Raw genomic sequence first — 72,089 nt, 5'->3', positions numbered from 1 at the left:
TTGCGCACCAAGCACAGGAACTACCTTCCTGTGCACCCCAGTGGTTTCTGATCCGGCTAGCACCATGTCACTGAGGTATAAGGACTCAGTGGGAGGGTGCAGTCTGTGTCAAGGGGACAAGGCCAGGTGGAAGGTGTCTTGGGTTGGTAAATGTGGGCTCCCAGAGTGAGCCTGCTGATGACATGAACACCCATGCTGCTATCACCCCAGAGTTGGGAGTCTACCAGGACTCCCAAACTTTGATGGGCCAGCTTTTGACTGAAATCCAGTAAATGAAGGAGCTGCAGCGGGACACATACCGGGAGGTTGCAGGCATCCACACTGAGGTGGCTGGCGTCCACACAGAGGTGACTGGCATCCACACAGAGGTGGCGGCCTCCGCACCGAGAAGGCCTTCCTGGTTGGGGTGCTGAGGGACATAATCACCACCCTCTGCAGGGCTTTTCCCCTGCATCCCTGCATCTACTCCTTCCTATGGCCCAAGTACATCTGTGCCATCAACTTCTGCCACATCCACAGGAAGGGAGGCTCTGATAGAGGATGATACTCTCAGCAGCTCCAGATCTCACCTCTGTCCAAACAACAGACAGGAGCTCAGGGTGGCACGACACCCACCACCACCAGTAAGAGACCTCGCCCCTAATGTCGTTCTGTGTGTGCTACACATTCACTAATCCTGCTTACTTTAACATATCTGATGGGAGGAGTATGTTGGACTTTGGACTCCAGAACAAAAAGACTCTACTTCAATGGTTTCATTCACCATGACTGAAGAATTTAAAAAAAAATTGTCACTATTTACATTTTTCTTTGATTTCTTGGCCTTGTTCACTCTAATAAAAACACACGTCACCAAAGCATGGTCTCCTGTTGTAATTACAAAAATAACATTGTGAATGCACTACTATGTGAACTTTGCAATGTCAAAATTAGGGACTTCTGGAAGCATGAATATGTTGTATATAAAAGATGTAATCTTACATCAGAGAGGGGAAACCCTATATATTGTGTGAATGTTTGTTCACACCCCAGCGGGTGGGCAGAACACACCCAGGTAAATTAGTGCCTGCACCACATTTGCTGGAGTCTGTGTCCTGTTTCTGATATATATATATTCCAATTGAAGTTGCTCACGCAATTGAAGACGCCACTTTGCTGGAGGTTAAGGAACCTTTGCATCCACTATGGAATGATTACGGACTACGGTAGCCATAATACCTAGCGTAGACACGCCCAGGAGGGCGGTACTAAGAACCCAAAACTCACCTGCACTTCATTGCTAAATTGCTCCTTTCCCCGAATGCCTAGCCTGTGACCAAGGGAAATTATCCCCGAAACGCGTAGGGCGATATGGCTGAAGATTTGCTAAGAACTCTGTTTCCAGTTTTACCGCTGCCAGCCGGAATACAAATGGTGTAAAGAAAACGTTGGGTGTGGCGTCTTCAATTGCGTGAGCAACTTCAATTGGAATATGTGGTGGCCTGCTCTGGCCACGAAGTCACCCCACCGCTTTAAAAGTGGGTCTGTGTGTCTTTGATCCTTTTGACACACAAGGAGCAACATGCCTTTCTGGTTTGACGCAAGCATAGCAGCGAACTGGTCCAGTTGGTATTAGCAACCCGATGGAAAATAGTATTTATTGCTGGAGGTTAAGGAACCTTTGCATCCACTATGGAATGATTACGGACTACGGTAACCATAATACCTAGCGTAGACACACCCAGGAGGGCGGTACTAAGAACTTAAAACTCACCTGCACTTCATTGATAAATTGCTCCTTTCCCCGAATGCCTAGCCTGTGACCAAGGAAAAATTATCCCCGAAACGCGTAGGGCGATATGGCTGAAGATTTGCTAAGAACTCTGTTTCCAGTTGTGCCGCTGCCAGCCGCAATAAAAATGGTGTAAAGAAAACGTTGGGTGTGGCGTCTTCAATTGCGTGAACAACTTCAATTGGAATATGTGGTGGCCTGCTCTGGCCACGAAGACACCCCACCGCTTGACAAGCGGGTCCGTGTGTCTTTGATCCATTTGACACACAAGGAACAACGTTCCTTTCTGGTTTGACGCAAGTATAGCAGCGAACTGGTCCAGTTGGTATTAGCAACCCGATGGAAAATAGTATTGCTGGAGGTTAAGGAACCTTTGCATCCACTATGGAATGATTACGGACTACGATAACCATAATACCTAGCGTAGACACGCCCAGGAGGGCGGTACTAAGAACTTAAAACTCACCTGCACTTCATTGCTAAATTGCTCCTTTCCCCGAATGCCTAGCCTGTGACCAAGGGAAATTATCCCAGAAACGCGTAGGGCGATACGGCTGAAGATTTGCTAAGAACTCTGTTTCCAGTTTTGCCGCTGCCAGCCGGAATAAAAATGGTGTAAAGAAAACGTTGGGTGTGGCGTCTTCAATTGCATGAGCAACTTCAATTGGAATATGTGGTGGCCTGCTCTGGCCACGAAGACACCCCACCGCTGGAAAAGCGGGTCCTTGTGTCTTTGATCCATTTGACACACAAGGAGCAACGTGCCTTTCTGGTTTGGCGCAAGCATAGCAGCGAACTGGTCCAGTTGGTATTAGCAACCCAATGGAAAATGGTATTGCTGGAGGTTAAGGAACCTTTGCATCCACTATGGAATGATTACGGACTAGGGTAACCATAATACCTAGCGTAGACACGCCCAGGAGGGCGGTACTAAGAACTTAAAACTCACCTGCACTTCATTGCTAAATTGCTCCTTTTCCCCGAATGCCTAGCCTGTGACCAAGGGAAATTATCCCCGAAACACATAGGGCGATATGGCTGAAGCTTTGCTAAGAACTCTGTTTCCAGTTTTGCCGCTGCCAGTTGGAATAAAAATGGTGTAAAGAAAACGTTGGGTGTGGCGTCTTCAATTGCGTGAGCAACTTCAATTGGTATATATATATATATATTCACTGAAAAAACCATAGGTTTCAGGGGTGTTATAGTTAGCTGGACTTTTCACTTGTACAAAACCATTGAAATTCCCCCGTTATAGTTAGTTCAGCTAACTATAACTCGTGCGCCCGCAATGCACTGCTGATGACGTCACATATTACATCACTCATGACATGGTGAGTGACATCACTCATGACATCACTGATGACATCTCAAATTACATCACTGATTACATCACTGATGACATCATCCAGTGAATGTGTGTTTTTCTGAAAATTAAATATGTTTTATATATGTATATCTCAAGGTCGATGGAAGAATAAATGGGTATATAAGTGTCTAAATGGATGATTTGTTTTTGAAAAATTGATTGTGTAACTGACTGATTAAGTGTATCATAGTGAATACATGGCTTAGTGAGTAATGTTTAAATATGTAAATATCTGTATCAGTCTCTCACTTTGTGTATAAGTGGCTGCATGGGTTGGTGAGTAGCTACATGAGTGTCTATATAGGTTATTAGTTGTTTTTTTGAGTATCAGTCTGAGTGTCTGCATAGTTCGGTGGGGGTATTACGTAGTGCATAGGTGCATGAATGAGTGACTCACTGTTTGTATGTGTTGAAGACAGCATGTGTGCAGGACTGTATGGGTGGATGAGTGTGTGTATGGGTGTGTTAGTGAGTGAATGACTGTCTCAATAGTGTCTTTATGAGTAACTACATATGTTTAAACTAGTATATGTGACTATTGGTGTATATAAGTGAGTATATGTGAGAGTGAGAGATTGAAAGAGTTCCTGTATGAATAAGTATATGTTTCTATAAGTGATTGTTTAAAAGACTAAGTATGTGTAAGTTTCCGTAGAAGTAAGTGTGGTGGTGTGTGTATAACTGTATATGCAAGTAAATGTATGTTTGATTCTTTATTAGCATGAGTGACTCTGTGTGTGAGTAACTCTATGGATGAGTGGCATTGTGTAACAAGATGTATAGGTGTATGAGTACATGTGATGAGTGAGTATATGTATGAGTGACTGTATAGGACTGTTGGTGAATGAGTGGATGTGTATGTGGATCTTAGAATTACTGAAGAGGTTGTTGTAACTGGTATTGGTATGTCCATTGTTTTGAAAATGTTAGTCTCTATTTTTGAATGTGTGTATCAAAGGTTATATTAGGGTGAGAGGAGGTCTGCCACTCTATCACAAGGATGATGTCATCAGTGATGTTATCAGTGATGTCATTTGAGATGTCATCAGTGATGTCATGAGTGATGTCACTGACCATATCATGAGTGATGTAATATGTGATGTCATCAGCAGTGCATTGCGGGCGCACGAGTTATAGTTAGCTGAACTAACTATAATGGGGGGAATTTCAATGGTTTTGTACAAGTGAAAAGTCCAGCTAACTATAACACCCCTGAAACCTATGGTTTTTTCTGTGAATTTCAAAGGTTTTTTAAATGCTAATTTCTAACTATGCCTACAGAGATAGGACATGTGAAGAAAGAAGAAAAAATACACAGAAAGAAAAAAAAGAAGTGCAGAAAGAAGCAACAGAAGTCCTCAAAGACGAAGAAAAGTGCAGGAAGAAGGATAACGTGCAGAAAGAACAAAAAGAAGAGCAGAAAGAAGCCTTATTGCAAAATCATCCTGTACCCTCAACTTTTTCAGACGGATACTGGTGGTAACTGAGTCTGACTAACCAGTACTAGAGCCAGTGCTAGGTTAAAAGACACTTAGAATACAGTGAAAACACCTACATACTCTAGGGAACATTATGCGTTGGGGTCCCCCTGTGATTAGCATGACCTGCTCTGTAAGCTCCTAGTATATAATAGGGCAGGGGGATTAAAACTACCTCTTAAAACAGGCCACAGGGCGTTTTTGCACACGTTAACTCAGGCCCCGTCCCCTCCCTTCACCACTGTGTAAACACGCCCTGTGTCCGTTTTTAGTTGGGAGATTAAGTTCATTTGAATCCTGAGGGTCCCTAGGGTCCAACTAGCCCACTAGGTACCTCCAGTAAGTGCCACAGAGCTGCGTTGCAGAGAGGTGTAAAAAGTGTCACGGCCTGGACCACCTCTCTGCAATGCAGCTCAGTGGCGCTTACTGGAAGCACTTGGTGGGCTAGTTAGCCCCCAGGGGCCCTCAGTATTGAAGGGAAATGATATCCCCAATTTAAAACGTGCCATAGTGCACGTTTGCACACGTCACCTCAGGCCCCGTCCCCTCCCTTCACCACTGTGTAAACGCGCCCTGTGGCTGTTCTAAGTTGAGAGATTAAGTCCCCTTGAATCCTAAGGGTGCCTAGGGTCAAACTAGACCACTAGGTACCTCCAGTAAGCGCCACAGAGCTGCGTTGCAGAGAGGTGTAAAACGGGGCTTGGCCTCAGAACACCTGTCTGCAGCGCAGCTCCCTGGCGCATACTGGAGATGCCTGTTGGGCTAGTTGGCCCTCAGGGACCCTCAGTATTGAAGAGGAATTAATTCCCCAATTTACAATTCACCAGGGGGCGCGTTTGCAGAGTGCTGCAAGGAGGGGGCATGGCCTCCGGCACGATGCCTGTCTTTTATTTATTTTAATTTTTTAAGAAGGGGGGCTGTGTGGTTCCCCTTCTTATTCTAATTTATTGGCCCTGATGACCCCATCCCCCAGGGCCTGTCTCCTAATTATATTTTTTTGACCCCAATCCCCAGGGCCGGCCACTGTTTTTTATTATTTTTAAAAAATATATATTTATAGACACACCTAGGACATGCTGGACAAACCGTACGTACCTATCACCATGACGATTTGCGTGATATTCATTAAAAGGTGACTATGCATACAATGAATCCACGTGGAATGTATTTACACCACCAGTGAAGCTCTGACATGTCTGATGCCCTACCGTGCCTAATCCCGGTAGACATCCTTGTCGTTTATTTATACAAACATGGGTAGCTATTGACGGGCACATTTAATACACATGCACACCAAGCCATGCAAAGGGGATTCGACAAAAATTAGACCAAAACTATGCAAGAAACCCCCCTCACGGTTAATAAAACACACATCACCTGCCGGATGTGTAATACTTTTTATTTTACTCTCTGGAAAGGGGACAAACATCACTTGAGAGTCACAGCGCGCTCCTGGCAGAGCCCAAGGCTGTATTACACCCACCATTGCCTGCTGAGTGCCACACACCTCTGTGTTGTATTCCACTAGCTAGTGCATATGCTATGACACTCTCTAGCCCATGTGCACTGTAACACCACCCCGTGAATATGTCATGCCACACTTGTCTTCGCACGGGTTATATTTCCCCATCTAACGTGCCTTCATCGATGCCTATGTTATAACGCACAGTGCTATGCCATACATATTACAATCTGGGATCCATATCTTTGTCACAGTGCATATGCAACGTTACACTCCCCAGCACATATTTTATATAACAACTTTAGAGACTAGTTAGGTTACACAACACTGCCCTGTGCATATAACACTCCAAGGCGCATATCGCATAGCACGCGCTAGTGCCTGTGCTATCTCGCGCTCTCCAATGAATCTGTAATTGCGCACAATGTATTGCATATTATATTTCACGCCCGGTTCATCTTATATCACACTTTTTGGTGCATCGTTTATACCATACACTATATCTAGTTTTCATTTTCAATCATGATCTCAGGACTATGTTCTATATAACACTGTGTTCACCTACCCTTTTCACGGGCATTACATTTTGCGATAGGGGGTGGAGGGTCAGGGGGTGTTTCTGCCAAGTGAGCCCGGAGTCACAGTCACAAACGTCCTCTTCTTCCTGAATAAAAGTGAGATTATGATGCATACTTGTTCATATTTTAAGTAGTTTGCACAGACACACGTTTTAAAAACAATAAAGTTCCTAATACCCGCCTTCTCTGAACAGTTAGCTTGCTGCCCCATCCCCCTCCTCCCTATCCTCTGTTGTGTGAATCCAACGACTAGCCTCCTCCCTCCTTCCATGCATGGTCTGATGTGCTGCCACTGCCCTCAATTTAGTATGATGTACCAGTCCACTCCTCCTGCCCTCCATTGCCCAATTCTATGCCCCATCATTGACCTCCTGCTTAAACTCTGTGCTTAGCTTGCTGCCCCTATTTTCCTTCCCCCTTCCCTCCGATGTCTTTGTGCATGCCCCTGCTCCATCCTTTTTGCCCACCATGTTCCATGGACCTGCCACTCCTATCTACTCTGATTGTTCTGTTGAGCTGCCACTCCCCTCCCACCTGCCTAGCATTGTCAGATGACTGTAACCTGTCCCTGCCACCTCCACCCTGCCTGTCCACATGCCATGCCCCTATCCTCTTCCTCCTGTCCTACATCGTCCATTGAACTGCCACACCCTTCTGCCCTCCCTGGTCTGTTGTGCTGCAACTGCTCCTCCTGCCTGCCCCGTGCGGTCTGTTGTGAGGCCCCTTCCCCTGAACTTTCTTGTCTGTGCACAGGTCCTGACCCTCCCTTCTATCCTCCATCGTCCTTTGTGCATGCCCCTGCACCCTCCTTCTTGCCCATCATAGCCATTGTGCTGCCACTAACCCTCCCACTTGCCATGCATGGTCTTCTGTGCTGCCATGGCCCCTCCCACCTTCCCTGTGTGGTCAGTTAGCTGCCCCTGACCCCCTCCCACCTTCCCTCCATGGTCTGTGTGTATGCCATCACAGTCTCAGTGTTGCTCTTCATGGTGTGTCTTGCTTCTAGTGCCCATCCTGTCTGACCTCCATGGCTATCTTGCTGCTCCTGCCCTGCCCCCTTGCCCCCAGCCCTCTGTTTACATGTGCAGACCCCTACTCCCTCCCTCCTGGCCTGTCTGTTCCATTGTAATGCCCCTGATCCGTCCCTCCTGCCCTTTATGGTCTGTTATGCTGCAGCTTTCTCTCCTGTCTGTCCATTATGGTCAGCTAGCTACCATTGCCTCTTGCCCCTCTGTTCTCTGTTGTCCATGTGCATGGTCCTGTCCCCTCCCTCTTGCTTTCTATGGATTGTTGTGCTGCACTCCCGTCCCGCATGCCCTGTGTGATGTATTGTGCTGCTGCAAACCCTGATGCCTGCCCTGCAGGGTCAGTTTGGTGCACCTCTCCATGTCCCTCCTGTCCTCTGTTATCCAAGTCCATGTCCCTACCCCATTTCCTTCCATGATCCAATGTACCATACTTGCGAACATTTTGAACTTGGTAAGAGGGTGATTTTGAAAAAAAACTGGGGTATTGATTTTCCCCTTTGAGTTACATTGAAAAAGAGGAGATTGTAGACAGGAGACAGATCAAATAAAGCCCATTTGAGCTTAAAAACATTGGACGTTTCCTGGCTGAATCGGGTCTGTTGGCATGTATGGTTGTACTACCATTGCCTCTTCCTTCTGCCCACAATGGTCTATTACATTGCCACAGCCTCTCTTGCAAGTCCTGTATTGTTGGTTTGTTGCCCCTGCCCCCCTTTCCACTGCCCTCCATAGTCTGTTGTGCTGCCACGGCCCTTCCTGCCTGCTCAGTGTGGTTAAATTGTTGCCTTTGCACCCTCCTACCTGCCTTCAATTTTCAGAGTCCGTGCCCCTGGCCTCTGCCTCTCAACAGTATCCTAATGAATAACTAGATTGCTAACATTCTATATTTATTACAAAAGTGTGGAACGCCTGACGTCATCTTGATGTAATCAAAACTGTAATACCTAGAGCATTTCCTTTAGAAATTACATATATGAGAGGGTCTTATTGGCATCAAAATTATGGTTAGTGCTCTAAAAGACTAAAATAAGGACATATTTTCTGAGTTTTCAAATAGCGACAAAGCACTTTTAAATTATTTGGTATCTTTATGTTTTTTTATCCAGTTGACCACTTGATTAAATGTTGCACTTGGGGGAGAGGATGTGGTGTTACTTCCAGAACTGCAGACTTTGCAACTGGGGAACCAGGTTGGAGTTTCTGCTTCAGCTCGACATTCTGTGATTCTGGTCAAATCACTTAGTCTCCCCATGTCTACAACCAAAATGAATTTGTTCTTGTGTGATGTAACCAATGCTCATGTAAAGCACTCCAATACCTGACAAGTCTGCACTATATAACACTGCAAAAACACAAAATAATAAGTGTTTTGCACAATTCTGTCATTGGGCTATATTTGGGCTACATCTGGGTGATTTTGGGCTACATTTGGGCTATTTTGTCTCCGGTGGCCATCTTGGGAGATTTATTTGTTATGAAGTTTCCTAATTTCCTCATGTACTGCAGTCTCCTCAGTAGGAAATGCTTTCAGCTTTTTACTTTGATTCCATCATGAAGGTATTCAGATATGTCACACATTTGCCATAAATTCTGAATGTTAGCACTCTAGTTGCTCATTAGATCACTGTAGTAAAACTACTGTTCACCATGGAAGTCTGCTCCTGGTATTAAAAGTGCATGTTTCAGTCTGCATGTCAGAATTTTTTAATGAAATAGAAGAGGATTTGAGAAGTCACTCAAAATGTGCCCTCATTTTCTTTCTTCAGCATTAATCATAATTTCTATGGCAAAATGAATCCCCTCATTGTGTTCCTTTTTAAATTAAATGTTTTAAGTGTTACCAGTTTATTCCAATCAAGATGGCTTCAGGTGTGCCATACTTTTGTCATAATGAAGACAGTAAGCGCTCTAGTTGTTTTTAAGAACACTCTGGGACATTCTGTCATTGGGCTATACTTGGGCTACATCTGGGTGATATTTGGGCTACATTTGGGCTCTTTTGTCTCTGGTGGCCATCTTGGGAGACTTATTTGTTATGAAGTTTCCTAATTTCCTCATTTACTGCAGTCTCCTCAGTAGGAAATACTTTCAGTTTTTTACTTTGATTCCATCAAGAAGGCATTCAGATGTGTCACACATTTGCCATAAATTCAGAATGTTAGCACTCTTTTTGCTCATTAGATCACTGTAGTAAAGCTACTGCTCACCAGGGAAAACTGCTGCTGGTATTGAAAGTGCATGTTTCAGTCTGCATGTCAGAATTTTTTTAATGAAATGGAAGAGGATTTGAGAAGTCACTCAAAATGTGCCCTAATTTTTCTTTCTGCAGCACTAATCAAATGAACCCCCTCATTTTGTTCCTTTTTAAATTAAATGTTTTAAGAGTTACCACTTTAATCCAAGCAAGATGGCTTCAGGTGTGCCATATGTTTATCATAAGTAGGACTGTTAGCGCTCTAGTTGGTCTTTGGAACACTCTGGGAAGCTGCAGTAGAACACAAAGGAATCAACTGACAGTCTCTGCCCTTTTTGGATGTACATGTTTTACTGAGAATGTCAGACTTCATTCTCACATGACTGAGAAAGATAATGTGAATTTACAGAAAAAGTAATTCTGTTCAGCCGTTCGGGCTGTACCTTGGACTAAAGGTCCCTATGGAAAATTGCATGGGGAAAATGCGTTTTGGGACCCCCCTTTTTTCTCAGCCCCCGCTTGACGAATCCCCCCGAGACTTTCAGGGTAGGAGCGGGGCGAAGCGCCCCACCTATTTTGAAAATTTCACGAGGATTCGTCAACCAGCGCCAAAGTTATTCCAAATAGAATGTTGCGGATTTCCTGTGGAAACACGGTCCTAACTATAACTATCTACTGGCGACCGCCAGTAGAGAATATATATATATATATATATATATATATATATATAGATATATATATGCGCCACGGAACGCTCTGAAATTCACAAAGAACGGGAGGGACACAGCGGGGAATAGGGAAAGGATTTATTTTCACTAAAAAAGCTTAAGGCATGACGCATTTCGGAGCAATTTCCTTTTTCAAATGCCAGCTTCAACAAAGGCACTCCCACCAGATCTTTGAAATAGCCCTAGTCGTTACGCCATTGGTGGCCATCCAGGTGGGCTGGGTCAAAGTTCCAAATGGACCTGCAGTCGTGTTGACCGACTACAAGTCCCAACATGCAATTCTCACCGCATGCCAGGTAAGTTCCTTTGCTCAGCCTCTTGTGTCCCATCTGGGATACTGGATGAAATGTAGAACGCTGCTGTGATCTGAGGCAGCACGTTTTCGGTGAAAGCAATTTTCTCTCCCGAGTCCCCAACGCCTTCAACCGCATAGATTCCTGTTGCTTCTGGCCTTAAAAACAAGGATACATATTATATATAGTAGGGTCCTCACCCACTGGTACCACCTGTGGCTTGCTTCAAAATCTGACGCTCACTCATGCACTTAAAGTTAATGAGTGGGCTCAGCGCGTTTGTAAGCGGAGTTCTTATAAATATGAGTGCAGGGAGTGAAAGTGAGTTAAAATTACCTCTCGATCCTCTAATGATGGGTTTTATTCTATAGGGTCTAGGGTAAGATTAAAAACAATCAGATGTCATTTGAATATAGCGTTCCAGGACATCTATAAGGCTAACATGTTTCAGCCGTGTGTCTGCCCGTGTAGGAACAATTAGCTTTCTTCAGGACCTGCTGTAACCCTGCATTTATTGGTTACACAATCAATGTTTAGTGCAAAGTAAATATTTAAGCATGCACGCAAAATACTGACCATACACATAGGACTTTTTCCTGGTATGGTCTTTTTTATTTATGGTTTGTTCATTCAGAAAACCCCATAAGGTGCTGCAGGGGAGGACTCATCCTGTATATAATGCAATATAACAAGGGTACCCCTAATGTAGTTTCCTATATCAGGGTTTAAAGCAGCTATTAGCGGATCAATATATAGGAAACTTGTTCAAACAAAGTAGACTAATGTAAGAAAGAATAAAGAAAAATATATATAAAGGTGCACTATATTGTCATGGCGACCAAATATGACCCCAAAAAACTCCATATTTTCTGTGTTTTTATTTGTTGCATATCAATCTATACACTTATTTATATACATTCATACAATGTATCAAATTAACTTTCTCAATACTCTATGTACAATCAAATCTAAATATATTCGTATCTTTTGTGTTTAATGATTTCCTAGTTTTATGTACAATTGCTCTTTAAATCAATCACTCCATTTGTGCATTGATTTACACATTGGAGATTCTGTCAATATCCTGTATAGGTATATTTATAACCAACGTAGGGGAGAAAGACACAAAGAACAAGAAAAATTACAGTAAACACATGTTATGGGTACTGTATCTTTGCATATTGGTCGACAAATTACATTCCAATTCATATCGTAATTTAAACATGGCTATTAAATCACACATGTGTGATTTAATAGCCATGTTTAAATTACGATATTAATTGGAATGTAGTCTACTTTGTTTGAACAAGTTTCCTATATATTGATCCGCTAAGAGGACTCTTCCTGTAGTCACACATTTTTCAAGGGAGCGAGTCCTCTTGCACCCGTTGTGCTTCCCTACATCCCTGAAGGTATGTAAAAGATGTACAGATCAGGATCACTACCATGTCACAACAACACATGTTATGTCTGTTGCATATGTATAAACAAATTATGAAGTAAAAATATTGTTTTTTTCTACGAAAAAGTATATTTTGAATAAAATGATGAAATGCTATTCTGTAGTATGTTCTGATCTATTTAGGAAGAGTTGCCCAAAAGAGCTGTGTCAAGTCGCAGTCTAAATATTGCAGGTTGTGTGGGAGATTTCTTTTGTATATATTTGTTGTTTTTTTCCCCCTCCTCCCAGACCGTAAAAGTATGCATAGGGGGTACCTTTCTCGAGTAGAACAACAACACATACATGCAAGTGTCTGGGCTCGCAACCTCTTAATTCCATAGTTCAAATCATAGGCTGACATGATGTCAGACATATAGCAAATAAGCCATGTTTCAATTATACAGGGGCAGTGATCACATAATCACTTGCAGACTCTCAAAACATGGAAGGAAGGGATTCATCTGACAATATCCCACACAAGAGGCAACAACAAATTAGGTCTACATCATCAGATAGTGCCATTTTGACCACCTAACAAAAGGAATCAGACATCAATTAAACAAATAAGCAGATACATGTCAGTAAAACAGTTTCTGACCACAGGGTTTTTTCAATCCAGTGTTGCTTGCATCTGGTGGAATCTCACAAACAAATATCAGTGATGTGCAACAAACACTTTGCACTACAATGAGGAGACACAGCAAAAGCTACATCCAGTTCATAGACCATGAGGAATTAGCCACTGTGAAGGCAGGATAGCATGAATTGGGCACAACACAACATTGTGTTGAATAACATAATGACTCACATAATGCATTAGGACCAACGCACCACAAGGAGCAAGTCCAATGGATGCCAGGTAACTTCCATACTATCACTGTGCAAGCTGTCTCGATACCAGCTTTGTACACCCAAACTCTGTGACACATAGTCCCAGGACCAATCCGTATCTACTTTGTACATCTGAACAGCATCATATACCTGCTAATGTTACAACTCTGAAATGTCCAAATGAAGAAGACATGGTGAAGGTACCCAAAACAAACCAACACTGAGAGATTAGGTAAAAAACATACACATGACACACATGACATTGTCAACTTCTAGAGAACACTGTCCAAAACAACATTTATAGCTGAACAAAATTACACTTACAATACTAACATCTTTCCTCAGATCTTTCCATAGCCATATATTCCTAGGATGTGGCGTTGTCATCATCCTCACAACACCACTACAAGAGTTGCAAGTCACATCTCACACCATACTTACACTCAGGAGAAGACGATCTGGATGAGATCCTGACGCAAGTCAGCTCTTTACTCTTCCCCACTATCATAATTTGGCATTCCAGGGTCCCCACCCAGTGGTTGTTCATGGCCTGCATCCTCTGTGATGTAAGGGATGTTCTGAGGCAGGGCAATGTTGTGGAGTATGCAGCAGGCCACAGTGATCTTACACACCTTCCCAAGTGAGTAGAGGAGGGCTCCCCCAGTCTGGTCCAGACATCTGAATTTGGTTTTCAGGACCCCAAAAGCCCGCTCCACTTGTCGCCATGTTCTTCCATGGGCCTCATTGAAGTGGACTTCTCTTGGCGTTGTAGGATCCATCAGTGGTGCCAACAACCATGGCTGGTTGGGATACGCTGAGTCTCCTAGATGGAAGACAAACAGAAGGGCAACATTAGTTACACACTTTCAGATCATACTACCTGACATTTCCCACACAAAGTTAGGACAGATTACACTTACCTATAAGCCAGGCCCTCTTCGGTAGTACTTGTGACATCAGCTGGGGGATGGTGCTGTTCAGCAGTATGTATGCATCATGGGCAGATCCTGGGAACCAAATACAGACGTTTGAAATGTACAAATCCACGAAGCAGACAACTTGCACGTTAATAGAATGGTAGTGCTTCCTGTTCTGGTAGACTTGCTCCCTGTCGTGTGGTGGTACTAAGACAATATGGGTGCCATTGATAGATCAAATCACATGTGGGATGTGTCCAAATCCATAGCAATCCATCCACCTTCACAGTTTCTAAATCCTCATGTCTGGAGAACTGGATGTAGCTGCCCACATGTCTCAACATTGCTGTTTTCACCTCTGTGAGGACCTCATCAGTTGTGACATTACACTAGAAATAGCAACAGAGAATTGAAATTAGCCTGTGGCCAAAAAATGCAAAACAGACATGAGTTTCACTAGGGGTGGTATTGCTGTAGGATTATTTAGGTGAGGTAAGAGGTCAGGCTCCAACTAATGACATAGAGCCACGAATGTTATCTATTTAAACAGACATGTGTGATGATTTATCGTTCTTTCATGGTTTGTAGGTCTGGAAATGGGCAGTACACAGGTGGCTGGCAGTCTCTTCCCTCTCCCAGGGTACCTATGTAAAGAGTAACACAAAAATGTATTTTTGTCACAGTGTGAAGAGTAAGACAAAAGTCATGTGTCTGAATATCAATGCTTCATGAAGCAGTACACATTTTACATTATCCTTGGCAGATCTTGAACATCCACCTGTCCTCCCCAAGCTGGCCTTCATAGGCCTGTAACAAAACTGTGCACATCATCAAATCAAAGATTTCAAATTGGCAAATTTTACCTGTGAGCACCGTAAAGCACTACACAGATGAAGTTCCATACTGGACATGACATGGGAATGGAGCATTACAAATGTAAACATGTTTGCACCTCATTTGTGGTGGTGGTGATGCACTTAACTGCCACAAATATAGCCTTAGCAAAGGCTAACATATTGTCAATAATAACGTCTATACAAGCGCTAAAATGGCAGAAGCCGGACCTTGCCTATGGGACACATGCACTGTTCCAAATGCAACGTTCGGCCGCCGCCGGTTGTCAACCATGCTTTGGGCGGTTCACTCCATGGTGGACACAGCCATTGGCTAATGGGGAGGGAATGTGACCGCCGCGGTCCAATGGCTGTGTGTGTCTACGCTCATGACTGCATACGCAGCATACATGTATGCATCGATTTGAAACAAAACTCACTTCCCTACTGACACTGCTGGAATCAACACCTCCTCAACGTCAGCTGCTGTATGCCAACTCTGGGAGAAACCATGGCAGGTCAAGCAGGTGAGAGAGCCACTGTCTTCATACTAGATGAGCTGGAGATACTGGTTGGAGAGGTCCTTCCTCTGGATGGACAGCTCTATGACTCTCCAGAGGAGCAGATAACTTACAACATGATGTTTGAAAAAATATGAAAGCTTATCCTTACCATGTCCATATGCTACTATGTGCCTCTGAGTCGCAGAGTGAAATCACAGACACATTTCTTAGGATATGTTTTCCCTACTTAGGTCAGTCATGTGATGGATCATGGTGCTCTGTACCTTGTTGACAAAAAAACTCCATAGTGATGTGGGAGTATCCCTATATCCTACCTCTGTGCCGTACACATATATCTGCATGTTAAAGTGTAAAGCTGCCTATTGTGGGTTTCACATGCAGATCTTGTTCAATCTGCAAATGAAAGAATATATGTGACTGCATGACTTGTTTAAGTATGTATAATGTAAGGTGTTGTAGTAGTTGTTCTCTGATGTGTGTTTAGTACCTCAATTCTCCAAGGACACATCAGTCCTCCCCAACCTCTTGGCTGGTAGTGAAGCAAACATCACACACCCATTCAGAGAGCAACAAAATGGGCATGTCCTACATTGGATGGCCAACAGATGTACACTTACCTATATAAAACTTGTGAATGTGATGGTAATTTAGGAGCAACATGGTAAGTCTGCAGAGAGCAAATCCCAGAATGGATTTCTACCCGTTCTGGCCCAAGTTGTAGAAGAGGTATATGTGACATAGTACTGCAGCACAGTGTCCTCTCCCTGTAGATCTGCTAATCCCTAGATAGTGCTCAAATTAGTAAATTAATATTTTCGAAAAATTGGGTTGGCCTACTACATCTTACTTATGCTACCTATAGTATTGTACCTGACAAGATCCACAGACCTGAGTCTATTTGTCATTTACATACATTGTCAATGTGTGTTAGGACAGGCCCCTCACTACCACATGTCTGTTGTAACAGTCCCATGAGTAGCTCTCTATTTGTGTTGGCATATTGCACTATTGACACATGTACTGTACAGATAGTTGGTGAGTACAGCAGTAAAGTCCATCACTGCATCACCAGCTGTATCACATGAAGCAATCAGACAGTATTTACAATGGTATGTTGATGTAATCCCTGTGACAGTGCCACAAATGGCCAAATGGGTATCCTTTGCTGGCAGGACATCGCCTAAACAATCAATCAGACATAGTACTATTTTACATTGAGTTGTCCACATGACCAGTAATTTCCAGATGGTAGGTTCAGAGTGTGACATATGGCAGGCTTTCTATGATTGACTAATGTTTTGGGATGTATCACATTTAGTGGTAACAGTTATGTTTTCAACAGCATCAATAGAGTCACATGTCTGGGGTGTGAAAGTGTCTGTACTGTCATGTACTTCAGCTGTCATGTGCTCCCAATGGTGTGTTGTGGTACATCTAAATTACATTCACAGTACATGTGTTATGGCCCTGGGCTGTGTGATGTAAGTAGGCTGCCATAGTCAGTAGGGGACCTGTCCTGAGTTGTGTGTAGTCATCAGAGGATTTGTGTATTGTGGTATCATGTCATTGTGTATGTTCATTATGGGAGTCTACTCATTTGGGGTGTAGACAATGTCTTCATGGTAATGCTAGGTGTCTACAACTGCTTGATAAGCCAGACAGAGGACCCTAGTATTGCATGTCCAATCTTTCTCTTCATCTATTGCATCCATACAGATCAACGCCTATCAAAAGCAGGAAGTGTGGCAAGCCATGCCTGGAAAGTGTGGTTCCTGGGGATCACTTACCTGCACAGCATCCACTGCTGGAAGAGGCCGGAGGACCTGAGATGCTGGACCCGGAAGATCGTGGGGGGCCAGCGAGGGAAGTCCTCCCCACGTGGTAGGGGTGTGCGACTGACACTGACTCCCCTAATGGCTCGTATCCTGGCTTTGACTTGAAACCAAGTCCTGTGCACACGTATCGGGATAATGGTTCAAGTGTACCATGTAAATTCTAAACAAATCTCAAGCATTCTTTGTCTTCGAAATTATGGAGGTCGACATCAAGTATATCATAAACATGGATTTTTATGTCAATCCAGATCAGTACAGAGAGAAAACAGACCAGCCGACACGTGTTTCGTCACAACGTGGTACAATTGTGATTCTTCAGGTCTGTATGTTTGTCACAAAGGTCCTATAATCGCTTAGCCGGTGATAATTCCAACCCGGTAGCGACACGGGTATAAGTCAAAAGTAAAGGCGGAAGGGTGAGAAGGAATCATTCCATGTGTCCCCCGGTAAGCGGGACACCAGTAGAATGACGGGTATGTCTTAAGTTTGGAGGCAGTTCGCACTCCAGAATCTGGTGTCAGAGATTAGCAGTGTCCTCTCCAGAGTATTGGAGCTACCTAGAGCTTGTTGGACAGTTGAGGGCCCAACAGCAGCTAGAATGAGGTGACTATTGGGTTGAGTCAGACATTATGCATTAACATTTTTCTCCTGTTAAAAGCAGCAGTTTCCCGATCAACATAGTAAGTTACTCATGTCTAAGGATTAGCAGTGTTGTTGCATGTTTAGGTCTTGTCATAGGTGTATGATGCTTCGCAAATAATTTTGTCTTTTGGACCAGATCCAAAGCTGAGTCAAGTCACATGTATGTCTTCAGAGTTGTGCTGACACATGGCTGAGTAACGTGACAGTTTACCTACATATGTTTCAGGTTGTGTGTGTCTGCTGTCCCACAAGAGCACATGTCTTCTTTGTGTCAGGAGTGATGCTCCCCCAGTACTGTTTATCTTGTTCCGGGGAACTCTTACATGTGACATGGCATACAGTGCACATAAGATGCTGATAATGAGCCGTATTTGGCCTTGGTAAGTGGGGTACATACAGCATTTTGAGATGGCAAACAGGACTAGTTCCATTAACATTTATGGCTACATGATGGCATATGTAGCTTTGATTTGTTGTGGAGTCATCTGCACAAGGGTATGATACATTATGTAAGGGTCTACATAGGTTAAGGTGAGAGTCCTACACACTTGTATTTGTTGGCCAGTGTGTAAGGGACATTGTTCATTCATACTGGGGCTGCCAGTGATGTGTACACACAGACAGGAGTGTGTAGATATGGGTCTGTTTGTTGGACATAAGAAGATACATTGATCTCTCTTATTAGTCATGCTCAATTGTTGAGGTTATGTCTTTCATGGTAGGTACACTTACAGTTGTGTCTCATAAACTGGTCATCCATGCCATTGATGTGGGAGTGTAGAGTTATGTGCACTACACATGTAGAGTTTTGAAGGTGCATTCACTGACTGACGACATGTAGCAGGGAGTGACATGCAGATTTGTTGTGGTCATATGCAGGTGCTTAAACACTGATACATTGGTATTTGTGTGTGCAAAATATTTTGGGTACTGTGATGTGCCTTCCCTTTTGGAAACAAGTGACACCTCATATTCATGGACTGGAGATTACCTAAACCTCTCAAGACTTTCACTGATCTATTGAGTTGAAGATATGCAATCTGAAGATGATGTTCTGACATGGACCAATGTGGACTGGGGATGTTCCTAGCTGTAGGTAGGGTCTGGTACTATAGTTTTATGTGCAACTTCTGACTGAAAATTTAGGCTACTTTGTCCCCATGCAAGTTTTAGTAAACGTTGTCGGTGGAGTGATTTTTGCACCTTTTAATTATGTTATTGTTAAGAGCTGTTCATACATTGAGTTTATGCAGTTATCTTACACCTATTTCAACTGTCTTTTCAGCATCAACCAAGGTAAACAGAGGAGACTGTGCAGATGAATTTAGGAATGCAGCTGGCCACAGTGCCTCCAGTCGGGAGACTGACACAGATGGAGGCAGTGCCCCAGAGGGTGAGGGGTATACCCTGAAGGTCCGTGATTTAACGTCGCCTTCATATGAGTCGAACTCCAGTGACAACCCCCTGGTGGTGGTGGTGGACCACACAGGACCTGTGTCCAAAACATCCTTGTACACCACTCCCGTTCCATCTCTACCCTTCCTGCTGCTCCCCGCCAAGTTGTCCAGCTCCGCTACCGTAAGGAGTGCGGTGTCTCCTTTGCTCCAGGCACCTCAGATCCTGTGCCCCTAAGCTGCCCTTAGTGAGTAGGGTATTGACCTCCTGAGACAGATCTCTGTTGGGCAGACTTCACTGGTAAATCCCATCCATGGGCAGGTCCGCCGATATGACGCAGGACTACCTGGAATGCATTTACAGTCGTATGTCTGGCCTACAGAGGTCATTTCAGGCGCTGGCCTCCTTACTGACACCAGCCTTACACCCACCCATGCCTTGTCAACCCAACCCCTACCAATACAGACCCCAGCCCTCCCAAATAACATTATTGAGGTGCCTGGACTATGCAGTAGTAGCCCCTTTGTGAGACGGTTCCCTGGCAATGTTAGATAGGTCAAGTGTTTTGGCACAGCATTGTGCTGTGGCACATTTTGGATATTATGGACTGGCCATTGGCCTATGTTTCATTTGATGAATAATTTCATCCATCATTAAAAACTTCCTAAGTTTTGTAGACAGTGGTCCTGCCATGACTTTTTTGACTATTTGATGTTGTTGTGTAGTTAGTGATGAATAAGTACAGTTGTGTTTGTTTCATCCCTGAATGCTGATCCAGTTGAAGTGGTTAGTATGATGTGCCCTTGGAGCTATTGCTGGAGTTAGACAGGACAAGGGTAAATGTTGGAAGGATGTCTATACAGGTTGACATCCAGATGAGGCAGACATTGCATTGAGTGACATGGTATGTAGTAAGTATTTCAGCTGGCCTGGCCACTCAACGTCATTTAGCTTGCCCTTCTTCCTATGATGTAGGTTGGGTATGTGTTAGCTGTGTTCAAGTTAGATATTTTTGTATCTACACATGGAGGGTGTAAACTTGCCATACCTTTGAGGAGTTCTGCATGGACATGTGCCCATTTTACACTGTGTACCGTATAGCTACTTCATCTAGATGTGTGCCACATGATGTAAGTGCAGCGTTTGCTTACATAAGTTGCAATATCGACTTCCTATCTCTATAAAGGTAGGTACCAAAATATAGATACCAAACTATCGTTGTTAAAAATATAGTTGTATAAAATATCGATTTTTTTAATGTCTTAAAAATAATATAAAATGTATTACATTTTAAATATAATTAAATAAAACAGTTAGAATTATTTAAAAAATGGTAAAATGAATAAATAATCAATGTAGTGTAAAAGATATTAAACACGCATAATTATATATATATATATATTAACTTAATAATATTAATAAATAATTATTAAATTTAATTATAAAATATTAAAAACGTAATTATAATTACATATATATCTAAATAAACCTGTGATATAAATATAACAATTAATTGTATATATAATGAATTAAATAATTTAAATTATTAATATTTTTTTAAATAATATTTCACACTACATTAATTATAACGGTAGGGAAAACATTGCATAGTGTAGGGGATCAAATTACTATTCCTACTCCAACAAGTGTAATAGTAGGGAAAGTGTTGCATAGCAGGAGGGTAAAAATTACTATTCCTACTCCAGCAAGTGCAACAGTAGGGAAAGTGTTGGATAGTGTGTGGGAATAATTTACTATTCCCACTCCACCAAGTGTAACAGTAGGGAAAGTGTTGGATAGCATAGGGGATTAATTTAGTATTCTCACTCCTGCAATATAATTAACATTAATTAACAAGTAATTAATTAAAAAAAATAATGTACCTCCCACCATATTCCCCTATAAATGTCACCACCAAAATTGTAAAATATTAATACATTAACCTAATTATCAATTAATTAATTAACTAATAACAATTAACAATCACATTTATAACTATCAAATATAAATGAATTCACACATTATATATAAAAAATATTTAACATTTTAATAGAAATGTAATTACTTCCCACCCTACTCCCCTATCAACCCTCAACCCACTCCTAAACAAAAGTACACAATTACAATATTAACAAATGTATTATTAATATTTAATATCAAATTAATAACTAATTAATAACTTTTTAGACACGATTAACATAATTACCAATACATTATTAATTATTAATAATCAATTCATAATTAATTCATAATTAATTAATTAACACAATTAACAATATAAATTATTGAATATAAAAATATTAATTAAATAATTAATTTATATTAAATTACTTCCCACCCTATTCCCCTATAAACCCACAACCAGCCATGGAATAAAATTATGCAAAAATGTATTAACATATAATTAATTAATTCAAAAATATTCTTAATTAATATATTAAAATTAAATTACTTCCCACACTATTCCCCTATAAACCCACAACCCGCTACGGAACCAAAAATACGCAAAAATAATTTAACATAACATTCATTACTTTAAAAAAATTCAAACATACAATACAAAAATAATATATACTTTTAAGACATATACTATCATTTAAAACACTAAAATACTTCGATATTTTTAACAACGATATTATGACTAACAATATTATTAACTTCGATATTATAAAAAACTATATTTCTTACCTGCATATCGATATTCTGCACCACTGTATTTTTAAAAGTCGATTTCTGTCCTCTAGTTATTTAAAACTCGATATTTTGTCATCTCGATATTTTAACTTCGATATTTTGACTGTTTACCGCACTTACCCATTGCCTACACATGCTTGGAACTTGGTTATGCAATTGGTTGTCCCTGTTATACTTCAGTTCCCAGGTCTAGTACCCATGCAGTCCCCCTGATAGTGGCATAGCTATCCTGCAGAGAGTATTTCCATTGTGGCCTTAGAATGTTTCTCACACTGATTCTATGTAATCTCATTGGCTGACATTGCCTTTTCATGTTGGTGATGTGTGAGAGTCCCCTACAGAGTTGTAGCAGAGAAGGTGTGTTTCTCTTTAGTGACACATCCATACTGATGTTTCTTTGACCTCGCAACAGGACCTGGGTTGTGTGCAATTAGAGTGTGTCACATCTACTCTAGCATCTTGGTGAGAGTTCCAAACATAAGGCCTTGTGTTAATTGTAGTCAGGTCAATGTCACTTTAGCAACACTTGAGAATTGGTAAGCTGCATGACTAGAGTAGATCAGTGGTAACATGTGAGAAGGGGAAATAGGAGTGTAGCATCTTGGTAAGAGTTGGAATGACCAGTACTCATGGTAGTTGTAGTCACTTCAGTCTTGCTTTAGCAACACTTGAGTAATGGTAACATGCATGAGCAGTTAACATAAGTTGTAACATGGGAGACAAGTGAGAAGGGGCAAAAGGAGTGTAGCATCTTGGTTAGTGTTGGAGTGACAATGCCTCATTGTAGTTGTAGTCAGTTCAATGTCACTTCAGCAACAATTGAGAAATGGAAAGCTGCATGATTAGTGTAGATCAGTGGTGACATGGCAGAGTAGTGAGAAAGGGCAAACGGAGTGTAGCATCATGGTCAGAGTTTACCAATCACAAGGCCTCAAGGTCGTTGCAGTCAGTTCAATGTCACTTTAGCAACACATGAGAAATGGTAAATTATATGAGTAGTGTAGATCAGTGGTGACATGGCATACAAGTGAGAGAGGGCAAAAGTAATGTTTACCTGGGATTAATAGGTGTGATATCGATGAGTCGGTGGTGTTGTTAAACACCAGTTTAATGCACACATCGCTATCACTTTACATAATTTGCAAACACATGTCCATTTGTGTACAGTGTGCCTGTCCGTTCCAGTGTTTTGGCCTAGGAGGGCATCCTACGGATGTATTTTTCATTATTTTTATGAAACAATTCCAGACAGGGTCCCTCTATACGTGCAAATTGCTTAGGGACCCCAATTCCCTTGCCTTGTCCATGGCAGGGCATCGTTTTGCAGAGGAGCCTATGGAAACTGGTAGTTGTATCACTTACCGCAGATTTCGTCCACCTCAGAGCAGGTTATCAGCGTGGTCGAGCAGGTACAGCAGCGGCAGGACGTGTCCGATGGGCTCCATGACGGTAGAAGATGAGTAGAGGTGAGTATAGGTGACTTTTGGTTTTATATAACTCCCTTTCCGCCATCTCAGATGTGGTGGTTGGACCCCCATGGTCACACCACTGTAAAGCAACTCGTAATTGGGCGGACGGTTTCACTGGCAGTCCGAGCCTCTCACAGCCTCATAGGCCCACTCCACAACTGCCGCACACGGATTGGACAGCAGTGTCAGTGGTTCAGCAGCTGTCTTAGCAAAGCCAATAAGCACAACGCGTACAACTTACTGCGCTCGGTCCGCCACCACCGATATGACAGTCCACGGGACCACCAAATTCGTAATAAGGCTCTTAGTCTTACTTATTGACCATATTATATATTTGTGTTCCTATAGGTCTTTTAAGTTATGTGGATGTAACTAATTTCCCTCTGTTTGTGGTGTTATACTACCAAGGGGTCGATGTCGATCCTGTATTTTTTTTTTTCCGTACGACTCGCATCCGTAATTTTTCCCGTACGAATCGTACAAGTCCCGTCCCACCCGTGAAGTACGATTCGTACGGGAAAAATACATATGGATCGGCCTGATCCATACGAATTTGATCTGGAAAAGTTGTACGAGACGGAACCGGACACTTTTCCGTACGAAGCCTAAAAATACAGTCCGACCGTACAAGTACGATCCGGACCGGCTTTCCGATTTAGGATTCGTATGGAAAACGTCCCATACACGGGGAATGACTTTACCCTCTACAAAGCAAACTTTGTATGACTCGTATCCCAGGAAAAGTAGTTCCCGGGGTGCGAGTAGTACAGGCCCCCCATGCATATGTACGTACCTCACAACAACATCGCGTATGTACACACCTTACAACAACATCATCGCGTATGTACAGTGCGTACCCCAACATCACAACATCATCGCGTATGTACGATGCGTAACCCAACATCGCATATGTATGCACCCCACAACAACATCATCGCGTATGTACGGTGCGTACCCCAACATCGCGTATGTACGCACCTCACAACAACATCATCGCGTATGTACGGTGCGTACCCCAACATCGCGTATGTACGCATCCCACAACAACATCATCGCGTATGTACTGTGCGTACCCCAACATCGCGTATGTACGCACCCCACAACAACATCATCGCGTATGTACGGTGCGTACCCCATCACGCATGTATGCACCCCATAACAACATCATCGCATATGTACGGTGCGTACCCCAACATCGCGTATGTATGCACCCCACAACAACATCATCACGTATGGACGCACCTCACAACAACATCATAGCATATGTACGGTGTGTACCCCAACATCGCGTATGTACGCACCCCACAACAACATCATCACGTATGTACGCACCTCACAACAACATCATCGCATATGTACGGTGCGTACCCCAACATCGCGTACGCACGCACCCCACAACAACATCATCACGTATGTACGCACCTCACAACAACATCATCGCGTATGTACCGTGCGTACCCCAACATCGCGAATGTACGCACCCCACAACAACATCATCACGTATGTACGCACCTCACAACAACATCATCGCGTATGTAGGGTGCGTACCCCAATATCGCGTATGTACGCACCCCACAACAACATCATCACGTATGTACGTAGCTTACAACAACATCATCGCGTATGTACGGTGCGTACCCTAACATCGCGTATGTTCGCACCTCATAACAACATCGCGTATGTACGCACCGTACATAGGCAATGTAAAACAGCACAAGGAGGGTCTATTCGACTTGCACAACACCACAAAACTCGTCTACAGTGCACAAAACATGGGAATGACTGACCTGGCCACATCCAAACAGGCAAACAGAGGGGCAAACTCACAACCACCCCTTATAACACACCCACCAAAAATTCGAACTGAGGCCCACCCACAAATGGACCAATAAAAAGGGCCCACACACACAAACCATGAGCCTTTGCAACAGAATCACTGCAGCCAGAGAGCACACATCAACTGCTGCACCCATCCACCTTAACATGTACACCTTCACACAACCTCCTTCACACATACCCCCTCTTCACATTCAGACCCACAACTTCACATTCACACCCACACACCCACAACCATCCACACCCTCACCCCACACCATGCCCACAGACAAGAATCCAAAGTTCACAAGGGAGGAGCTGGAGATCCTTGTCAATGAAGTCATCAGAGTCGAGCCACAGCTGTTTGGAACATTGGTCAGACAGACCAGCATAGCTGAAAAATCACGCCTGTGGCAGAGGATCATCGATAGGGTGAATGCTGTTGCACCCATCAGAAGGACCAGGACTGAATGCCAAGCCAGGTGGTACGATCTGCGGAGGGCGGTCAAGCGAAAAATTAATGATGACTACGCCCAGAGCAACATCACTGGAGGGGGTGGGCCCCGCAGGCCAGTACATTTCCATCCCTGGGAGGAGAAGGTGATGGCCCTGCTTCCGCCAGTGGGAGTACATGGACTTCAAGGACTTCCAGAGCCTGGTGAGTACACAAACAACTTACGTAACATGGGGGTAATGGCATCCACACCCCAACTACACAAAATGCACGCAACTACCCCCAAGCCCTCACCGGCCAGAACCACAGTCAAAAACAACTCTAATGCCAATAACATGTGTATGCCCCATTGAGAAAGCAAGGCCATGCTATGTCCCATGCTACACGAAGCACCAACCCAAGAATGGATGTCCCGTATGCTGGGAGGGTGGGTGTCACTAAACGCATTGTTGAACTCCAAATCAGACACTATTGCCCTCATCCCATATGGCCCAGGTACATACCCATGCACCATACGCAATGCACAGGGATTGGGAAAGTACTGACAGGATAGTTGACACTTGGCCCGGGTGTAGGCAGCTCAAGGCCCTCCTGTGACCAGTGCAAACACAAACACCAAGACAACAAGGTCAGATATCTAGGACAGGAACTCACACTCACTGTCATGGCAGCATGCCCCATGGGGGGACAGCTACATCACCTGGGAGCACCAGTGCCAAATCACACTACACCCACCAGCAGGCCCTGTCACACACACCCCTTACACAAGCAGACACCCCCGGGACAGGCAATGGATTTACCCACTGTCACAATGGACATGTAACACAACAACACCAATACATAGCCGAAGAAGCATCCAAGCCAAAAATCTACATGTCAAAGACTCAGGAGAACATATCAATCTGTCCCCCGCAACATACCCATCCACAAGCGAACATTGAGGAGAATGCTAGGCACAAACAACTACCTGGAGGAACATTGCCAACTTAAATATGTATGAAACATGGATGTTGCATGAAACAGCATTAACATTTTCTGTCTCTCACACACAGGGCAACGTGATGATTCTCCCCCCAACAATGGGGGTGAACAATCACAGTCCCAGGCTCGGGAGGAACCTGATCGCAGCGACGCCTCTCAACACTCCGCGGATGACCCCGACCGACCTGGACCCTTTGGTGTCCAAGCCCCTGCAGCACCTGGTTCAGGAACATCTGTGCCAACCACCACCCCCATTCCTGCCACATCCCAGGAGACACCGAGGAGCCCTGCCCGCAGTGAACACCTGAGCCAGTCTGACCAGGAGGGACAAGGTGCGCCGGGCACCCAGGAGGAGGCAGACAACACTGCCACTGCCATCCCTCAGGGGTCCCGTAGACCCGATGTGCCCAGAACGGCAGCCCAGGCTCATGTGGGCAGGGGGGGTGGGAGTGGAGGCAGACGGAGATGAGAACCTGACCAGCCAGCTGAAGGGACCGGTATGTCACACATAGCCAACATCATGGACGCATACCGGCGTGACACCAGGGAGTTCAGCCAGGTAGTGGAGACCCTCACAGAGATGAAGAACCAGCAGGCCGAGCAACACGCCAGTCAACAAGAACACCAAGGATGGATGGAGGCAAGACTGGCTGAGCTCCTGGCGGTGCAAAGGGACATAAGCCATTCACTCCGTCGGATCGCCGACAACAAGGGCAACCCTCCCCGTGCCACCAGGCGAAGACCACCACCAGCCACAGGGAGGGAGGAGGAGGAGGATTCGTCCGACGGAGCGTCCCAAGCATCGTCAAGGCCTGCATCTGAGGGTCCCCGGAGGAAGGTGGGTCATCCACGGAAAAGACCGTGAGAGGCAGCGGACCATCCACATCTCCCAGGTCACCTGGCGTGGCACCTGGCCTCCATGTGCGACAGCATCACCTCATTGACTGACATCATCTGCCACATGGACTAGCTGGTCACAGTCTGACCAATGATGCCAAACACTGTGGCCTGGACTCTGATGACTTCAAATGCCAAGGATCCCATCTACCCCTGTGAACTTTGGATTCTATGGTCCCTGTATTGCACCTTTTTCTGTGCACAAATCACGCCCCAGACCTATAATAAAAAATGTTATAATTGTAATTTTATGGTGCAGTCATTTAGCATGAGTCCACAACATACGTGTGGGGATATGTCAAAGTATGCCTGAGTGTAGAACTAACTCCAGCCATCCATACACTTGGATCTGAGTCGGGTAGAGGACACACATGGGTCACAATGTATCACCATATACAGACATGGAGCCCAATCCTCACCCGTGATGGCCTCAAGCTGCTGAGAGGGGGCTTGCAATACCGCTCAGACAGACCAATTTGCCAGAGTATCATGAAGGTGTAGAGGTCATGTGTCATGTTGAGGTGCCCGGGGAGGGAGTCCCAGGTCTGTTTTGCGAGGTGGGAGAACTATCTCCTGCATGCAGTTGTTCTATGGATGTGATGAATGGTGGCCAGGGCAAGGTGGGCTGCACGGAGTTAGGCCAACGGGGTGTTGGATGACAGACGTCCAAGGTCGGTTTTAGGTCTGGGGTTGTGGACTGCCTCCTGAGTGCGGTTCAGGAGTCTGAAGGTGATCCTGAAGCAGACAGTGAGCCATTCTAGCTATCTCAGGTGGACGGTGATGTGGCTGGGGCAGGGGATGTTGAAGATGAGGTGTGCGGATGAACCCTGGATGTGGACAACTTCTCCTGAAGTTTTGCTGTTGTTCCTCCGTAGAGGGCGGTGCTGTAGTTGACCCGGCTGGTGTCGTGGACCTGGGGGATGGTCTGTCTTGCCTTGGAGTGGATGTATCTGTGGATCATTTGCAGCATGCGGAGGGTGTTGCAGCATGAGGTACAGATGGTGTTGAGTTGCATGGTAATTGTGAGCGATGAGTCCATAATGAACACCAGCTTGCATGCGTGGCCACTGGGTGCTGGTGCGGTGCCCAGGCCGGTGGGACACAAGGAGTTGACCCAGCCGTAAGGGGACAATCATCAGATGATGACCTCAGTCCTGTCCAGGTCCAGCCTCAGGTGGCTGATGGTCAGCCATTCGTCAACGGATCTCATGCCTTCTTGAAGGTTGGATCTGGCAATGGCTGGGTCTTTGGTGAGGTTGAGGAGCAGCTGGGTGTCAATGTCATACAAGATGATGATGAGGTCGTGTGCGCATGTGATGGTGGAGAGGGGGGTCATGGAGACATTGAAGATCGTCACGCTGAGAGATTAGCCCTGGGGCATGGGCCACATGACCCCAGTGTACTACATGCTGCAGGGTGGAGGCCGACTCCCTGGGCCTTGCTGGTGAGCTACTTGGTGATTTAATCCTGGGCCCTCCTCTGGATACCATTGTTGGAGATGTGTGAGCTGACAGTGTGGTAGCACATGGTGTAGAATGTCGTTGAGAGGTCAAGGGGGGTGGTCTCACCATTGTTGAGTAGGGTTAAGTTGTCGTTGGTGGTGGCAATGATGACGGTTGCAGTAGTGTGATTACTGTGGAAGATGTTCTGGTGCCAGTTGCCTGGAGCTGTTTGCGCGGAGGAAGTTTGTCAGTCGCTCGTTGAGTGTCTTCCTGATGACATTTGCTGGGTAGGTAAGCAGAGTGATGTTCCAGGAGATCCTGCGGTACTGCCATCCGTTGTTGAAGAAGGGCCTGGGTCTCTGCATGCCTCCAGCTCCTATGGAATGTGGCAAACTCAAATGAGACATTCAGGACGCCCTGGACGTGGGCTTCAAGGATGGTGAATGATGTGGTTGAGATGTTGTGTGGGAAGGGGCCTGATGGAGAGCCAGAATGGATGGTGCACATGAGCCAGGTGGTGTATTTGTTGCTGACGGGAGTCCAGAACCTGAGGGGGGTTTGTCACACGGATAATAGTGCTGTCTGCCTCTGTGTGCCAAGGCTGTCGTGTATGGCCATGAGCTTGCAGTGGTAGAAAGATGCAAGGGATGTGATCTGCCTTGCAAGGGTGGGGTGTCTTTTGGATGGAGATCTGCTGTCAGTTCACTCACAATGCTGATGAGCTCCTTGATGTCGTGTGTTTTGGTGCCTCTGCCCTATCTGAAGGATCTCCACTTGTCCTTGCTGATGATATGGTGATGGCTGTGTGTGGCGTTTTCCAGGGCTGTAAGGTAAATGAAGGTACTTTGTGTTGCAAGGTTTGCACAAGAGTCCGGCTCGATCTGTATGAGTCCAGTAGATCTGCCTTGTCCCAGGTGGCTTAACTGTTGTTGTGCTTCACAGGAAAGTCTGTCAATGTGGCAAGATTATTGGATCAGTAGCTGATCCAGTGTGTGAGGTTGCAGGGTGTGGCGGTGGTGTTGGTTCGAGTGTCCCACACAGCTTGTCTGTGGTGACTTACATCAAGCATCTTTGGGGGATCGGTAGCGGGGTGTGGGGCAGTGTGTTACTTGTCGGAGACGTGGATGCAAATGTTGATGGACCAATGTTGGATGGTGGTGTGGTTCTCTTCCAGCAAGAAGTTACTGGCCCCCAGCCACATGTAGCCTATGGAGGTGAGGGCGTGCGTGCAGATGTACGTGTTGATGGCTTTGCAGAATTGTGGATGTAGGCCTGGAGATCTGTAGATTAGTGTTACTCTGAGGGTTGCCAGGTGGTTGGAGCAAAACCGGATTTGTGACTGTGAGGGTGTACTTGGGAATAAATTGCAATTCATCCTCCGGGATTGCTGTTGCCGTCCCTGCGGGTGATCTTGTATCCGTCTGAGATGGCAATCAGGAAGTTGTGTGCTGAGGGTGCTTTTGACCAGGTTACTGTCATGAAGGTGATGTGTGGGGCCGTTGTGTTGAGGAGGTAACAGAGTCCAATGGTGTGCTTGTGGACGGACGGGTGTGGAGTAGGAGGCACATGACCTGGTTGTTCTGACAGGGTCTGGTAGGCGGGGCAGCGCTGTGTAGGCAGTTGGAGTTGCACACTCAGCATGCAAAGGTGTCGTGTGTGTGCTTAGGGATTGCCTGATAGCAGGCGGTTGGTTGTCTGGAGGACATTGCTTGGAGGGTGGCTGCTGCATGAGCCTGTTGTGTGACGTGGGTCATGCAAGGACCAGAGGGTCGTGCACTGTGCACGTTACAGGCGCAGACGGTCCTGCCTTTGGCACGGCATTGGTGCAACAGGGGCACAGACAAGCTGCTGGCTGCATTTAGAATGGGTGGAGGGGGAAGGGAGGAGTATTTTGTAGGCGTGTGGGTTGCCGAATCAGGGCACTCGGTGGGGCGGTGACGCAGGTGAGGCAGCAGCAGGCGGAAGGGGTGAGAAACTAGACAAAAAGTAGCACACAAAGACAAGGAGGTCAGAAAGGCACAGTACAACAGGTGTATGTAAAGGAAGGAGTGCCAGGTTACTCATGGGTGACTACGAGAAAATGTATGAAGAATCAACAAAAATGACGACCACAGGATCAGGCAACAAAATGCGGAGCTGCGCACAGGAGACACACTGTCAGCAGGCGCTGACGTCCCGTTGTGGGGAGCAACCAACACAAATACATACACAACCAGGTACTTCATGCACAATAGAGATTATTAGCCATGATGAAATGCATGCATGTTGCCGAAGTACACATACACTCATATGCTCAATCTTTGACAATTATGCCATAGATGACGCATGCAAACTGGCAAGAGATCTGCAGTGACAGAGATGAGGCACTTTGGATTGTGCAGAACACCTTTATTGCACAAACTCACACAAAGGGAAATGCATCCATACGAACAGACTCACAGGTCAGTTGACAGAACATGTGGGACATACGCTGGACCCCCCCTTCACAACACGGATGTTGTAAATCCCAATGAACTGGCACACAAGTCAAGGAGATGAGCCAAACACGGAGATGCTGCAAATCACCATAGAGCCAGTTGTTGTGATGTCCCACACTATGTCCACCCATAGCATCAGCAATGTTTCAGAGGCAAGGTTTACGCACATTGATGCCTTCATCAGACTCCACACTCCACTACAGATGACTGTCAAGAAGGGTGACTATCATGTCATGGGAGTGATGCTACATGTTATATGCTCCATGGTGAGAAGAAATGTATGCATGGTACCACAACATGCACAAAAGCAGTCCCCACACATTCCCAACCCGTACCACCACCAAAAAGCCTTGCTGCAATCCTTACCCAAACTGACATTTCCACATTTCCGTGCATGGAACGCTGATTCAGCACACGTTGCAATCCTCATGAGGAATAGCAGGAAGACAACGATGACACGAGCAGACAACAGGCGCAAAAACCTGGGAATGACAGACACACAAGAAGTCACCTAAAACAAATCTCGCCGCACACATGGTCAGTTACGAAACATGAACAATGTTGGACACATGCAAATTTCAAAGAAAGTCTCTCCTCAAAACTGTGTGGCATGACATCATCACTCGAGTGACACATCAGTACACACATCAAAGTCACTTTGCATTCAGTCAGCTGGACACACACATTGCAACACATGCCACTCAATGCTACAAGCTTACACACTCATACCCAGTGACTCACCATTATGAGAAAAAGTTGCGTATGAGCTGACTCCGGATATCATCCTCCTCCTCCTCATCACTTGCCTCATGACCAAGCCCTGGATCCTCCACGGGTGGGTGTTGCTCCTCATCAGCATCAAGGATGAGTGGCACTGCCTTCTCAACGGCCATGTTGTGCAGCATGCAGCACACAATGAAGATTTTGCACACCTTCCCCGGTGCATATGGGAGGGACCCGCCTGTCTTGTCAAGGCACCGGAATCGGCTCTTCAGGAGGCCAAACATCCTCTCAATCACTCGCCTGGTCTGCCCGTGTGCATTGTTGTACCTGTGATCTGCAGCTGCTCTTGGGTTGCGGATAGGTGTCATTAGCCATGGCATGTTGGGATATCCAGAGTCCCCTACATGGAAAAATCATGTAAATAAGTGGGTCAGGAGATGCCGTAAGAGCCAAAGATACCGCAACACAGAGGACCAACAGAGTATACCCACCAACAAGACATGCTCGTTCGTTGTGCAGCCGCAGCATCATTTGTGGCACCCTGCTACGCCTCATGATGTAGGCATCGTGTTTTCGTGTGCTGATCCTGGAAAACGTGCACAGACATGGGAAATCAGCATGTTAGCAAGACACACCACAAGGGCATTTATTGAGTGGTAATGTTTACGGTTGCGATAGGCTTGCTCCTGTGCCTGTGGTGGTACCAAAGCCACATGTGTCACATCAATGGACCCAATGACATGGGGCATCCCTCCCAGGGCATAGAAATCACCCTTGACATCTGTCAACTCCTCAGGAGTAGGACATTTGATGAATTCATCAAGGTGCTCCAACATGGCTGCCAAAACATCACGCAACACATGGCTGAACATTGTCTGTGACATCCCACCAACATCAGCTATGGTCAATTGAAACGTACCTGTGGCAAAAAAATGTAGGGCTGCCATCACCTTCATCTTTGGGGTAAGCGCAGTAGGATACCTGTGTTGCGGTTGGAGGTGTGGTGCCAGCCTGTCGGTCAAGTCCTCAATCAACTGTTGAGTGAATCTGTAACGTCGGATGCAGACACGTTCCCTCATGGCAGCCAAGTCTGGCATTGTTCTTGGGACAGGCGGTGCCCTGCAAGACATTGTTAGGAATCATGAAGATTGAGAGTCTGCCAACATCATTGTCAATGAATATAGCACATGCTAAAATGCTACTACACATCAGGTAACTATGGAGTCTGGTGTGTGCAATACATCCAGGACACATATGCCACCTTGCTGGCACTCCTACGAAAAGCCAGATACACCTGTTGATTGTCAAGTCTACATGACAGGCCCTGAAATGAGCTGGGGGCAAGTCTGAGTGAACAGCTGGAGATATCACCGGAGTGACACACATCCACATAGCTGAATTGGAAGGATGTCATCTCATCCAGACAGTTGACTGCAAGGCACACGCACAGGTCACATGGAATGTCAAATGAACATATGACACACATTGCGATGAAGGGGTACTCGTGACAACAATTAAACACAGCCATTGAGACGATGCAGACATGTATGCCCGGGAAAATATGATGTCCGATGCACACAGACCCTACAACCGTGGGAATCCACATGTGGCATTGTGTGCGTAGATGTGTGCCATGCCCATCTCCACACAGACCCATGATGGATGCACCAACAGCAGATGCAGTTGACGGAACACTAACAGCAAGCTCATGGGAACACATGACACACACCTGAAATAGTCACATAGGGGCACGCTGATCGTGACATGTCAGTTGAGAGAGTGTCCCTGTCCCTGGCATCAGGAGACAGGTGCGGGTGGTGATGACTGTGCCATCCCACTGCTGCTGTGCATGACACAGTTGGACTACAGACACACATGTGGCAAGTGTCAAGGTGATGTGTGCCACATAGTGCCCCATCACACATGACATGTGTACACAGGTCATCACACATCAATTGTGCAACTAGATGAGATGACATGTGAAATATCACTGGCTGACACACCTAGGGCCTGCACATGAAAGTATGCAATGACAAATACTTGATGGACATCCTTGTGCGACTCGTAGCCCTCCATTCCTGGCATGTGTATGCCTGTATTACCATTGTAAGCGTGTGAAACGCACCGTACACCCGCAATCATCGCGTGTGTAAGCTTCGTTTTACCATTGTACTTGTGCCGTAGGGGTATGTGTGAAACGCACCATATACCCGCAATCATCGCGTGTGTACGCTTCGTTTCACTATTGTACTTGTGCCGTAGAGGTATGTGTGAAACGCACAGTACACCCGCAATCATCGCGTGTGTACGCTTCGTTTCACCATTGTACTTGTGCCGTAGGGGTACGTGTGAAACGCACCATACACCCGCAATCATCGCGTGTGTACACTTCGTTTCACTATTGTACTTGTGCCATAGGGGTACGTGTGAAACGCACCGTACACCCGCAATCATTGGGTGTGTATGCTTCGTTTCACCATTGTACTTGTGCCATAGGGGTACGTGTGAAACGCACCGTACACCCGCAATCATCGCGTGTGTACGCTTTGTTTCACTATTGTACTTGTGCCGTAGGGGTTTCTTGTGAAACGCACCTTACACCCGCAATCATCACGTGTGTACGCTTCATTTCACCACTGTACTTGTGCCGTAGGGGTACGTGTGAAACGCACCATACAACCTCAATCATCGCGTGGGTACGCTTTGTTTCACTATTGTACTTGTGCCGTAGGGGTACATGTGAAACGCACCATACACCCACAATCATCGCGTGTGTACGCTTCCTTTTACCATTGTACTTGTGCCGTAGGGGTACGTATGAAACGCACCGTACACCCGCAATCATCGCGTGTGTACCCTTCGTTTCACTATTGTACTTGTGCCGTAGGGGTATGTGTGAAACGCACCATACACCCGCAATCATCGCGTGTGTACGCCTCGTTTCACTATTGTACTTGTGCCGTAGGGGTACATGTGAAACGCACCGTACACCCTCAATCATCGCGTGTGTACGCTTCATTTCACCATTGTACCTGTACCGTAGGGGTACAAGAGAAACGCACCGTACCTGTGTGTGGATTTCCAAATTACATAGGGGACACATAAGGGACAAGTATTAGGCCCTAAATGCATGCTGGTTGTCATGGATACTGAGTTTTCAGTTGAAATGTGTCCATCAGGTGTCCTGGAACAGTCAGTTGGCCACAAAATAAAATGTTGCAAAGTAGTTGTTGACTTGACATGATGCTCAAAATTTGAACGATGCGAATGCATGTCATAGGTGTATGTTTAAAGGGATTGGAGTAAACGTACGATGCAAATGTGTCTGACCAATCACTATGTACTCCTCAAAATGAATGCCCCTGAGCAAGACAGATATAAGGCAACCAGAACCCATGAGAGGGCACTTGCCTGCACAACTTCCCAGTCGACCACACTGCTGCTGTCTCTGCTTCCTCTGGACTATGTCACGTACTTTGGAGAGGGCCCAGCCATTCACCCTGTAGGAGAATGAGGCATTGCTGGACGTCCTCCTCCCACAGTACCCCGAGCTGTATGGGAGACCAGGGGACCAGGTGAGTGCTGACTCCACTACCTTTCCCTATGCACCTGTTGTGTGACTGTCACTTCTGGCATTGTGTCCAGGTGTGACAGACATGCAATGTTGTTTAGAGTGGGTCCCGGGGGGGGACATGCTTATGTCTCTCATGCAGAGCATGAGGTAGTTCCTGTGTGCACTCCTCACTTGCATTGTGCTTACTGTGACATTCACTGCATAGTGCATGACACATTCAGCCTGGCAAATCCTTGGTGGCTTTTTTTCCTATTGTCCTGAGGGGATTCAGTGGTACCCCCGGTGTGACAGGTGACTGTACCCACAGATGTGTATGAGTTGAGTGGACCTGTGGTGAGAGAGTGTCCAAATGATGTGTACGACCTCATGGACATTGATGTGTGTGAATGTTCCTTGTCATGTGGGTGAGTATCTATGTGAAGTGTTGCACCACAGCTGCATGGAGGAGGCAACAGATCTACCCATCTGATGTAACAAGTAAGCCGTGCTGTGTGTCTGACTTGCAGAGCTCGCACGACACCTGTGACACCCCACTGGCAAGTGGCACATGTGTAGAGTGAGGGTTGTATCCGCTGTTGTGACTGACAGGCGAGTGGTCTGTGCCTGGGTGTGTCTGTCTAGTCTGCTGAGGGTGTGTCAGTGGAGTGGGACATGTGACTGCTTGACACGTGCTGTTTCATGTGCTGCACAAGGAGTGTGTCACACCCCTCATGCCACCTGTTGACTTTCAATGCCATGTAGTGCATTTGGGCTTGCACACAGGCCAATTTCTTATTGTGAATGATGCAATTCCTGTCAGCATCCTATGCCCTGTTCAACATTTTAAAGATGTTCAAATGTGTGTCTCTGGGACATGGAGCAGGTGTATTGATGTTTTGTCACTTTGTCATCCTGACAGGTAACTGCCTACGAGAAGGGGGAGATCTGGAGGGACATCGTCAGGGCCGTGAGATCTGCGGGGGAGCGTAGTCGGAGCCTGCCCCAGGTCCGCAAAAGTTGGAGGACATCCGGTGCTGGACCCTGCGGATCGCCCGGGTCCAGCTGGGGATCGACCCTCCTCTCCCCCACGGCAGGCGCCGACGCCTGACCCCCCACATGAGCCGTGTCCTGTCGGTGGTAATCCCTGACCTCGATAGGCAGTTACAGGAGAGACTGGAGCAATGAGTCGGTACGTACATGGCTGTTTGTTGTGTTATGTGTCACCAGCTTTTGGAAGTGCTCTGTAGCCTGGATACACTCCCAGAATTTATATGTGCAGTGCATTTTCTGTTCCCCAATGTTACCTGGTGCTCTTTTTCATCATATCCCCTCCTTGACATGTGTCCCCTGGTCTGTGTGTAATCACATTTGCACATGGTCATCTAAGGTTCCAGTAAATCTAAGTGCACATTGCTTTCTGCATCATGTGGGAGGGTGGTCTGTGACTTGTGTTGGTACCTTGCCTGTGCCATGACCTGTTCATTATGTTGGGGGTCCATAGTTGTTGGCACTGATGATGATTATCAACATAGGAGTGTGAGGTTTCAAATGAACACCCTTGCAGCATGACCAATGTTGTGGCCTCAGACATGATGTGCATGAGTGTGAGATATGCATAGTGCCATGACGGTTGCTCATGGTACAGTCAGCTCATTCCAGGAACACGGAGCAGTGTGACCACTACACTCCCCTGAGACACCCTGGCCTCCTAATCATGTGTGTCATCCAGCACTGTGCACATTCTCTGTGGGTTCAGCATAGGTCTGCCTCTGTGGCATTGTTCCCTGGCCTAGTTTGTATTTTTCTAATGTGTGCTACATGTGTCCACTGGACAGGGATACACCATTTTGCTTGTGCATACTCACACTGAGCAGTGCCTGTGTGGCTATTCACAAAAATCTGTTGCTGGTTGTCACAAATATGTGTTGCCAGCCCCAGGAGGTGATGTTGTGTAAATCTAGCAATTTTTGCTGCAGTTTTTGTTACCCTAAATAAGAGGTGTCACTTCTTGATCTGTATCAATCACATTGACTAAGGTATGGGTGGTTGTGCGGGAGAGGCCCACATCGGCACCCCTGATTTTTCCTTGCCAGGTCTGACCTGTGTGTGAGAATTGTCTGTACACAGAATCACCGTGCAGTGCCCCTGTGATGCTGGCCAGTGCTTAATGTTCGTGCTTTGCAGCCTGTGTCATTTTTTCAAAAACATGATGGACTTTGTGTGCTGACATCTGTGTGGACATTCTGGCTTGCCATTAGGGTGTCTCCACAGTACAGCTATGCTTTTTAACAACCCAATTGCAGGCACAGTAGCTTATGCATTGTCCTGGGTGTGGACATTGGTGCCACTCCAGATGACAGGCAGTAGGTCATATGTGTAGCCAACTGTGTAATCAGGTTGCCGGATTGCCATGTGACAACTGACATAATTCAAGTTGTTACTCTAAAAAAATTGTACCTTGGCACTCACAGCACTTGTCAATAGTTCTTCATGTTTTAAATGTGGTATTTTGATGATTTGTGTTGGGAACACTGATCAGGGCCGGCTTTAGTGCTGGTGGCGCCCTCTGCGACAATGTTTGTTGGCGCCCCCCCAATGACCACCTCCACCACGGATTCTCTCACTAGCACCCTTTAACAGTGACCAAGTCACCATAACCACGCTCTCTCAGATGCATTGAATTAGTTATATAGCGCCACTCATACCAGTGTAGGGTGTCCGAGCACTTTGCATCACACACACATTGCACAGAGACAATCAATCATACTTGTGTAAATCAGTGTATAGGAAATATTACATAAGCCAAAGGACCAAGTGGCATATTATCAAGACAGGTGATAAAATTATCGCCGCTTTAGCGGCAGAAAACCGCCGCTAAAACGGCGATAATGGGCTTGATAATATGCTCTATGGAATTCCAATTGAAGCCCATGTTAGATGTGGAGGACATCTAACATGAGCTTCAATTGGAATTCCATAGAGCATATTATCAAGCCCATTATCGCTGTTTTAGCGGCAGTTTTCTGCCGCTAAAACGGTGATAATTTTATTGCGTTTCTTGATAATATGCCCCTAAAAGTGTAGGAGTCACATGTCATCCATACTGATAGGCAGTACAGTTTAAGAGTGCTTGGTGTGGAGAAGCACAAACTCAGAGTCGAAAAAGAAACAGCATAGTTGGGAGTTCTCTTTAATAATAAGAATCGATTTCTAGCCAAATTAATCCTTTTTGCAACATTAATCAATGTTCTAATAATGTATACTTTGCAGTGTGTATGCAGTTCTAGGATGAAAGTTACTAGCTCACTATTCTATATTAGGACTTTAAGTTACAAATTGCAAGCAACAAAAGAATGTCTTTTTTGAAAGCAGTAACCTGCTGATCTGTTTACATCATGCATAATCTACTTAGTACACGTTCTTTGCAGCAGGCATATTAACCCTCTGCACTAACTTCACGTAAGTCAAAACCTCAACTATGCAAAATGCTGATCTCTCTCCAGGACGATAATTAATCACAGGAGTTATTGTGACATTTATGTGAGGCCTGGTAATTGCCAGGGGAAAGAAATGCTTCAGCAGGTGCTTCAAAAGCATAATACATTTTTAAGCACGGCGCCCCCAGGAAGCCAGCACCCGGTGCGGTGGCACCAGTCGCCCCGCCCTAAAGCTGGCCCTGACACTGACGTGCCTGCATGAAAGATGTCTCCCAAGGAAGTGCACACTAAACGACATTAACACTGTCATGGAACACGCTGGCACCTTTGCAAAGGAGCCACTGTTAGAATTAAATGGTGTTGCAGATTCCACATATACATGTTCCCACAGTGGTCTTGATTTTGTGAGACTCCTTTGTTGTTGGTGATACAAACTAACAAGTCTCAAGACATCCAGACCTCCGTGGGCCCATGTATATGTACTTTCTCCAACACCATTCATTTCTAACAGTGGCTTCTTAGAAAAGGTGCGAGCTTCTTCAATGACAGTGTAAATGTAGTTTTGTGTGCACTGCCTTGTGAGACATATTTCATGCAGGCACATGAGTGTTCTTTTCACGAAATGGCGAATTGGCACATTCCAAGCATGTCAATTGTGTAAAGTATTGTGAGTCCCAAGGTACCAACATTTTCTAGTTTTGTGTTCCAAAGTACTTACAGGTCTCTGAGTGTGGTGACACCTTGAGTATTGAGGTGTGTCAGTTTACGTTGGGTGCACCACTACTGTTTCTTTCAGGGTAAACAAGAGGTGGCATGACTTAATTGTATTGCTGTACTCACCGGTTCACAGACACTAGCTTCTCAGTGTGTTTCTCATTCAAGTAGTGGCCTGGTGTGTTCTTTTTTTCCTTCTGTCCAAGTGGCATAGTGAGTCTACCAACTGGGCAGTACAGGGCTTACATATGTGGGGAGTAATCTAGCTGTTACTCATGATGCATTGCCTGATATGCACTGTGACCAATTGTTTTTGTGCTCATGTGTCAGATGTATACAGGTGACTGATGCATTTCGGTTTCTTCTCCTTGCCCACAGCATCATCATCCGCAACGGAGGGAGACACCTGCACGGACCAGGAGGAGAGACCCAGCGACAGTGCCACCAGTGCTGTAGAGTCAGGAGGAGCCAGTGGCACGGAGGGTGAGGGGAGTCAGTCAGAGGACCTGTCTGGACACAATACCAGCTACGATGCCGACGGGTCTGACGCTGACCTTCTGGGGGAGGCGGAGGCTGCAACACCACCTGGCAGCATCCCCACATCTGTCCCCGCCTCCTCCGTTACCATCTCCATCCTCCCAGTTGCTCCTGTCCCTTCTGTCCGTGCAGAGGCCCACCATGTCTCCTTCGGCCCAGGCACCGCACCCCCTGCCCCTGTCACCCCTGCTGCCCTCAGTGAAGAGTCTGTGGACATACTGCGGCCGTTGCAGGTTGGGCAGGCATTGGTGCTGAATGTCCTTCATGGGCACACTAAACTGCTCACAATGATGGTGTCGTTCATGGAGGGCATGTCAGCAACGATGTCTGACCAACGCGGTCCATGGACTCATCCCTGACGGCAGCAGTTAGTCTCCTGCAGCGCTCCGTCCCCTCCAACCCCAGACCCATCCACACTTCCCTCTCCCATGCCTGTCCAATGCACACACAGGGCCTGATTCACAGAATTAACTTAAGACTAAATCCTAAACTTACTACTTTGTGGTATTCACAGAATGCACTTACTACTTTTGGTATTCACAGACTGCACTTACTACTTTTGGTATTCACAGAATAGATTTACGACTACTAACTTTACGTCCGCACTCGGGCCGGAAATTCCGGCCCGGAGGCGGAGCTTCCGGCCCGGAGGCGGAGCTTCCGGCCCGGAGGTGGAGATTTCGGCCATGGCTAAATCTCCGCCACCGGCCGGAATCCCCACCTCCGGCCCAGAAGCTCCGCCTCCAGCCCGGAAACCCCGCCTCCGGGCCGGAAATTTAGTAGTCGTAAATCCATTCTGTGAATACCAAAAGTAGTAAGTGCAGTCTGTGAATACCAAAAGTAGTAAGTGCATTCTGTGAATACCACAAAGTAGTAAGTTTAGGATTTAGTCTTAAGTTAATTCTGTGAATCGGGCCCACTGACAGTCACGGGCACGCACCCCACCAGACACAGCCAGCACACCCCCAAGTAAGGCAAAGCTCACACCTCCTGGCACGCACACTCAGGGGGATGTAGGCACACCCACAGGGTCTGGGGACAGACGACATACACGCAGCCACAGTCGCAGTCCGCAGTCCTCACAACCCTGTTCCTCCAAAACCAAGTACCATTTGTGTGGTAGGCCGTGGTTACACACATGCATAGTGCTGAAAAGGGGGAATTCAATGCGTGTGTACCGTCCGTATGACTGTTCTACTGGTGCCGTAGGGGTACGTGTGGAACGCACCGTACCCACGCATTCATTGCGTGTGTACGGTCTGTATGACTGTTCTACTGGTGCCGTAGGGGTACGTGTGGAACGCACCGTACTCACGCATTCATTGCGTGTGTACGATCCGTATGACTGTTCTACTGGTGCTGTAGGGGTACGTGTGGAACGCACCGTACCCACGCATTCATTGCGTGTGTACGGTCCGTATGACTGTTCTACTGGTGCCGTAGGGGTACGTGTGAAACGCACCGTACCCACGTATTCATTGCGTGTGTACGGTCCGTATGACTGTTCTACTGGTGCCATAGGGGTACGTGTGGAACGCACCGTACATGTCCACTTCCGTTGTTGCGGTACGCAGGGGTTGCTGGCCACGCCCCCCCTAAATGACCAGACCCTGGTGGTAATGTATGGGCTCCATATTATAGGTTTTGCTTTGGGTATGGGGTATGTTTCCTGCCCCTCACCGCCCCCCTGACCCGTGGGTGTTGTTCTCACCTTCTGCGGCGTGTGCGTCGGGTTCGGTGCACCAGGTCGTAGGCTAGGAGGACCGGGATGACACGTACAATGGGATTCATGGCGTGTACGTCGCGTACCGGGGCTCCGTTGCGTAGCGGTTTGCATCGGACTCTGCTTTTCCGGCTGTGTTTGGCTCCCGTAAAAAAAGAGCCGTACGGAGTGACGTAGGGATGAATCGTACTTGCTGGGCCGGAAACCGCTGCTTGAATGCGTCCGGACGTCGCGTACAAGCTGTTCCGGATCAGAATCGTTGTTTTTTTTCCCTCCAAAACCTCTCCCCATGGCTCCCCTGCCAAACTCTCACCAAAGAATATCTTTATGGGTGAGCTGGACCTCGCCCCCACTGAGCGGCCACCCCACAAGTGGGTGAGTAAGTCCCCGGGCACGGGAGTTGAGTCCCCCACCAGGTCGACCCCCTCCCCCAAGAGCGCTGCACCCCATCCCTCACCCACCACACCCTCTGTTGACCCTGGGGAATCCTCAGATGCAGGGGTTCGGATGGAGGCACTGGCAGCGGTGGGCAGCGCCGAGCTCACCTCCACCTTCGGTGCTGCCCCACCCCCTGTGGTGGAGACATCCCCCCCTGCACCCGCAACACCTACCCTTCCCCCTCCTGTCCCTGCGGTGCCTGGTACTGCCACAGATGATGCCCGCTCCCCGGTCGACAAACCTTGAGGTTTCTTTGTGCAGGCAAGCTAGGGGTAGATGCGGTCCCCTACGTCCCCCCTTGGACTTGAAATATGGACTGGCCATTGGCCTCTGTACATAGTCTATTTTTCGTTGGTTTTTTTTAGTGCTGAATAAAGCCTTTATTTTTACTTTCAACACTATTGCATTTCAGGTACTTGATGTTGGTGCTGAGGCTCCTGGAGTTGGTGTTCTGGTAATGTGTTAGGGTTCAGAGAAATGTTTTTGTATGATGGTCATGAGGTGGACCATGGTATCTGTGTGCCATCACAATGTCTGCAAAGAATCATTGGTAGTGTTTGTTAATTTTGTTTAGAGACATTGTCCCAAGGAGTGTTCCTTCCTCTGTGGCACCTGACATCTTCCCTGCAAACAGTTGCACAATTGTTGTGCTGACCTGTGTCAACATTTCCTTTGTTGGTGATGGATCCCTTCAACAATGGCCATGCCTGCTCACCGATGTCTCCTGCTGAATCGTCTGTGCCATCCTTGCTAGTCACTGTACTTGTGTTTTGAGTATGTCAAAATGCCTTCATGGACAAATTCCCCCATTTCAGCACTATGGATGTGTGTGATCACAGCCTACCACACAAATGGTACTTGTTATGCAGGGTATTTGGGCACCTGACTGACAATTGTGGGCATTGTATCTAGGGGAATTCCACCCTATTCCTTCCATGAGAGACAACATCTTGGTGGCTGGACCAGCACCTGGACATTCCTATCAGTCCTGGGATGTGCGTGGCAGTGTGTGTTCCCTTTGGCTATCTTAGTTTTGTAGGCAGTTACATGACTATACAGTCTTGTGGCATGATATCAGGGTGTGTATTGTGCTGCATCCGCCATGGGTGGGTATGCATGTATTATATGTCCTCACACCCACATGTGGTGTGTCATGCAGTGTGTGAAATGCATCCATCCTCCTGGGAGTGCTGTCAGTGATGTGTTGTTATAGCACTTCATCTAAGTCCAAAGTTAGGGATGCGTCCATACCACCATGTAGGTGTGGTCATCTGATAATGATGTACACCCCCCATATCTCTGTCCACTGCTGGGAGTCGTCTGCACCCACCCCCATGTCTCTGTCCAATGCTGGGAGTCCTGTGCACCCACGCCCATATGTCTGGACACTGCTAGTATTCATCTGCAACCACCCCCATGTCTCTGTCCACTGCTGGGAGTCCTCTGCACCTACCCCCATATGGCTGGACACTGCTGGTATTCATCTGCACACACCGCTCATATTGCAGGCCACTACTGGGAGTCCTGTGCACCCACCCCCATATGTCTGGACACTGCTGGTATTCATCTGCATACACACCTCATACTGCAGTCCACTGCTGGGAGTCCTCTGCACCCACCCCCATGTCTCTGTCCACTGCTGGGAGTCCTCTGCACCCACCCCCATGTCTCTGTCCACTGCTGGGAGTCGTCTGCACCCACCCCCATGTCTCTGTCCACTGCTGGTAGTCCTGTGCACCCACCCCCATATGTCTGGACACTGCTGGTATTCATCTGCACACACCCCTCATATTGCAGGCCACTGCTGGGAGTCCTGTGCACCCAGCCCCATATGTCTGGACACTGCTGGTATTCATCTGCACCCACCCCCATGTCCCTGTCTACTGCTGGGAGTCCTCTGCACCCACCCCCATGTCTCTGTCCACTGCTGGGAGTCCTCTGCACCCACCCCCATGTCTCTGTCCACTGCAGAGAGTCCTCTGCACCCACCCCATGTCTCTGTCCACTGCTGGGAGTCCTGTGCACCCACCCCCATATGTCTGGACACTGCTGGTATTCATCTGCACCTACCCCCAAGTCTCTGTCCACTGCTGGGAGTCCTCTGCGCCCACCCCCATGTCTCTGTCCAATGCTGGGAGTCCTCTGCACCCACCCCCATGTCTCTGTCCACAGCTGGGGGTCCTCTGCACCCACCCCATGTCTCTGTCCACTGCTTGGAGTCCTCTGCACCCACCCCCATGTCTCTGTCCACAGCTGGGGGTCCTCTGCATCCACCCCCATGTCTCTGTCCACTGTTGGTATTAATCTGCACCCACCCCTATATGTGTGGCCACTGCTGGGAATCCTCTGCACCCACCCACCCCCTTGGAGCAGTACACTGCTGGCCTGGACCTACACACACACCAATATGAAGGTAACATGCAGGGCCAGTCCGTAAGCCCATATTCCTGGCGTGTGTACGCCTCGTATCCCAAATGTACTGGTGCCGTAAAGGCACGTGTGAAACGCACTGTACCCACGTATTCATTGCGTGTGTACGGTCCGTATGACTGTTCTACTGGTGCCGTAGGGGTACGTGTGCCATGCACCGTACCCACGTATTCATTGCGTGTGTACGGTCTGTATCACTGTTCTACTGGTGCTGTAGGGGTACGTGTGGAACGCACCGTACCCACGCATTCATTGCGTGTGTATGGTCCGTATGACTGTTCTACTGGTGCCGTAGGGGTATGTGTGCCACGCACCGTACCCACGCATTCATTGCGTGTGTACGGTCCATATCACTGTTCTACTGGTGCCGTAGGGGTACGCGTGGAACGCACCGTACACACGCATTCATTGCGTGTGTACGGTTCGTATGACTGTTCTACTGCTGCCGTAGGGGTACGTCGGGAACGCACCGTACCCACGCATTCATTGCGTGTGTACCGTCCGTATGACTGTTCTACTGGTGCCGTAGGGGTACGTGTGGAACGCACCGTACCCACGCATTCATTGCGTGTGTATGGTCTGTATGACTGTTCTACTGGTGCCGTAGGGGTACGTGTGGAACGCACCGTACCCACGCATTCATTGCGTGTGTACAGTCCGTATGACTGTTCTACTGGTGCCGTAGGGGTACGTGTGGAACGCACCATACCCACGCATTCATTGCGTGTGTACTGTCCGTAGGACTGTTCTATTGGTGCCGTAGGGGTACGTGTGGAACGCACCGTACCCACGCATTCATTGCGTGTGTACAGTCCGTATGACTGTTCAACTGGTGCCGTAGGGGTACGTGTGGAACGCACCATACCCACGCATTCATTGCGTGTGTACGGTCCGCATGACTGTTCTACTGGTGCCGTAGGGGTATGTGTGGAACTCACAGTACCCACGCATTAATTGTGTGTGTACAGTCCATATCACTGTTCTACTGGTGCCGTAGGGGTACGTGTGGAACGCACCGTACACACGCATTCATTGCGTGTGTACGGTCCGCATGACTGTTCTACTGGTGCCGTAGGGGTATGTGTGAAACGCACCGTACACGTCCACTTCCGTTGTTGCGGTACGCAGTGGTTGCTGGCCACGCCCCCCCAAGTGACCAGACCCTGGTGGTAATGTATGGGCTCCATATTATAGGTTTTGCTTTGGGTATGGGGTATGCTTCCTGCCCTTCACCGCCCCCCTGACCCGTGGGTGTTGTTCTCACCTTCTGCGGCGTGTGCGTCGGGTTCGGTGCATCAGGTCGTAGGCTAGGAGGACCGGGATGACACGTACGATGGGTTCATGGCGTGTACGTCGCGTACGGGGCTCCCTTGCGTAGCGGTTTGCATCAGACTCTGCTTTTCCAGCTGTGTTTGGCTCCCGTAAAAAAAGAGCCGTACGGAGTGACGTAGGGACGAATCGTACTTGCTGGGCCGGAAACCGCTGATTGAATGCGTCCGGACGTCGCGTACAAGCTGTTCCGGATCAGAATCGTTGTTTTTTTTTACCCTGGAACGGTCTTTTGTACGAAACGTACGGAAATAGGCTTTCTGTACGAATCGTACTTCCTAGGTTGTACGGACAGTTTACCAGGTACGAGTCGTACGGAGAAAACGCTCCGTACAACGATTCGTACAGCCTTTTCCCAGGATTGGAATCGGCCCCCAAATAACCAATTACATAACAGCTAACTGCTGTATTTAGCTTATAATAACATTTTCCATTGGTTTTCATTGTAATGTGACAGTAAGGTGCCGATTCCGATCCGGGTCGGAAAGCACTCTGACCGAGCCGGATCGGGAGTGTTTTCTGACCGAGCCGGGGTCCTGCAGTCCGACCGAGCGAGTACGATGCGGCTGTATGCTGCCGGACTTGGTTCGGTCAGACTCCAATTGAAGTCAATGGGAGTCGGTCGTACGACGCGTACATGGGCTCCCATTGACTGAATGGGTACGTCTCGCGCAAGGGCCCCCCTACAGTGGGTACGCGTCGGTGCCATCCGCATCGTACATGCCTGTATTGGGGGGACCCTTGGGTCTCCCCCTGTATCCGAGTCGTAGGGCTGTGGGTGTCAGGGGGTCCGACGCGGACCCCCAAAGGCAACCACCTGAACGTTTTGCGAGCCGGACACTCCGGCTCGCAAAGGCTGTCCGACGCATGCATCGTACTGGCTCGGTCGTAAATCGCATCCATTGCACACCACGGTTAGCTTACGACCGAGACGCACGGAGTGGTTCGGACCCGGAAACGACTCGGTCAGTGAATTTCACGTAGCTCGCATCGTACTTGCTCGCTCATACAGCTGTACGAGTCGGGCGGAAAACACACGTACAACTTGTAGTTTTTCCGGCCGGATCGCGTTCGGTGCCCTTCCGACACGGATCGGACTCGGCCCCTCTGTGTATGTTGGAGTGTGTGAGTAGAGTGTGATATACTGAAGGTATGCAGTCTACTTTATTTCTTATTCGTGCTGCTTCTTTAGTATTGTTTGTGCTATATCAGTAGCCAAGGAAAAATTATATCCAATCCTTGTCTTTTTTCCAAATATAGTACGTTATCTAATATTCTATTGGCCAGCCTTCTATCATACTATATAGATGCCTGTTTCATTCACTAGGTCAGTGTTTTCGAAACGTGTTTGCCAGGGTGTAATTAAGATGGTTCATCGTTGGATTGTTGGACACAGCTTCATTTTGGGCCAGGAAGAATGCTAAAATTTGAGAGTAATTTATGTGTTAAAGGATTAGATAGAACCTCGATTGCTGAAAGGTTTAAGGTGGAATAAGGTACAGGTTCTACTTTCATCTCCAAGGGGCCGATTCCGATCCGGGTCGGAAGGGCACCTAACGCGATCCGGCCGGAAAAACTATGCGCCGTACGCGTGTTTACCGCCCGACTCGTACAGCTGTACGAGCGAGCAAGTACGATGCGAGCTACATGAAATTCACTGACTGACTCGTTTACGGGTCCGAACCGCTCCGTACGTCTCGGTCGGAAGCTAACCGTGGCGTGCAATGGATGCAATTCACGACCGAGCCAGTACGATGCACACGTCGGACAGCCTGTGCGAGCCGGAGTGTCCGGCTCGCAAATCGTCCGGGTGGTTGCCTTTGGGGGTCTGCTTCGGTCCCCCTGTCACCCGCAGCCTTACGACTCGGACACAGGGGGTGACCCATGTGTCACCCCAACACAGGCATGTACGGTGCGGATGGCACCGACGCATACTCACTGTAGGGGGCGCACTTGTCCGCAACGTACCCATTCAGTCAATGGGACCCCATTTACGCGTCGTACGACCGGCTCCCGTTGACTTCTATGGGAGTCCGACTGAACCGAGTCTGACAGCAAATGGCTGCATCGTACTCGCTCGGTCGGACTGCAGGACTCCGGCTCGGTCGGAAAACACTCCGGATCCGGCTCGGTCGGAGTGCTTTCCGACCCGGATCGGAATCGGCCCCTTAGTGGTTGTGAGCATCCAGAATTTATGATCATTCATTGTGGAGGGAAAGATATCTGTCACCTAACAGGTGTTCGAATGGAAATAGAAATAAGAACAACTTTTCAAACATGGTAATATTGGCTTATACCCAATTGGCATATTTAATTTATTTCATATTTCCCTAGTAACCTGGTACTATGTGTACCCAGGGCCTGTAAAGTAAATGCCTCTAGTGGGCCTGCAGCACTGATTGTACCACCCAACTAGGCAGCCCATTAAACATGTCTCAGGCCTGAAATTGCAGAGCCGGTGTGTGCAGTTTAAATTGCTATTTCGACCTGTCAGCATAACCTTTTGCCAGGCCTAACCCTTCCCTTTAAATACATATATGTCACACCTAGATTAGGCCCTGGACATCCCAGAGAGCTTGTTATAATGTTTCCAAAGTGTAAGACATGTACTCTTAGGTTTTACATGTCCTGGTAGTGAAAAACTCTTAACTTCTTTTTTCACTGCTGCAAGGCCTATCTCTCCCATGAGATACCATTGGAGTTGCCTTATTTAATTTTATAAGTGTAATTTCAGAATGGGAGGAGATAACCCATTCAAGTTTGGCGTCTCTGGAATCCTGTCTCGGGTCACAAGCCTGGGTTTAGTTGGCAGTTGGGAATTGGTTATTCCTCCTAGACAGCCACACACAATGGGAGCCTATATGTGACTGGTAGGGCCATCACTGGCAGGGTGGGAGGGAGGAGCTGGGCCAAGCCTCACTTAGACTTAAATAGGCTGTGTCCTGTCTTCACAAAAAGGGCCTAACAACTAGTGGCTTAACGAAACTTGAGGGGCCCCCTGCAAAGCACATGGATGGTGCCCCCTCCAGGGTTGGACTGGGAACTCAAAGCAGTCCTGGTAAATTTTGTCAGACCAGGCCCGTAAGGTGCATAGTGAGCAAACATAGTGAGTGAACCTGACCCAACACGTGGAGTTTTCGGGGTTTCACCTAAAACAAACCTAGAAAAAATGGGAAAAAGTGTGCATTTTATTACACATTTTTCATTATATATTTATTTTTTATTTTATTTTATTTATAGACTTATATAGCACCTGAATCACCCCCGAAGGGGTATCTCTGCGCTGTGGAGCATGCAGGAGAAAGCTGGGATGTAAAAAATTAGAACAGGGCTGTTACAAGGAGTCTTCTGAATTGAAGATGATCTGGATATTGTCTCAACGTAATAGGCAGCTCATTCCAGTGCCGAGGTGCAAGATGCGAAAAGGCTTTCTCCCCATCCTAGACTTCTTGAGCCGGGGAACTACAAGAAGAGATTTAGTTCCTGAGCATAGACCCTAATGGGGGCAAAATAAATGAATTTCTCAGCAAGGTAAGCAGGGCCCTTGCCAAACACAGTTTTATGGACGGTGCAGCAAATTTTAAACTTGATACATTTACGCACCAGTAGCCAGTGGTGCTGTTGAAGCAACGGAGTAGAGGCAGTTCTAGAAGGTACGTTTAAGACCAGATGTGCCGCAGTGTTCTGGACTACCTGCAACCGATCCAGAGAAGACTCATTAGCGGATACCAGCAGAGCGTTGCAGTAATCCTGTCTGCTTAGTACCAGTGTCTGGATGGGGGCTTTCCTTGAGGAGTCTGGAAGAAAAGGAAAGACACGTCTCAGCAGACTCAGTACATGGAAACAGGAGCCGACAGTGTGGGTCACATGTTCCTTCAAGGTTAGCGCCTGATCTAGGCAGACACCGAGATGTTTTACAACTGTCTAGGTGCAGGGGGAGAACCGAGATCCGGTGGCCACCAGTTTGGTGACCATAACAGTAAGGCCTCAACAAAAAGCATGATCTCAGTGTTCCCTACGTTAAGTTGGAGGAAGTTACTCCTCATCCAATTAGAAATCGCTATCATGCCCGAAGAGAAGGTAGCCTGGGCCGAGAGGGTAGATTTATTGAAAGAGAAGATATGAGATAGGCGTAAACCAGGAGGACCTCAGGAGATCAGCCATGGGAGTGACATATATGTTAAACAATGTGGGGCTCAGACATGAGCCCTGTAGCACTCCCTTGGTCAGCTCCGTGGTTCTAGATCGAAAGGGTCTGAGGTTGACTGTCTGAGATCGATTAGTGAGAAAGCTTGTCAACCACCGCAGGGCTAAACCACCAATCCCTATTTCCTCCAACCTCCTAAGCAGAATCTGGTGATCAACCGTCTCAAATTCAGCCGAGAGGTCAAACAGCACGAGAAGAGGGGGTTGCCCTTATCTAAGGAAATCCTGATGTCATCCGTGACAGCTACCAGGGCTCTCTCCATGCTGTACTTAGGCCTAAAACCTGATTGCGATGTGTCAAGGCTACCTGAGGACTCAACATTATCTGACAGCTGTTTATAAATAGACCTTTCCAGGAGTTTACTCATAAGGGGTAGTAATGAAATGGGCCATAGATTGGAAAGGTCTTCCATCTGAACTTTCATGATTTTACAAATGGGTATGACCTGTGCCATCTTCCATTCCTGTGGGAGGTGTCCCTCTCTTAGGGAGAGGTTGAGAAGGCAACAGATGGATGCAGAGAGTTGTTTTGAAAGTGCGGAGGAAATTTTGGCAGGAATGATGTCAAGGGGAGAGCTTGACATCACTGTGCAGAGTAGAGCTTCAACATCCTCCCTAGTCAGGGGGGAGAAGCTCATCAACTGCTGCCTCTTCATACAGGCTGGGGGTCTTATGATTCATCACAGCTGGCTGAAGGCTATCAGCTGATGTTATCTTATTGTAAATAAGTTCAATTTTCTGCGTAAAATGTTGCGCTATTGCATCGCAGATGGCTTGCGATGGGGTCTCCTCAAGGTCTCAAGCTTTCGGATTAACGAAAGACTTAAGAATCTGAGATAGAGCTTTAGGAGCATTCCCTGCTTGATTTAATTGTTGGGCACTAAAGACTCTCCGTGCTGTTTTAATATTCTTGTGGTACTGGGAGAGAGAGACCTTATATCTCTCTTTGTCATTCCTATTAGGAGTTTGACGCCAGCGCCTCTCCAAATGTTTACATTGTCGTTTTTCGTTACGAAGCTCAGGTGTAAACCAGGCCATCTGAAGACGTCTGACCTTATTAGATGATACTTTCAGGGGAGCAAGTTGGTCTATGGCTGCTGCATTAAAACGGGCCAGCCGATCCTCCACGTTCATGTGCTCTATTTCCCAGGGTGAAATAAAAGCAGCTGTGAACGAATCCGGAGTGATTTTATGCCATTGTCTATAAAGGCATTTTGTGTCAGGGCGGGGAGCTGCTTGTTCTCTAGGGCCCTGTAAGTGGAAGCTGATAAGAGCATGATCGGACCAAGTAAGCGGCTCGGGAGGGTCAAATATAAAACGAGATGAATTGGTGAAGACAATGTCCAGTGTGTGACCTGCCTCATGTGTTGGGCCATCGTTGATTTTCACTAAATCTAGAGCAGCAAGGTCAGCCACAAAAGATGCCACCTCAAGATTGTCCAGGCACTTACTATGTATATTAAAATCTCCTAACAATAGGACGTTTTAGTCGAAATTGCATGGGGTGCAATCAGTTCCATGAGCTGCATCGGAAAATCACCCAATGGACCTGGAGGCCAATACACTAGGGTGCCCTTCCAACTATACTATGGGAGTAAATCTTATCGCTGCACCTTTGCTCAAGAATAGTAACATTGATGCAATCTTTGTGAACCAAAGCCAGCCCGCCACCCACTTTGGGCTATCTGTCTAGTCTATGAATCTTATAGCCTTCCGGGAGTGCTATTGTAATGGAAGGAGTGGAGCTGGGTTTGAGCTACGTTTCAGTCAGAAAACCTAAGTCCGGTATCTCTGAGGTAAGTAGGTCCCATATCTCGACTGCATGCTTTGGCAGAGACCTAACATTGTCCAAGCAGCATTTCCAGTCGAGACCAGACTTAGTTTGTGGCTGCCCTGTATCCTTAAGGGAAAGGATGGCATCAGACAGGGTACAGGGGTTATTGTTCAGAGGGAAGCCACAAGAGTTACTTTGTTCTTGAGCATATTTTAGCTGAGTACTCTGATACCGGCAGGACCTACAAGAGAAATAACCCTCCGGTAGAATTGTAGTCTCTGCCCTATTGCGGGTATGAAATGGACACCAGGACTGAGGACCTCCCCTACAGTTCCCGCCTAGAATAAGTCTGCCTGGTGCATTAATTTCGATCCAGCATAAATCGGGCAGAGTTCCTGGCTCCTGGCAACGAAATGGCGTGGACGGGCGCAGACGGGCTTGAATTTGGCACGAACCGCCCTGCATCCGGTTATAAGGAGGGTTCTGGTCAACTAGAGTGCCAACCACCCAACCAACCGGTTAATACTCCCTCCACGCAAACGGGATAATCCCGCGATGGACCAGGGAGAGGTAACCGAGGAGGTAAGGGGCTTAGTGTGCAAAACTACGCAATATAACCAATATTAAGTATCAACTTAATGCAAGCAATCTTCAAAATTAACCAGTGAGCGAGATTGACCGGTGTGCAAACTCCGCAAAATAGAGCAAGTTTGTAAACCACGGATCAGTGTCAACAGAGTAATCAGTTTAAAAACAATGTAAACAGTTTAAAAATTCAAAGCAGTGCATTCATTAAAATTCAGTGTACGAAATCAATCAGGACAAACTGACATAACAGGATGATCGTGGCAGTCGAGTATCAGCTTACTCAAATATGAAAACTTTTATAACATAGTAAATGCTGACCCTACAGTGCAACAGGATACGCAGTCATATCCATAGTCATTCCTACAGAGAACACAAACAAATGAGACAGGCCAGTCCCCATACAGTGCACAGCGAGCAAGCCTAGCTTTTGTGGGGAGAGCTTGGGGAAAAGTTGGAATGTTTTTTTAAAAATGGTGCATTTTGCTGCACGTATTTCATTATATATTCAATTGTATTACCTTTTAAAGCATAGTAAAAGATGGCCTTACAGTGCACCAGGATACCCAGTCATGCCCACAGACATATTTACAGTAAAGTAATACTGTCCTCTTGTGCTACGCAGTTCCCATGCAATTTGTGTGAAGACACACCGCATGCCAACCCCGGAAAAGCCTGACCTGTCTTCTTTGACAAGTCTTAAAGTATTTGATAGATCTCAATACACCCTGCCTGGTGCCAAAGTACCTGTTGTTATTGTGACAACATGCTGTAATAAATCTCAACTCTTATGTTCCTTACCCTGAGAGGCAAAGACAATACATAATTGTAATTCTGCACCGTGTATTCATGGGCATGTTTTATGGGCTAGGGGGCATTGACGGGGGGTTTGCTACTCACAGTAAGATTATCTGACAATGTCATAGCCACTTACTAAAGGTAGCTACCATTCGTATGCTGTGGTAATTGCTGGCTGCTGATGGACTACACTCCCAATGAGCACTTTGCTAGCCTGCCACCTAGACTTTCTTCTGTACAGTGAATATGGGGAGCCTGCACCGGGGCAAAGTGTACATGACATGATTGAAAGTGCTCTGTCTTTGAGTGCGTTGAGGTGCTTGCACCCTAAGGCTCTTGATAACTGCAACCTAGATAATACCACAACCCTCTCAGACACTGTGTGCCAAAGCATGTTACAAGCCAATCATGTACTGCAAAACTGAGCACTTTATAATCCCTTCAGAAAGCTTTACCCCACAGAGCACTTTTAGACCCCGCCTCTAATATAAACACTGTATGACAGAGCACTTCACAAGCTTTAACCATACATTTTGGTGAAGCAATTTAGATACTATTCTAACATCTCTGAAACATTTTCAAGTCTCGCAGCTACACTGTATCTAAAAGAACTTTACAAATCCTAAATATAAACGCCAACAAAAAACATGTTAGAACCCACTGTTATTCTGTACCCAGCACACTTCAAAAGCATTTCCCATATAGTGTACACCTGATCAATGTAAGCATGTTTAATATGCAGTATATTCCAAAACACTTTACAGGAATCTCATCCCGTTTTCCAAAAGGCAAGGGATTGTAGCTTGCATTGGACTGCAGGCTTAGCTGCCATCAGTTTTTAGGTCTCGTCTGACCCAGCGCATGCACTGGTCTGGCGAGACTTATTGAGAGGGCTCCAAAAAGTGCTACCAGGCCAGCCTTGAGCTACAGTGCATGTGCGCGGGCGCGCGTGCCGCGCTTTACCGCGATTACTTTCACTTTCGCGGCCGCACGGCTCCTTGTTTATTTTGCATTTGAAATGGGTACTCAGATATACCCACACCGTTTCCTTTAATTCACCAGTAATTAAATAAGACGTGGTGGGTCCATGTGTATCTTTAGGTTCTGCCTTGGATTGATGTCCAGGTGTAACTTCTTTTAGTACTAGAGCACATGCATGGGTAGTAGCGGCAGTATTCAAATGCAGAGATGGCACACACATAAAATTACTCGCGGCAGTGCCACTTCTCCGTCCATTTGCCATAGTTCATGGCATATCTGGCATGGTGCTAAAGATATCTAAAGTTGTTGGACAGTTACATTCCAGTGTATTACATTTGTGGAATACTCCAGCTGAGTATGGCCAATTGCTTAAGCTGCCCTGCCTTTTAGCTGATGAGGCAACAAATTGATTGTTAGTTTGTAGTAAATCAATTTGCATTTCTAATTTGGTGAACATCTAATGAAGCGATTTAACAGCGGCTTGCAGTGTAGTGCGCATATTCTGCATGCCAGCTACGAATAATACCTTTTAATTTATTTTTATTAAGCATTTTCATATAATCAGTACAGTTTATACTTAACATCCACTATTAGTAATAAAACAATTAAAAAGAAATATACTTTCCAGTCTTAGCATAGTGTGCTACAGTTATTGTATTTTGGCTTAGGTGTGTTAAATTTTTCATTGTCAGGAAAAAAACATAGGGGCATATCAACAACAACCGGCGATAATTATCTCTAAGCGCACTTAGCGCTAGGATAATTATCGCCCGCTAGCGTGAATTTTTATCGCTGAGATAGCGTGCTATTAGCAACGCTTATCTCAATAGCGATAAAAATCCTCACGCTAACAGGCTAACGTGAGATGATCGCTGGAAACCCAGCGATAATCTCACGTTACCTTGTTGATAGGTACAGGCAAACTTAGCCATGATATCCTCCTCCCATAGGACATCATGGCTAAGTCAGAAAAATACCAGACGTAAAAAAGCAGCGTTAACAGCGGTTAGCGCTTCTTTTTTTGTCTCTAACAGGGTTAGCGACATTCTTGATAATAGGAGAAATGTCGCTTTGCGACATTTCTCCTATTATTTTACTCTGGAACGCCCCCTTTGCATCTCATTAGAGATGCAAGGGGAAGCGTAGAGTAAAAGGGTGCTAACATGCAAATTTGCATGTTAGCACCCTGTTGTTGAGAGGGCGCTAGTTTTATCTCTCCTTTTTTGACTTTTAAAGCCAAAAAAGCAGAGATAAAGAAAGCCCTTGTTGATATGCCCCATAACTTGTTGAGCATATCCTGGTTTTCTATTTCGAGGTCTACACTTTATATGCAGGTTGCAGGTGCCTTATATCACAATGAGACTACCTATGGAGTGGTCTAGCAGCCCAACACATCCACTCTATATGCCGGTGCTAGGTCTAATCGGGACTCGATCTCCACTGTGGCCCCGTAGTATTTTAATCTGTCTGTACATTTTGCTGTCCTTCCGCCTCCCACCTCTCTTGAGTTCTAGGTCTAGTATCCGGAGTAGAGAGAAGATAGGTTTTGAGGGGTTCCCATATATCTTTGGGCCTCAACGTGGGTGAGAGCAATTCTGCATAAGTAAGAGCTTGTTCCTGCCATGTCCAAAAGACAATCTGAATTTGGGGCTGTGCCTCTGCCCCACCTGCAAGCGATTTTGTGTTTTGCTATCAATAGCCCCAATGCTGGAAACTTCTTATATATAGTTTCAACCCCAACTGAGTATCCCAGTATAGCTATAATCGATTTAAGAATAATACTTGAGCCATGTTGCCTGTTCCATGCTTCTTACCACCTTGATTAATTTCCTTGTTATTTCCAGTCCTACCTTTATGAGCAATTGTGAGGATGGAGTGTTACCATGAATGTCCTCCATGTTTGGAATCGTGGATTGCCTTCGACTTGGCTTTCAATGACTTCCCCATGTGTTCTTCCCAGTCTCCCGGGCATGTGTGCTGGCTTTGTGCTGCTACACCATACACTGGACTTTTAAAATGCATGCAGTGTAAATGGAGCATAGCATGAACGAGATGCGCTTTATTCTTTTCACACCACCCTGCTTCTATGTCACTAAGCCGTGTCCGACTTGTGTAAGGGGCATCGGTCATGTGAGCCGGACCCCGCCCACTGCAAATGACAGCGTAGACATTAAAGTGCTGGGGTGCTGTTCCAATCCTTTTCAATCCATTCAACAAAATTTTTGTTATTTGTGTGCAAAGGCCATTTATGAATGTACTTCAATATCATCGCCACCGCTGCCAAGCACAAGTTTCGTTTGCCACTACTCGAGAACAAGAGAAAATGCTGAGATACTCTATTACATTCTACTACCTTGCAGATGTGAGGAAAAGACACTGAATGACAGTCTAGTTTGAAATATTTTCAGAAGTAGCTTTTGTTTGTGCAGTGGTAAACGTTTGTTTTATTCATCTATGAGTGGGGCAAAAAGATGCATTATGAAATAACCCTTTATTTTCTTACATAGCATACAATGCCATGCAGCATAACCGCCCCCCCCCCCATGTATTTTCTTTCCTCTATTCATTAAAACAGTCACCCGTGTTAAGAATTTGGAATACGGAATCAAGAATTGCTGTCCACTGCTAATTTTAAGTATTGGGTAAGGCCAGAGCTGCTGATCCTAATATAATGAAAGCCTTACAATGGGGAGTGATAGCCATGAAGTCCAAGGTAGGTGGAGTGGAAACCCATAGGCTGTGTATTTGTAGCCCCCAACACACAGCTTAGAGCTGTTAGATCATTGGGAGGATAACCTGTTTATTAAGAAATTAAAAAACTCAATGAAAATGAATTTACATTTAGACTCGCACCATTTAGATATGGAAGATTTGATCCAAGGCAAAGTTAAATTAGTGCGTCTTGAAATCCACAACCGCAGCACAATGTTGCTCTCCGTAGGCACATTTGTCAGATTTTATTTAGCTATTTGTGTTTTTTGCTCTTAATTATTTTAGAATTAAGGCGATCTTGGACCAGCTTCACAGCAATGTCCAGAGTATGTCACCTGAGGAACCTTTTGACAACAAAAACGTGGGTTCTCCTGTGTAATACGATAGAATGAACGATAGACTTACCATCCATACAGTAAGTAACAGAAAAGCAATTTAAGCATTCTTCCGCCTAGCATGTCTTTTTTTCACGAAAGATGACTTTGCTCTAAGCAGCTTAGGACCGGATGGCGTGGCACGTACTAGCTAGGGAAATCTAGTTGAGAGCTTACGAGTATGTTCCAATACTAACTAGTTAAGACTTGAACATTAGTACCTACTTTCGCTCTTGTAAGTTACTGTAGTAGATGCACACGCAGTGCTTTACCACAGTTCATAATCAGTTTCCCAGATCAGCTGGGAACTGGTACACAAGTTTAACCTAGGTTTCTCTCACCCAATATTTGCGAGCTCATGGCCAACCCTAAGAATTAAGACCCGCTGCCACCAGTACATCTCGGTCTCATTGGCCTCTTCTCTCCAAGAAAGTTCTGTCTGTACATAGACCTTCGTGTATTTGTTTTTCCACTAACTTATTCAATATATAAACGTTATTATAACGCATAATAATTTCAGCTACGAGGTAGACCTCTTTGATTTCCAAAGGAAGCTGAATAGCGTTGGGGAATTATTCATAAGACTTTAACCTACTTATGAACTCCGTAAAAGGAGAAAGTAGCCCGTTTTCTTAAAAAAAAAAAAAAAAACCCTTGCGCAGGTGAGATGTAGTGTTATTTGGCTTACATTTTAATACCAACCTGATCTGGGTGACTCGTTAAACAAGCATTGGCATAGCCAATAGGTCTTGCCTTTGGGACCTTATAAGTATTTAGTTATGCAGCACAATATCCTTGGTGCAACAACATTAACTGTTGCATGGCTAAGCACTTATAAGGTCCCAAAGGCGAGACCTATTGGCTATGCCAATGCTTGTTCTATATTCCCATAGGGGGCATTAGAGTGGACCCACCTGCTTTTGCTGCCCTCGGACATCACCATCCTGATACCTAGGAAGACATGGTTGGAAGGCATCACATGTACTTTCCACACAACTCCTTCCCAGGTAACGCTCTATCAAAGTGCCTGCTGCGGAGACCTGTGCAACCTGCTTTAAGTGACAGAAAAATAGCCCAGCAGGTTAATGCCTCTTGCAGAAATATATATGTATACATTGCATGTCATGGATTCAGTCCCAACAGCACTAATTCAGCCTTTCTTCCTCTGGAGATGAATGAAACCAGCATGCATCACAGGCTGGATACAAAGTACATACATTACAAAAAGCGCGGAGTAACTACTTCACTTGTGGTGCGGCCGATAATTATAACGTGCGTGTTTTAAAGGTGCAGAGGGCTCCCGAGTACAGCAAATTGCAAAGAGAGACTACAAGGTGACGGTGAATTGCCTCAATCTCCATCCTCACTGCCCCCCACCACTCACACTAGCATGACGTTCAGCACCTTTACAAGGGTGTGCCATTTCATCAAGCCAATGCTGTGGGAGCTACAGTTAGTGGTTTACACCCCTGCAGCTAATTCTGCAAAATCTGAGTATTTTAATCTCATTGGTGGTCTTGGGGTTTTGCCCCCTGCCGGCTCAATTTTTGTGGAATTAAGGGAGGCTTGTGTACAGACTGTAAATCACTTCAAAAAGAAGCAACAGGGTGGCAATAGAGTGCCTGTGTTAAGACACATTTATTTGATTACTGAATATTTCAGCAAATGCCTGCAAAGAAAAATTAGGCTTGTGCTGTCCAAAGCCTAAATGTTTAAATAAAGAGATTTCTAATTTCTTTCACAGTGCGCTCCCCACGCCCCCAGGTTCACAATTAACTAATAACTAGCGGGCATATTATGAAGCCAGGCGATAAAATTATCGCCGCTTTAGCGGCAGAAAACTGTCGCTAAAACGGCGATAATGGGCTTGATAATATGCTCTATGGAATTCCAATTGAAGCCCATGTTAGACGTCCTTCACATTTAACATGGGCTTCAATTGGAATTCCATAGAGCATATTATCAAGCCCATTATCGCCGTTTTAGCGGCTAAAGCGGCGATAATGTTATCGCCTGGCTTGATAATATGCCCCTAGGTGATTTAGAAGTCAGAGCACCTTTACCTTTTTAATGGCAATAAAGAAAGAACCATCGGTGCCCTCTATTATCAGCGCATCCAGTTATCTTTAATATCAGGGACTAGGCCTTCATCATTTCCCAAAAGGCACCAAAAAATGGTGACAGAGAGAACTAAATTCCGGGACATCCGCATACACCTATCTTAAATTGACTGTGAAATGTTTTCACTGGTTAATGCTACCTACAGTGATGTCATTCTGCAATGGTGGCCATTTTATAGGATAGGGCTCCTTGCGAGGGACTTACCTACTGGCAATTACAAGTATTATCATTGCAGTGATCAATCTGTGTCACTTACCAAGGTATCCGTCAGGCTGCCGCTGGGGTGCTACAGTAGTAATTGCAAGATAGTGGCTGCAGGTGGCGGGCTTCTAGTTTACTGCTGCGAGTCTCTCGAGCTGCTGCCGGCCTGGCTGCGCTGTATACCCCACTGCAAGATGAGGACGAGAGGGCAGAGTAGGACTCACTCAAGGCTCCGTGACATCACATCACATGGGGACAAGGCGAGTCACGAGGGAGGGCGGGGCGCGCAGGGGCAGGCCAGTGTAATGAATACCAGGGCCGTCATTGGTAGCACGTTCCTGCGCTGCAGATTGACGGACCTGTGTGCACAGCAAACAACGCATACCACTGCTGCTGATTTGAAAACGTTATAAAATTTAACACCAACCGACGTCTAGGGGTAGTATTAAATTGTATTACGTTTTGAAAACAGCAGCAGAGAAGCCTGCGGGTGAAGAAGCGATGTACCAGGGAGGCTGAAAAGTGAGTGAGTGGATAGGAGGCAGAGGCGCAACTACAGCCAAATTACGGTGGGGGGGGGGGGGGGGGGGGGGGGGGGGGAAAGGCGAAGAAAAAATTTCGGGGGGGCTGAATCTTTAATCAATAGGCAGAGTGGAGCTGCAGGGGCTCTTAGAAGGGGTGAAACAACAGCAAGGCCTCATTAACATGCAAATGGTCTTTTAAAGACGTGTGAAGTGCTCGGGTGCGGCTGTGTGTTTGCCCGGGAAGCTGTCTCATCCCGGGCTGCCACACACGACGGGGGGGAGTGGGGTGGGGGCTGAAGCCCTTTGAGTCCAATGGGTGTTGCGCGCCTGACAGGAGGACTAATGTTATGTTTACTTACTCTGTAACACGTACACATCCCCCCCCCCCCCCCCCCCAAGGGGTATCTCGGTGCAGCGCAGATTATAGACAGTTAATCAGAGCTATCAGGACATAAACAGCTTTTTTAAGTTTCATAAATGTAAAAGGCTCAGTACATTGCCATGTGGAGACGGGGAGCTCATTCCAGAACAGAGGGGCTAGATAAGAAAAGGACCTGACTCCTGAGTGAAACTTTCTAATCTAAGGGACTGTGAGCAGGGCGTTATCACTTGATCTTAAAGATCTACTTGGCTGGTAAGGAGAGAGCTTTGAAGACAAAATAGAACAGGCCTTTGCCGTTCAAGGATTTGTGTGTCAGACAGCATATTTTGAAAATATTTTACAGATCGACAGCCAATGGAGAGAGTGCAGATGGAGAGAAGAATCCATCCAGGCTGGAACATTAATGATGAGGTCTTAGAAATGGGGGTCTCTAGTTGGCAGGTTGTTACTCTGTCCAAGTAGGGACCCTTCTTCATAGTCAGGGTAAGGGGGATACACTTCTAAAATAACCCCTGCTCACCCCTTGATGTTTTGGCACGAGCAGTCAGGTTTATCTCAGAGGCAGTGTGTAAAGCATTTGCACATAAACAGCAGTAATACAGTGAAAACTCTACAAATTGACACCACACCTTTTTAGAAAAATATCCAATATTTTATCTGTGCAAGACAAGACCAAAAACAATACAAATCCACCATACAGTTCTTAGAATCATCACTAAGCAAAAATAGACTTTAAAATACAGTTCCTTGAAGTCGATAGCTCAGCCCGGGTCTATCACGGCGTCGTGAACAACAAAACCAAACCCTTCTGGCTGACTGCGAAGTCACAGGCGAGCTACAGTGTCAGGAAGACCTGCAAACAACACCTTTAGAAATTCAGAATGTTGGTAAACTCATGATGAGCCTCGTAGAGCTGGCGTCGGTTTTGGAGGTCAGTGCAGATCGAAGTGCATGCAATTGAAGTCTGGAGCGCTGCCATCAGTGGGCGTCTGGGCTGCGGGCAGAAGTGCAGCGGTGCTGCATGCCGTGCCTTTGGGTTGTGGTACAGGCAGCGGCTCAGTGACAGATGTCCAGCGGCATCAGTGAGACTGGGGCTGCAGTGAGAAGTGGTGCTGTGCTTGTTGCGATGCTAGCAGGTCATGGTGCAGGCAGCGGCATCGTCATTGCTGAAGTGCTGGCAGCCCAAGGCTGCGGTGTGGAACGGGACAGTGCATCGTGTAATTTACGAGCAGTGCCCTCAAACCACAGTGCAAGCAGCAGCGTCGATGTCGGTGTGGGCCACTGTCGGTGGAGAAACCAGGGTAGCGGTGTGAAGAAAGGCGGTGTGAAGTGTGGTGCCCACAGGTCAGAGTGCAAGCAGAAGGTAGGTGCGTCTTTGGTGTTGAGACCAGGGTTTTGATGCGAAATATGGTGGTGCCCTCTGATGTGCCGTCAGGACACGGAGCCAGCAGTGGTGTTGATGACAGCGTCGGGTTGCTTTTTCTTCTTTTGCAGCAGAAAACACACAGTTCCCACTGCTGGTAGCAGATGAACTTGAAGTCTTTGCGGTTCATGAGACTTCTTGAACAGGGGGAAGCTCTACCTCAAGCCCTTGGAGAGACTCAAACAAAGAAGCTGCAGAAGGTTCAGTCCAGTCCAGTCCTTTCTCTGGCCAAGACAGAAGCAGCCACTGCAGGTCAACACAGCAAAGCACACAGCAAAGTGGTAGTTCTTCCTCACAGCTTCTCCAGCTCTTCTTCTTGGCAGGTTCCTTGATCCAAAAGAGTTCTTAAGTCCTGGGTCAGGGCCCCAATATTTCCACCACAGTTTCTCTTTGCTCTCTTTGTGGCAGGGGTTTCTGAGCTCAGTCCAAACCAGCTTTGCCTTCTCTGACCCAGCAAGAGGTGGAGACAGCAATGTGTAGAGGAGATACTGCCTATTTAGGTGCTTGTGAAAACTCCTCCCACCACTCTGAATACAGACCAGGCCTATTCAACCCCAAATATGAGTCACCCAGGAAAGGCAGGACACGCCTCAACACCCTCTTGTGGCTGTTTACAATGGAGACACTTCCCCAGCCCTTGTCACTTCACAACCAGACAGTCAATACGCAAAGCAGCAGAGGCACACAGAATGGTTAAACAAGAAAATGGCTACTTTCTAAAAGTGGCATTTTCAAACACACAATTTAAAAACCATCTCCCAAACAAGATGTGTTATTAAATTCTGAGTTCAGAGAGCCTAAACTCCATTTCTTTATCCAGTCCCCATGGAAACTTATACTTGTAAGATGTTACAAAGCAACTTCCACGTTACCTTATGGGGACAGATAACATTTCAATAGTGAAAAACGAAATTGGCAGTATTTCACTATCAGGACATGTCACACACACCAGGATATGTTCTACCTTTCACATACACTGCACCCTGCCATTTGGTGTACCTTGGCCCTACCTGAGGGGTGCCTTACATGTAATTAAGGGGAAGGTTAGCGCCTGGCAAGTGGGTGTACTTGCCAGGTCGACATGGCAGTAAAAACTGGGAGCAGAAGCTGCAGTGGCAGGTCTAGAAATCCTTTCAAAGGCTGCTTGTGTGGGTGGCACAATCACTGCAGCAGGCCCACTTGCAGCATTTGATTTACAGGCCCTGGGCACACACAGTGCACTGCACTAGGGACTTAGTAGTAAATCAAATAAGCCAAACATGGAAACACCAATCCATAAACACAATTTACAGTAGGAGCACTTGCACAGTACGCAGAGACACTAAACCGGCAAAACAAAGTCCAACATACCATAAAAACTGGAGGTCAGAAAGCAAAAAAGACAAGAAACACGCCAAAATGTCTAGGTCTAACATGAGGCGTGCTAAAGTATTTTGGACAACTTGCAGTTTATTTAGTACTGTCTCACTGATGAAAGCCAATAAGGCATTACAGTAATCCAAGCAGCTAATGATTAACGCTTGGACCAAGGTTTTCGTCACAGAATGTGTTAGGAGGGCAACAACTCTCCGTAACCAACGCAGCATATGAAAACAGGTGCCTATGGTGGTCTCAACCTGTTCTTTCATAGTGAGTGATTGATCTAGGTGAACGCCCACATTTTTTAAAAAACAATTTAGCAATTGGTGCAGAGACCAAATCAGATGGCCACCAGTCAGGTGTCCAAAGTTGTTAGGCCTTGCCAAACAGCATAATCTCGGTTTTATTGCACTTCAGCTGGAGACAGTTTTCTATCATCCAGGTCACTATGGCTGTCATTACTGTGGAAAAACACGCTTTTGTATTGTTCAGGTCAAGTGTCATAATTAGCTGCCTGTCATCTACATACAACAGTGGTTTGAAGCCAAAAGCTTTGACAGATTTAGCAATGGGGGGCAAAATATATGTTAAAAAGTGTGGGGCTAAGACAAGACCCCTGTGGCACCCCTTTATCTAGTTTTAAGGTGTGCAATTTATAAGAACCCAGTAAATAGTCTGAGTTTGGTTTGTTAAAAAATTCTTGAACCCTTTTAGTGCTGTGCCATAGGTTCCTATCTCCTGCAGTCTTTGCAGCATCCTGGGATGAGATATAGGGCCTCATGTAGGAAGCCAAATACCGGTCGGTAACGGCCGAAATTCGGTAAATATCCCGTTACCGACCGGTATTTAGGCATTTGCGATGTAGGTGGCAGATTTTCTGGATTCGGTATTTACCGAATCGGAAATTAAGAAATCGGTAAAATACCGATTCGGTAAATACCGAATCCAGAAATGCTATGTAGGGGGCACTCAAGTGAGTGCATCATTGGTGTCTGGATTCGTTATTTACCACCAACTACTAGTTGATGGTAAATGACGAATACCTTTCAAAAATTTTTTTTGTGCTATTTGAAAAGTGCAATGTGGCAGACATACATGCCCTTAGGGCATGTATGTGCGCCACATGTGCACACATGCACGAATCAGGGGTGCAACAGGGTGTCAATGTGACACCCTGTCACCCATGATAATGCCTCCCCTATTACCGATTCGGTATTTACCGAATCGGTAATGGTAACTGGCTTCCCATTCTTTCCTATGGGCCTCCAGGCCCATAGGAATGAATGGGAAGGGATGCATTATTACCGATTCGGTAAATACCGATTCTTAAATACCGATATTTACCGAATCGGTAATAATTACCGATTGGTTACCTACATTACATTTACCGATTCATAAATGCCGAATCGGTAAAATTTAGGAATCGGTAAATGTGATGCTACCTACATATGGCCCATAGTGTCGAATTATGCGGATAAGTCCAACAACACGAGCATGAAAGAAATATTCTTATTAAGAAAGTATCTTATTTGGTCGGTAACTGCAATTAGTTATCTCGGTACTGTACATTGGTCTAAAGCCCGATTAGGATGGATCCAACAATTTAGTAGTTTCAAGATACTCCATAAGCTGAATGTTTATTTGTACCTCCAACAGCTTACCCAGTAAGGAAATGGATTTTGGATTTGTTGCTGCTGGCCTGCTGATTTAGTTACCGTGGGCCGATATTGCAGTCCTGCTGCAAAATCGGCACCGTAACAAAATCAGCCCCCAATAACAAAAACTGCCCCCCACCCTCTCAGGGACATGCCCGGTACTGCCAGGTCAACTCTAGCCCCCTGCCCCAGGCCCCACACCTGACACATATGCTGATGAGGGCCCCTGGAGCTCAGGCCCCCCATACTGGGGGGCTGCGGGGTTAACATTACGTTACTGCTAACGACCCTGCATTATCATTTCAGTCAGCTTGGAGCCAGGGCAGGGCATCTGTATACTTCAAAGCCACTGTCTAGAAGCTTGTCCCACTTTCCAGAACCTGGACACCAGGGTATAAAAGAAGCACCTCAGACACCAACTCTTCAGTTTACTTCTGGACCTGTGGATACTCTGCCATGAAGAAGGATTGCTATGCTGCTGAAGGACTGCCACTCTGCTGGACTGCTGCCCTGCTGTGCTGACCTACTGCTTGCTGCCCTCTTGCCTGGGTGAGACAGACTGGCCCTGCATCTCTTTAACCCAGAACCTTGAGTGACTCCAAGGGCTATTTGGCTGGCCTCCTGATCTGAAGCTTCAGGGACATAACAGGCTTCCAACAACCTTGCACCTACACCTGGACTCTGCCATCTGTGAGTCTGCCCTGCCAAGTGGTGCCACCCCAGTCCTGGACCCTTGGAGGTGGAACTAAGGTGCTTGCCATTGGAACCCACGCATCTTCTCTGCTCTGCACCCATCCCCAAGCAGAACCAATGCATCACGCTGGTGCATGGATTGGACCCGTTGCAAAGACCCGCATCGCCTCGGCAGTCCTCGGAACTGACTAACCGCTCTGACAGCACGGCGCATCTACGGTACAGGCTCTTGCATCTCTTGCCGATGACAGGCTCGACGATAATGCTGGACTCCTAGGAACCGACGCATTGCTCTGATTGTGTGCCACATCCCCAACACCGGTCTTCGCATCGCTAGCCCCGTTGACGGGATCCTCAAAGACAATACAACAGGAGTTCGCACCACAGCCTCAGTGCATTTCGGAACCAATGCATCGCTTCGGCTGTACGATTCATTTTCAGGGGGGATCCTCGCAACGCTCTGTGACCAGAATTTAAAGTACTTTGTTCAGTCGGCCTATCTAGGTCCCTGAAGTAGTTTCATACTCCATCGTGGTCAATTTGAACTGGTGACTTTGTCCCAGCCTGATGCGCCCAGATATCCATAGTTGACACTTTGTGCTTTGTGACGCTATTTTCTGTAAAAACTTTAAAATTCAATAACTCCGGTTCTACTGATTGGATTTTTGTCATTTTGGTCTTATTTTCATTATTAAAAATTACTTTGCTTTGCTAAATCTGTTGTGTGCTCCTTTTTTGGTGTATTTTCACTTTACACATTACCTCTGAGTTAAGCCTGACTGCTCTGTGCCAAGCTACCAAGGGAGTGAGCATAGGTTAATTGTGGTTTGCTTGTGCCTTACCCTGACAAGGTTTGAGGTTGCTGCTTGACCAGGATCACACCTCACTCAACCAACAACCCAATTTCTTACAATAATGTCTCTTCATTTAAAAAAAATGTTTTTATGCTGCTGCGGTACTTCCTTGAAACTACTGCACTACTACCATGGTAGTGTGTAATTTGAAAAAAATGTATATACATTTTAAATGACATATCCCTACCACTATTAACTTATGTAGGCTTTCTAAGGGCTACTTACAATACATTTATAACCTCTTGCTCTCTATTTTTGATAATAATATACAGTACACAGCCAAACCTCTCTTGCTAATCAAACATGGCTGCCTTCCCATTGTGGACCACATGCCAATAGTCAATCATATTTTGTGATGTCACCACTCATGTACCACGGTACTACCGTAGTAGTCCGTCACCAACAAATATCACTATCTTGTTTTTCCTTATAACTTAAGGACCACTAAACCAATTTAGTTGGCATGTAAAACAGAATCATCTACATAGTATTCTGTACGTTTCTTGCCCAAACACCACCAACCTTTCCATCATCTGCCAATGTACAATGAGAAATAGTTCTGGAAAGTATTGTGGAGATTCGCCAAATGGATGAAAAGCTACTGCCATTCTGTAAAATATGTTGAGAGGTACTTGACCAATTATTTTGATATACCTGCTTTAGTATCTTGATAGCATAATGCATTGGGTCTCAGAAAGACTTCCCCACTTGCTCAGCACTTGAAAAGTTCAGGTTGACCAGCTGCACTTCCATCAGCACATCAAACATTACCTCTGGGCAATGTCTTTGTAGCATAGTGGTGATGATGAGGAAAGGACCAGTGACAATGAAATTGACACTAGATAGGTCTAGCTACCAGTGGGAGCCTCAATAGCTTAATATCCTTGCCAAGTGGGATTCAGCTTTGGTGTTATCCCCGGCTCAAGCTGCAATTCACATTTTCTGTGTGAAAATTCCAAATCCCTAATACCTGTATTTCTTTCTAATTCTATTGAAAAGAACAACTTACTTTTTGTATAATAATATTCCTCGGTACATAGCTGCCTGTCGCATCGATGTAAGCACTGTATTATTTGATCAAAATCTGTGTAATGGAAGTCTGAGGAGATCGAGAGATTTAATCTATTTTACAGAAGCACTGTGTCACAATGAATTGGTCTAACTAAAGCAACGTGTGCACAGTTATATGATAAACTTGATATGGCTGATTCCATTAGGCAGCAGAATATCATTAGCAATTAATTATTCTATTGAATATCTGCGACGGTGAGGTAATGTCCAGCTAAAGCGTGAATGCGCTGTCTGATTACAAATCTGAGGGCTAGTCCATAATAAAGCTTCCTGCATTTTCTTTGCCTTCTTTCTTTTTTTTTTTTACCTCTGGAGAAAGACTTGTTGGAGCCAAATCACTGCACAGCAATTGCAAACCAAAGCACAATTTCCAAGCAGCAATTATTTTGTCAAACAGACTTTCTTAATGATTTTGTGGCGAAAACTTCAACAAAGTAATTGTGATAATATGTGAGATAATGCAATTGAGAACATTTGGCCTCAGTGTACTTTTCCTGGTAATGTAAAGAAAACTGCCCCAAGTTTTTTGCAAAAGGCACATAAGGTCATCCTATTTTTAGAGAGGCTTCTATTTTTCTTTTCACAAGTTTCTGTCCTTGTTAGGCCTGCTCTACAGGACAAGTAGGCATGGCCTTATGAGGTGGTGGAGCGCAAAAGTAACGTCACCTGCCTAGTGAATTCGACTCCCAGGAACCTTTTGAGGTCCTCTATGTGAACCGCCTCAAACTGCACTTTGAGAGGTCCGAAGTGAGCATGCTCGGCGACAGATGATGGGGTCAAGGAGGAGAGTTAGCCTATTCCTGACCTCCTGTCCACCAAGGAGCATGATGGGTCAGTGGAAGGTGTGATACTCTCCCCTACACTGACCCCAGGACAGCAAAGTGGCTGTCGCCAGATGTTGGGGCAGTTTGCCACCCTGTTCTCCCTGACCCCAGGTGTCACCCATTGGTGTACCCGTGACATGGACACTGAGGACAGTCCTCCTGTGAAGCACAAGATTTACAGTGCTCCCGACTTCAACCACGAGGAGTTTGATCTCCAACGCGTATCACTTCAAGGGCCGAACGACTCCTGCACGACCCCTAAAACCGACGCCTGCCGACGTCAGATCTTTGGAGCTCAACGGGGGTTGTCAACGCACTGCAGTTTTAAAGGTACTATTTTAATGATCTTCCCGACACAGTTGCCGACCCGCGACGCCGAGGTCAGCCAGAACTGTTTGGATTTGTTGTTCACGGCGCCGTGATAGCCCCGGATGGAGCTATCAAGTTCAAGGAACTTTAGTTTAAGCCTATTTTTGATTATTGATATTTCTGAGAACTGTATGGTGGATTTCTTTTATTGTTTTTGGTCCTGTTTTGCATAGATAAAATGTTGGTTATTTTTCTAAAACTTGTGTGGTGTCCTTTTGTAGTGTTTTCACTGTATTACTGTTGGTTATGTGCAAATGCCTTACATGCTGCCTCTGAAATAAGCCTGACTGCTTGTATCAAACTACCAAGGGGATAAGGGTATACTATATCCCCTTTATCCTGACTAGGAAGAAGGTTCCCTACTTGGTCAGTGTAACAACCTGCCAACTGGACATTTCTATCATTTCTTTCATTACAATTTTATATCTTCCAATTTTTGTGTACAAAATTGATAATGAATTGTTACGTATTTATTTTTATGATTATGGTTTGCTTAGTAGGGAAACAACACATTATGTTACCATGTGGGCGCAAACATCGGTTCCATTAAAAGAATGTTTCGCTGGTGTACTTTTCTCACATTTCAATGACTTGTGTAGGGTAATGCCACACAAATCCTAGCTGCCTGCTAGCCACATACTTAGTACTTGAGTTTACAGCAGTTTCTTGTGATATGTAGTGGCACACCTGCATAATGGATATAGTATTATTACTGTTTGAAGTGCATGTAGATTATTCCATGATGCCACATGTAGGCAATCGCCATTTCTGTGTGCATGGACAGCTAATACTTTCACCTTTTGATTAACCCAATCCTTTTGCTGGTTTTAGAAATCTGTGTACTTTACCCCTGCTAGCCAGTAGTAAAGTGTCTGTTCTCCCCCTTTAAACATGGTTGAATTGACATATTCTAATTGGTATATGTAACTTGCATATAAGTCTCTAGTATATGGTATAAAATGTATCCATGGCCCGTAATTTAAAGGACACTACTGTCACTGCAGCACGTATGGTGCCATCCACTACAGTGATGGTGTAAACCATAGCTTCAAACTTACCATTATAGCCTGACTGTAGCCCTTTAAACACTGCAATGTAACTTGTCAAAATAAACCCTTTTAATATGTCAAATTCTTCCTTTAAATATGAAGTCCCCCCATATAGGCCTTGTAGACCACAAGACAGGATGCATGGTATTTAAAAGTAGGACATGTAGAAATGTCATGGTAACATATCCTTACAGTGACTAGCACCCAAAGCCTATGGGTGGGGGGTAAACTGCACTCCACCGGTGAGCGGAGTTCGGCAAACACTCCGCCAACTGCTGTGTGGCAGAGTTTACCGCCCACACTGAAACACACCGTTACAGGGCGCACAAGTGTAACTCATGCAAATCAATTCATGGGCTAGTAAGTGCCACAGCAGCTGTCATGTCAGAGTCAGGCTGTACGTCACTGGCATTAACTGTGCACTTTCGAGGCATGATAGAGAGATGGAGGAGTGTATTGATCTCCCACTTCCTCAGCGCTGACACAGGGGCATCCTCCTAAGTCCTACTCCTAACCAATGCTGCACTAGAAATAAACAGATCGTAGTAACAGCACACCGAGCCTAAGGTACTTTAGTATGGACTAGCGTGTTGTATCACTCACTATGTGGCATTCCAAGGGAGTTTGCTAGAGTGACTTTATTAATTTGGCATGACAAGTTCCACACATTTTCAGCTTAGTAGAAGTACCACGTCCCCTGAGCAGCAGGCCACCCACTCTTTAAGCAGTTCAGCCACCTCCCCGGGGCCAAGAGCGGTGGGTTCTGTAGCAAAGTTTGCCAGCACGGACTGTGGCAGAGCCCGGGATGTCACCGAATGCCGAGGGTCACAGAAGCCTACTTTTTGACCCCGGTTGCCTGGATTGTGCAGACTGCAGAGACATCTGAAGCAAAGGGAGCCTCGGCAAGCACCCAAGACTCACACACAAAGAGGGCCACAAGAACTGGCACTGGGACGTGTCAGCAGCCAGGATGGAACAGACGCAGTGGGGTGAGTGCCAAGTTTCTGCCTCGCAAGGGGGTCCAGGATATGGTGGCAACACATCTTCAGCCTAGCTCCATATGAGAGGCCAGCACCCAGGGTATACGGAGTCCTACTTCCAATCAGACGTAACACATTGAGGTGTCATTCTGGTGGAGACTAAGGGGCATATTATCAAGCACTGCGTTAAAATTATCGCAGCTTTAGCGGCAGAAAACTGCTGCTAAAGCGCCGATAATGGGCTTGATAATATGCTGCAGAGAATTCCCATAGAAGCCCATGTTGACATCAGAACATGGGCTTCTATGGGAAATCTCAAGGGCATAATATCAAGCCCATTATTGCCGCTTTAGCGGCAGTTTTCTGCCGCTAAAGCGGTGATAATTTTAACGCTGTTTCTTGATAATATGCCCCTAAGTAACTTTCCCATCACAGTTCTATGCCGGTCACCTTGTTTTTAATTTAAAGTTTGTATCCAAATTCATTGAGCGCACTTTGCTAATAAGAGGAAGACATGTTTAGGTTTTACTTTTGACATAGCTTAACTTTCGTTTACCTGGAACAGTGGCAGCCTTTACGTTAGTGGATTATGTTTTTGTTTCTTTATATCCTATTATGTTTTTAGTGACATTTACAGGAGCTATATTTTCATCGCCTTTCCCAAGAAGGTTTCAGAATTTGTTTCTTTTGTGTGGTTGTGTATTTTATTTGTACTTAATATTAGG

The sequence above is a fragment of the Triturus cristatus genome, chromosome 1_2, assembly GCF_964204655.1.
Source record: "Triturus cristatus chromosome 1_2, aTriCri1.1, whole genome shotgun sequence".
Classification (NCBI taxonomy): Eukaryota; Metazoa; Chordata; class Amphibia; order Caudata; family Salamandridae; genus Triturus; species Triturus cristatus.
Note: the sequence above shows the minus strand (reverse complement) of the source record.